This window comes from Equus caballus, chromosome 1, assembly GCF_041296265.1.
Source record: "Equus caballus isolate H_3958 breed thoroughbred chromosome 1, TB-T2T, whole genome shotgun sequence".
NCBI lineage: Eukaryota > Metazoa > Chordata > Mammalia > Perissodactyla > Equidae > Equus > Equus caballus.
Window position 1 is genome coordinate 83245176 of NC_091684.1, and position 72089 is coordinate 83317264.

General features: G+C 38.2%; 1 protein-coding gene and 1 long non-coding RNA gene across 10 annotated transcripts; both read right to left on the reverse strand.

The window, feature by feature from the left end:
• Nucleotides 1-18377: 18377 nt before the first annotated feature.
• LOC111774611 (uncharacterized) lies at nucleotides 18378-20233 on the reverse strand. The gene is made up of 3 exons (XR_002809653.2): nucleotides 19037-20233; nucleotides 18866-18915; nucleotides 18378-18756 (listed from the first exon to the last, which is right to left on the reverse strand). It is a non-coding gene; the product is annotated as an uncharacterized lncRNA (long non-coding RNA).
• A 5619-nt stretch (nucleotides 20234-25852) lies between these two features.
• ZNF25 (zinc finger protein 25) lies at nucleotides 25853-54486 on the reverse strand. 9 transcript variants are annotated; one of them, XM_070228644.1, is made up of 8 exons: nucleotides 54345-54388; nucleotides 52430-52535; nucleotides 52207-52322; nucleotides 50729-50805; nucleotides 32649-32775; nucleotides 32255-32350; nucleotides 29900-29963; nucleotides 25853-29417 (listed from the first exon to the last, which is right to left on the reverse strand). In XM_070228644.1, the coding sequence occupies exons 5-8, from the start codon at nucleotides 32680-32682 to the stop codon at nucleotides 28364-28366; spliced, it is 1248 nt and encodes a 415-aa protein (XP_070084745.1). In that variant the 5' UTR covers nucleotides 32683-32775; nucleotides 50729-50805; nucleotides 52207-52322; nucleotides 52430-52535; nucleotides 54345-54388; the 3' UTR covers nucleotides 25853-28363. The 9 variants fall into 9 exon arrangements, with proteins under 9 accessions (XP_070084745.1, XP_070084739.1, XP_070084720.1 ...); XM_070228638.1 differs by lacking the exon at nucleotides 54345-54388 and adding an exon at nucleotides 53898-54126; XM_070228619.1 differs by lacking the exon at nucleotides 50729-50805 and having other exon boundaries at nucleotides 54345-54486.
• Nucleotides 54487-72089: the final 17603 nt, after the last annotated feature.

Consider the following 72089-nt stretch of genomic DNA (forward strand, 5'->3'; position numbering starts at 1 on the left):
CGTTAATTGCATTCAGTGATTCTTTCTAATCTCCAAAAGTTCCATTTGGTTCCCTTTTTGTATATTTGTATCTTACCTGTCATTTTTTTTCTCTTTAGTCCTTGAATATATGTAGCATATTTATAATAGTGATTTAAGTATTTTTTCAACTGACCCCAGCATTTGTCAGTTTTTGTAATTTTTCTTTTCACTGAATTTTGTACTAGTTATGAGTCAATCACCTTTTTATTCTTTATACCATCTGTTTATTAATGCTAAATTTTTAAAAATTTTCTTTAACTTTTTATTTTAGATTTATAAATAATTGTGAAGATCAGAGAGTTCCCATATGCTCCATATCCACTTCCCATATTATTAATATCTTATATTAATACACTATGTTTGTTACAATTACTGAACCACTATTGACACATTACTGTTACCTAATGTCCATACTTTAATATTTAGACTTCCTTAAGTTTTTACCTAATGTCCTTTTTCTGCTCCAGGATCTCATGCCTATTTAGCAGTTAGTCCCAATTGTCCCTTCACCCTCATCCCTGACAATCACTAAGTCTACTTTGTAGCTCTATGGATTTGCCTATTCTGGACTTTTTATATAAATGGGTGGTATCATCTAGTAAGTGGCCTTTTGTGTCTGGTTTCTTTCACTTAGCGTGATGTTTTCAGGGATCATCCTTCTTTTAGCATTTAAGAATACTTCATCCTTTTTTATGGCTGAACAATATTCCGTTGTACGGGGACCACATTTTGTTTATCTGTTTTCCAGTTTATGGACATATGGGTTGTTTATAGTTTTTTACTATTGTGAATAATGCTGCTATGAATATACATCTCAAAAGTTTTTGATTGAACATTTGTTTGTAACTAGGAGTTGAATTGGTAGGTCTTAAGGTAATTCTATGTTTCAAGTTTTTGAGAAACTGCTAAACCCTTTTACATAGCAGCGGTACCATTTTACATTCCCACCAGCAATGTGTAAGCATTCCAATTGCTCCAGTCCTTGCTAACAGTTGATATTCTGCATTTTTAAAATTTTAGCTGTTCTGATGAGTGTGAGTAGTATCTTATTGTGTTTTTGATTTGCGTTTCCCAGTGACTAATGATGCTGAACATCTTTCATGAGCTTTTTGGCTACTAGTATACCTTCTTTGGAGAAATGTCTATTCAGATTATTTTCCTATTTTTTAATTTGTTTTTTTTTTGTTAAGTTCTAAGAGTTCTGTAGATATTGTGGATTATATATCTTTATCGGATACATGATTTACAGATATTTTTCTCATTCTGTGGGTTGTCTTTTTACTCCTGATAATGCTTTTGTGCACAAATGTTTTTAACTTCAGTGAGCTTTAATTTATCCTTTGATTGACTGTGTGTTTGGTTTCATATGTAAGAAATCATTCCCTGATGCAAGATCATGGTTTTCACCTTGGTTTCCTCTTAATAGTTTTATATTTTTAGCTTTCCTCACACCTAGGCCTTTTGTCTATTTTGAGTTAGTTTTTGTATATAATCTGAAGTAAAGGTCCAACTTCATTCCTTTGTGTGTGAATAACCAGTTGTCCCAGCACCGTTTGCTAAAGAAACTGTACTTTTTAAACTTTTTGAACGATTTGGCCCCTCTGTTGAGAATTAATTGATCATAGATTTCTGGACTCTCAGTTCTATTCTATTGGTTTATAGATCTGTCCTTCTGCCAGTGCCACACCATTTTGATTCCTGTAACTGTGTAATGAGTTTTGGGATCAGCATGTGTGAATCCTGCAATTTGTTCTTCTTTGTCATTATAGTTTTGGCTTTCGGGCCCCTTGAAGTTCCATATAAATTTGAGGATCACCTTTTCCATTTCTGAAAAAAGCTATTGGGATTTTGCTAGGGATTACATTCAACCTGTAGATTGCCTTGGGGAATATTGTCATCGGAATAATACTAAATCTTCCAATCCAGGAACATGAGATATCATTTCATTTATTTAGGTCTTCTTTAATTCTTCCTGTAATATTTTGTAGTTTTCAGTTGTATAAGTCTTGCACCTCCTTGGGCAAATTAATTCCTAGGTATTTCTTCTTTTTGATGCTATTGTAAATGGGGTTATTTTCTTAATTTCCTTTTTAGATTTTCATTGCTGGTGTTTCTATTTTTTGTGTTTGTGTTAATCTTGTATACATACACTTGCTGAATTATTTTTTAGATTTAATCTTTTTTGTGTATTCTTTGGGATTCTCTACATGTAACTTCACCCCAACTGCCATCCATCACCTTAGGCAGCATCAGTCTGTAAATAGTTTTCACAGATGCCCCCAAGGAAGCAGCTTTGGCACTGGGTTGGTTTCAGATTAGCTAAAATACAAAGATAAGCCTTTTGAGCTGTGCCATCAGACAAGTCAGACAAATAAATTATAACTCTCTGTGAATGAGATCTGTTGTGATTCTTCTAGTATTAGAAATGTGGGCTTTTATTTTGACATTTTTTTCCTGAGCTGGAAAGCAGGGACTGTGATGAGGGCAAGTTAAAATGCTCCCAAAGTTTCATTATTCTTACCAAAAATCAGCTGTTTTCCTTGAATTAGCACTCCCTGACTTGCCGCAAGGCTTTGGTTAAATTCCAGATTTCATAAAGTTGATTCTGATGGGTTTTGCCTATATTTTTGTTGCTTTTATGGAATTGCATAATACTGAGTTCCATACTCCACCATTTTTGCTGATATCACTATAATCTATTTTGACTTAATTTTTGTGAAATATGTAGGTCTGTGTCTGGGTTCATTTTTCTTGGATATGGATGTCCAGTTGTTCACACATCATTTGTTGAAAAGACTATCCTTTCTCTGCTGAATTCTGATAAGAATTGCCTCTCAAAAGGCACAGAGAAAGAATGTAACTCCCACTAAGAAGGACTTTTGTTCCCTAAGTCAAGACCTTTTACTGTATCTTTGAAATTAAAGAAGAAGTTTGAGGATTGGTAAAAAAAAGATAGATGGGCTTTGAAATGCTTCTAGAGCTGTATTTCTGTTCTTGTAAAGATTCAATTTGTAAGATAAGGACAGTTATTTTTAATTCCTCAAGGAATTGAGTTGCAACCTGAGTGACATCAAGGGGCTGACTCAGCTATCCAACTACATTATCTTCAGTTTGCTTCTTTATATCAGGGAGAAGATCCTCAACCAAGATGGAAATCAAAATATTTGTATGTTCTAGATTTAGAGCTGTTTGTCTTTGGAATGCTTTCCTTTCCCTCTAGGTACATAGTTTCATTTAACTTAGGAGTCAAGGCCTAAAAAAAAGTTCCTATAGGGCTCTGAATATCATCTTGCAATTTGGCCAACTTCTGACCATAGAGCTACTTAAAAAAAAAAAAAAATCATTTCAAATATCTTATCAGGTTTCAGCTGGGACAAGCAGTAAATATTCTTGACAGTATTGAACAACCCCTTAGACATAAGAGGCCTCCCCAAAGAGGGTACAAAAGATACTCTCTTCCTAAGATCCGGAGACACTCCCAAAGATAGCCAAAAGAAACAAAGAATTAGACAATTCCTCTGAGAGCTGACAACCGTCGGTAGGACCCTAGCCATAAATGGAGTGCAACCCACTTTTCTTTTTGGCTATATCTAGCTGCAAATGGAATGCAACCCACATTTCCGTCCAGCCATATTTTTGGGCCCCCAGCCTGATGACTGAACTGCCTGCATATGCAAGAACCAACAACCTGTGTGCCTCGTTCAAAAAGCCAAACCACATTCTCAGGACACAAGACAAGACAAACAAGAAGGCAGTAGCTATCCCTGGGAGAGGAAGGATCGACAGCCAGTGGGTACCCCAAACCCAAATTCACAAGGTTCCGAATTTGGAAAGGAAAGGACAACGTGAAATCTTACTTTCCTCTCTTGACTGAACACTACAGAGATCCAGGATAGCTGACTCTGGTAAGAATTCTCACCCTTTGCTGGCTGCTTCTAATTTTACCAGGATCCTATCTGCAGGCTCTGGGGCAAATGAGGTTTAAGGTAGAGAATGTAGCCCTGATATCTACCAGAATATGTCAAAGTTTCCATTAATTTTAATTTTAGTTTCTCTTTGGCTGTTTAAGGGAATAACTGGTAGCAGTTTACTGGACAATCCCTCAGAGTCCTGTCGACTTTGGGAGGGGCCCATATGGAGGCCCTCCTTCCAGGGTAGATGTAGGGGCACTCAATTTTGTGGGAAAGGATTTGACAAAACCTTTGTGGACAGTCTTTTTTTCAGTATCACAGTTGATTGCAAATGAGACACTTATTTCTAGGCCAATGTTCTTGTGACAGACCCTTAGGAGGGTGCAATGGGAGAGGCCCAGGTGTTGTTTTAGGTTTCTGGCCTTGGAGCTTTTGCAGCTGGAAGATCACTAACTTAGTGGACTTTTGTTTATAGTCTTGCAGTCTTTTTAGAGTGGAAAGGCAATTCAGATAGAGGATTAGAAGACTGAGTACTCATGTAAAGGAGGATAGAGAGTAGTATTAGGAGTCAGGTCAGTCTTGCAGTCTTTTGTCTTTAACTTTTCATTAGCCTTTTGCAATGAATCTTTCAAGGAAGCTATTTTAGAATATTGAAGCCTTTTGAAGGCTTCTGCATACCAATTAAAATAGGTATCACATCCTGTTTGATTTGGGAGCCCTTGCTTTCAGGTGCACTTCTTACATAAACGATGTTGTCTAACTAGAATGTTCCTTGTAATGCCCATTGTAATTCTAGGTTGTCTTAGTAAGACTTTGCCATTTTTCTGGATACGTACAGCTTCTGGGACCACAGTTCTTAGACATAAAGTAAGGAGGTATGCTGGAGGATGGAGTGCTCAGTTCTTTGAAATTTGAGGATCCCATTTCTTTAGCCAAGCCTTTGGTCTCTCAGAGCCACATGAATACCTAAAAGGGATGTGTCACTGGGTTGGGGATTTTGTGGTGTTTCCCAGTATACCTTGCACAGAATTGAATTTGACAGGTAATCTAGTGTTGATCTAACCTGTCCCATGACCAACTTATCATGGCATGAGTCTTAGAGTTAGGTGGCAAGTTCTCTAACAGCTTTTAAGTGCTCCACCCATGCCCGCAAATTTTGTGGCTTGGCTCCCAAGATTGCCGTTAACAACAGATTTATTATTCCTTTACCCCATGTGCACATTAGCAGAAACCAACAGCAACCGAGGAGACAGAACTGTGGACACCAGCAGTAACCAAAGAAAAGTTTCCACAGACTGGCCAGTAGAAGGCATTAAATGGGCGCCAACAAAAACCAGCAGTTCCCAATGTGCAACTACAGAATGAACCAGCAGAACCCAACAAATCCACACCAGACTGACCAATGCTGGGACTTGGTTTCCACGTGGAACCATCTGCCAGCTCAAGGTGACCCACCAAGCTCTGGACTGGGACTGCACACTAACCAAGGGCTAAAGACTGGTGTTCTGTCAGAGCCTCCTGTCAGTCTAGACTGCCTGTTAACCCTGGCCTGGAAAGCCGATTAGATCAGTAGGTTAACACAAAGAGAACAGAGCTCAAATCTGAAAGGAACTTAACCCAAGGCCCTTGGAAATGGTGAGAAATGTTGAGAGAACTCAAGGGGTTCAGGTTGGTGCTAAAGCCTATGTTTCTCGTTGTCCCTGAAGCCATCAGAAGTCTTCTTCAGATCCCATCATTGCCATCAAAACAGTTAAAAAACAAAATTCAACTAAGTAAATTTTAAAGATCTTATGGCTTTATTCAATGAGTCATGAATTGGGCAGCATGCAATCTAGCAGATAGAAAGGAGCTATACAAAATGAAAGACTTTTATAGGCAGAAGGGAGCAGGAAAAGGGAAGTTACACTAGGCAAAAAGGGGATAGGTTACTACAAAGTCATTTTCTTTCAGGGGGTGTCAGTGGTTTATCAGGCAGATGACCTAACTTGTGCTGATCAGGTAATTTCGTGATTGACTGGTTGAAAATTTTATTTCTGGGAGAACCTTAACTGTAGTTAAGTCTCAGTTTGGTGACATGGGCTTAGCATGAGCAACTTCATTTTTGGCCTGTTGTCTTGTTTCTAACACTACATAGACACTCCGTCATCTGCAAACAAAGACAGTTTTATTTCTTCCCATTCTTTTTGCACTTGCTAGCACTTCCAGTATGATGTTGAATGAGTGATGAGAGAGGACATTCTTTCCTTGTTCTCAGTTTCAGGGGGAGCCCCTCCAGTTTCTCACCATTAGGATGTTAGCTGCAAGATTTTATACATATTCTTTATCAAATTGAGGAAGTTCCCTTCCTCGTGAATAGGTGCTGGATTTTGTCAAATGCTTTTTCTGCATCAATTGATATGAATATGTATTTCCTTTTTTTAGCCTATTGATGTGGGGAATTACTTTGATTGATTTCCCTTGTATGTGCAGAACAAATTCCACTTGATCACAGGATATAATTATTTTTATACATGGTCGGATTGGATTTATAAAGGGATTGGATATTTGAGGATTTTTGCATCCATGTTCATGAGAGATTGATTTGTGTGTTGTTTTTCTTTCTTGTGATATCTTTATCAGGTTTTGTTATTAGGGTATTTCTGGCCTCATAGAATGTGTTAGGAAATGTTTCTTCTGCTTCTGTTTTCTGAAAGAGATTCTGTAGAATTGATATTTCTTCATACATGTTTGATAGAATTCACCAGAGAAACCGTGCCCCATGTGCTTTCTTTTTTAAAGGTTATTAATTGTTAATTTAATTTCCTTTATAGGAGCTATTCAGATTGTCTCTTTCTCCTAATAGAAGGTAAGGATTGTTTAGCCCTACTACTAAGCAGTGTAGTAGTGAGTCTTTTTTGAACACCCTGGGTGTGCAACAAGGGCTGTGGTTGGGCAGAGCTTAAATGTCTCTATGCCCTGTGTGACCAGTGAGAATTGTTCTGCTTCAGTCCCCATGTTCTTCTTTGCCTGGCCTTGTGAAGTTACAGTCTACTTGTGTGTGGTTTACACTAGCAGAAGCTCAGGGGAAACCATATGCAGATTTGGGGACCTGTATTCTTTATAGCTCCCACTTCTCTGGAGCTCTGCCCCACAACCCTGTTGGCTCACTCTTTGTGTACGTGATCCTTGGTCCTTTCTGCTGAACAAGATCTCTGTTCTCGTGTTCTGCTTGAGGTCCTCTTACCAAATTGTGCTCTAGAATATGGCTCTAGGCAGAAAGCCAGAGTGCTTGGTGCTTATCTTGCTTCTTTTTCCTTTTCTCTGTCCAATGTCTGAAATCAGTTTCATGTATTTTATCTAGTTGTATAGTTGCTTGCCACAGTATGGTAAGTTTAGAATCTGTAACTTCATCATAACCAGAAGTGGAAATCCCTTTTTTAGACATTTTTATATGTGTCTTATGTAGATGTGAGTAATTCTGTAGAGCAAGCCCAGTTTTTCAGACTTGTTTATCCCTAATACACTGTAGGGAATACTTTTTACTTCGTGATGTATAAATACACACTTGAAGCTTTTATTCATTCAGTACATTTTATTGAATACCTACTTTCTGCCTGGTAATATTCTCGGGCCAAAGAATGTAGCTGAGAACAAAACAAACATAAGATTCTTCCTTCGTTTACTTTGATTCCTGTGAGAGTGGAGGCAGTAGACAGTAAGTAGATAATTAAACTATATGGTGGGTTAGATGGTGATAATGTTGCCAAGAACAAAAAGCACATATAGGGAATTGCTTGGGTAGAGATTTAGTTTTAAATAGGGGGCTCAGGGAAGACCTCACTGAGAAAACAACACTTGAAAAATGCTTTGAAAGGAGAGAATGAACCATCTGGTAACTATGGGAAAGGCTTCCAGGCAGAATTCACATATAATTCAAAGATAAACTGTTATGAAATGTATCCATCATGCACTCCAGGATTTTACTCTGCAGAATGCTATTCTATTCTATTTCATACTAATGAGAATACTTATATTAGCTTGGGAGGATTGTAAGAATATCTCTAGAACATTGTTTTCTAAACCTGTTTTAACATCAGCCCAAGACAAAAAGTACATTTAACTTCAGTTCCAGTACAAATATACACAAACATTCATGCTAAATATTTATTTCAGGTACTTGATTTATATCAGCATACAAGATACGCAATTCCTTGTTCTCTTGGAGCTTTTATTCCACTGGGGAAATATATACTTTTATATTCATTCTCTCTCTCTCTCTCTCTCCCTCTCTCTCTCTCTCTCTTACACACAGACATGTAGTGTACAAGAAGGTGATGTGTGCTAGGGAGAAAAATAAATTAGCCAAGAAGGATAGGAATTTGCCAGAGGAAGGATACAGTTTTTATATGAAAGCCTCACTAAGATGGCTTTTGTGTAAGAAGAGAGAGTGAGTGACTCATGTTAATATCTATTGTAGAACATTACAGGCAGTAAAGAAAAAGAAAAAAATTCAAATATTACATCTATAGGTGAATATATTTATGTATGGGTGATTTTTATATATATTGAATGTGTATATGTGTTTCCTAAATTAAAGAATTGTGAAATATTACCTTGACAACCTGTTATAAACTCTGGGTTTTTTCCATTTTGTTCTAGCCTATTTCAATAAATAAAATTTTAGACTATATTAGGGTTCTTTAGAGAGATGGAACCAATAGGAGATAGAGAGAGAGCAAGTGAGAGGGAGGGAGAGAGACCGATCATAAGGAATTGGCTCACACGGTTATGGAGACCGACAAGTCCCAAGATCTCCAGGGTGGGTCAGCAAGCTTGAGACCCAGGAAGAGCCAATGTTTCAGTTCGAAGGCAGTCAGGCAGGAGGAATTTTCTCTTACTGAGGATGGTTAGCCTCTTGCTCCTATTCTGGGCTTCAGCTGATTGGATGGGAGCCACCCACATTAGGGAGGGCAATCTGCTTTACCCAGGCTTTCAATGTATATGTTAATCTCATTCAAAGACACCCTTACAGAAACACTCAGAATATTGTTTGATTAAGTGTCTGGGAACCCTGTGGCCCAGTCAAGTTGACACACAAAACTAACCATCACAGAGCCAGCCCTGATAGCCTACTGGTTAACGTTTGGCGTGCTCTGCTTCGGTGGCCTGGGTTCGGTTCCTGGGCGCAGAACCACACCACTTGTCTGTCAGTAGCCATGCTGTGTTGGCACCTCACATAGAAGAACTAGACAGACTTACAACTAGAATATACAACCGTCTACTGGGGCTTTAGGGAGGAAAAAAGAGAGGAAGATTGGCAACTGATATTAGTTTAGGGTGAATCTTTCCCAGCAAAAAACAAAAGTAAATCCTTTGTATTTGCTTAAAAAAAAAAATCACAAAGCCCTAACTCACTAGGTTGATTTCACAACTCACTAATAGATCATATCATGTACTTTTCAAATCCGTTTTATAGTTTATAAACCTATTAATGAGATGATAACATTGCGGCATTGAAATATAGTTTGCCATTTATACTCTCAGTTCATGGTAAGGATTGGTTTAAGAGACGCTCTCAAGAGTCCTTTTGCCCATGCTCCAGCTAAGTACCTTTTCTGTCCTAAACTTAGCCTTCCCTTCCCGAGTGTTTCTCTCTGTCTTTATTTACATCCTGATTACTTTCTCTTGGGCTTGTTAGGGAAAAGAAGTGCTGTCACCTTTGAAGGACACTATCTCTTGGGTATCATAGTGATCACTACCCCCTGCTAAAAGCCTTCTTCCCTGTCACAGAAAGATGGCACATTACTACTGACTTCAAAGAAATTTTTTAATATTGTAAAGGAATACTTTCAACAATTGTATGCCAAAAAAATTACATAAATTAGATGACATGGAGAAATTACTAGAGAAACACACCAACTACTCAAACAGATTCAAGAAGAAATAGACAACCTGAATAGAATTATAACTAGGAAAGATATTGAATTTCAGGTCGTCAAAAACACTATCCACAAAGAAATGCCCAGGACGGGATGGCTTTACCACTGAATTCTACCAGAAATTTAAAGAGGAATAAATACCACTGCATCACAAACACTTCTGAAAATTTCTTTTAAAAATGAGAAAGAGAGAGGAGGGAACACTTCTCAACTTATTTTGTGAGGCCAGTGTTACCCTGATGTCAAAACAAAAGATACCTCAAAAAAACTACAGACCAATATCTCTTATTAACATAGATGCAAAAATCCTCAGAAATGCTAGCAAACCAAATCAAGCCACATACTAAAAAAAAAAAAATTACACACCCTGATGAACTGGGATTTATCCCTGGAGTATAAGTTTGTTTTAACATCTGAAAATCAACTACTGTAATATATCATACCAGTAGAGTAAAACACAAATCACACAATCATCTCAATAGATGAGGGAACAAAATTTGATGAAATAAAACACCCTTTCATGTTAAAAACAGTCAATAAACTAGAAATAGAAAGGAACTTCCCCAATCTGATAAAGGCATCTGTGAAAAACCCAGTTAAATCATACTTAATGGTGAAAGACACAGTGCTTTTCTCTAAGATCAGGAACAAGATAAGAATGTCCAGTGTCTCCATTTGTATTCTACATTGTTCTGGAGGTTCTGGCCAGGGCAAATAGGCAAGAGAAAGAGATAAAAAGCATCTAGGTATAAAAGGAAGAGGGAAAACAATCTCTACTCACAGATGACATGACCTTATATATAGAAAATCCTAAATAATCTACTAAGAAACAATTAGAACTAATAAACCCGTTCAGCAAGTTTGCAGGATACATCAGTATATGAAAACTCAATTGTATTTTTTATGCATTTGCAATGAACAACCCCAAAATGAAATTTAAAAAGCTATTCCATTTACAATAGCATCAAAAGGGTAAAATGCTTAGGAGTAAACTTGAGAGAACTGCAAAATTTATACTCTGAAAAGTACAAAACATTGTTGAAAGAAAGTTAAAAATGACCTTTAAGTACCTGGAAAAACATCTCATGTTCATGGGTCAGAAGGACATTAATGAAGGTTATAGCTGAGAGAAAGAAAATAGAAAAAGAAGACAAAATTAATGCAACAAAAGTTGGTTCTTTGAAAAGATCAACAAAATTGGCAGACCATTTGCTAGAATGACTAAGAAAAGAGAGAACTCAAATTACTAATATCAGCAATGAAAAGGGGGATAGTACTACTGGTTTTACAGAAATAAAAGTATTATAAGAGAATGTTATGAGCACTTATATGCCAACAATCTAGATAACCTATGTAAAATGGACATCTTGATAGGAAGATTGACACAATGTACTATAACTGGCTCAGTAAGAAATAGAAAATCTGAATAGATCTGTAACTATTAAGGAGGTTGAATCAGTAATCAAAAACCTCCCAACAAAGAAAGACTCCAAGATCAGATGGCTTCACTGGCAAATTCTACCAAACATTTAAAGAATTAACGACAATTATTCTTGAAAAATAGAAGAGGAAGGAGTATTTCCTAAGTCATTATATGAGGCCAGCATTGCTCTATTCCAAAACCAGACCATGACACGATGAGAAAAGAAAACGACAGAGCAATATTGCTTGTCAATATTGATGCAAAAATACCAGCAAAACAAATTGAGCAGCATAGTAAGAAGATCATATACAATGAGCAAGTGGATATGCAAGGATAGTTCAACATACAAAAATCAACCAGCACACTAATAAATAAAGGAAAAACCACATGATTATCTCAATTGATGCAGAACAAGCATTTGATGTAATTCAAAACCCTTTCTTGATAAAAACAGTAAACTAGGAAACTTCCTCAACATGATGAGGGCCATATATGAAATGCCCACTCATAACATGATACTCAGTGGGGAAATTGAATGTTTTTCCTCTAACATCAGGAAAAAGACAAGCATGCCCACTATCTTCTCTCCTAGTCAACATAGTATTTGAAGTTCCAGCCAGAACAGTTAGGCAAGGAAAAGAAATAAAAGGCATACAAATTGGGAAGGAAGAAATAAAATCATCTGAGTTCACAGATTATATGATCTTATATTTAGAAAACCTGGAAGATTCTATAACAAAATTATTAGAACTAATAGATGATTTCAGGAAAGTAGCAGAATACAAAATCAACATGCAAAAATCATTTGCATTTCTATACACTAATGAATCACAACCCAGAAAGGAAATTAGGAAAACAATTCCATTTATGAAAGCATCAAAAAGAATAAAATATTTAGGAATTAACTTAACCAAGGAAGCAAAAGACTTGTACATTGAAAACTACAAAAGGTTGCTGAAAGAAATTAAGACACAAACAAATGGAAACACATCCTATGTTCATGGATTGGAAGACTTAACATTTTTAAGATGTCAATACTACTAACATGTTATAGAGATTCAATGTAATCCCTATCAAAATCCCAACAGCATTTTTTGCAGAAACAGAAAAATACATCTAGAGTTCATATGGAATCTCAAGGTACCCTGAATAGCCAAAATAATCTTTAAAGAAAAATAATTTGGAGAACTCACACTTCCTGATTTTAGAATGTGCTACAAAGATACAGAATCAAAACTGTATGTATTGTCAATAATGCTGTGCATATCTTTTTGAAATAGTGTTTTCCTGTTCTTTGGATAAATACCTGGAAGTGGAATAGTGCCCATCAGTGGATGAGTGGATAAAGAAAGTGTGGTGTGTGTGTACATATACATATACATACATACAATGGAATACTGCTCAGCCATAGAAAAGATGAAATCTTGCCATTTGTAACAATGTGGATGAACCTTGTGGGTATTATACTAAGCAAAATAAGTCAGACAGAGAAAGCCAAATACCATATGATTTCACTCATAGGTGGAAGATAAAACAACAAACACATAGATACAGAGAATAGATTGGTGGTTACCAGAGAGGAAGGGAGTAGAGAAAGAATGAAAGTGGCAAAGAGGCACGTTTGTAAGGTGACAGGTGGCAATTAGACTTTTGGTGGTGAACATGATGTGGTCCCTACAGAAATCGAAATATAATGATGTACACCTGAAATTTATTTAATGTTATAAGCCAATGTTACCTCAATAAAAATTAAATAAAAACAGTGTAGAACTGGCATAAGGGCAGACATATAGACCAATAGAATAGAATAGAAACCCCAGAAATAAACCCTTGCATATATGGGCAGTTGATTTTCGATGAGTGCCGAGACAATTCAGTGAGGAATGGACAACCTTTTCAATGAATATGCTGAGAAAACTGAGTATTTACATGCAAAAGAATGAAGTTGGATCCTTACATTACACTGTCTAAAAAAAGTCACTTAAAGGTGAGTAAAGACCTAAAAGTAAGAGAGAAACTATAAAACTTAGAAGAAAATAAAGAAAAAATCTTAACAACATTGGATTGGTGATGATTTCTTGTTTATGATGCCAAAAGCACAGGCAACAAATGAAAAAATACATAAATTGGACTTTTATCAAAATTAGAAACTTTTGTACTTCAAAGGATAGTATCAGAAGAGGGGAAAGAGAACCCATAGAATGGGAGAAAATTTTGCAAATCATATATCTAATAAGGTTTTAATATCTGGAATATATAAAGAATACCTACAACTGAGTAACAAAATCCAAAAATGGGCAAAGGACTTGAATCATTATTTCTCCAAAGAAGATATACACAATGAGCACATGAAAGGATGCCCAACACCACTCATTATTAGAGAAGTACAAATCAAAACCAAATTAAGATCCCTCTTCACACCCATTAAAATGGCTGTTTTAGGAGTGGAGGCAGAGCTTCTCTGGGTGGGCGTGGGTTGGAATTGTAACCTCTTCCCCAGCCTAACTGTAACCAGCATCATGTGGTTACTAACCACTCTTCATTCACCTATTGATGCCTCCCATACATGAAGGAGACGACCACACCTTTATACTTAATCGGAAGAAGAGGGAGCTAAGAAAAAGCCAGTTCCTGAAAAACTGACTGGATTTCTCAGATGTCAGTAGTCTCAAGAAATTGATTGCTGGTTTTCATAGAGTTGCTAGAGTCACTTTTCTGGCTCACAAGAGAGCACATCAATAGAACAAAATGGAAATAGTACCGGTAACATCAATAGAAAAAAGACATTTCACCCAGAATCTTGGAGTCATAAGGGAATTCAGGTCCCAAATTTGCTTTTTAAAATATCTTGTCATAAACTACTTTTAGTGTCATAAGCAGTTCACTTCATATTTTTCGTGTATTAACTGTTTAAAATTTTTAAATTTCTTTTAGTAACTGCTTAAAATGTATGTAAATAAATGGTTGCAGAAAATTTGGAGGGGAATCCCGCTTTTGACTCCAGAATGCAGCCGTATGCCCCAGCCACAAAATGTCTTTCTTAATTGTTTCCTTTAACTACTAATTAACTTTAATCACCTCATTCAAACTAATTCATTCTGCATTTCTGAGTACCGACTGTTTGTCAGGCTCAGTGTCGGCTTCCTCTGTGACCTGATGGGTGGAAAACTCAAAGCAAAGTCTGACTTTTATAGTGGAGCTAACAGCTCTGCAACCCTGGCTCACCTGCTGAGAGGGCAAGATGAAGAAAGAGCAGCATGCCTTGTTTTAGTGAATAGAGTAGGATGGGGGAGAGAAGGGGACTCAGATAAGTTACTTAGGTGTCCTGTGTTTTGATTTTTTGTTTCCAATCAAAGAAATCTGTAAATATTAAATAGGTGGCAGAATGATTTCTTGTAGTTACTGTTTAAAATATGTGCAAATAAATATTGAAAGTTTTCAGAGAAAAAAATGGCTATTTGAAAAAAACCTGAAAATAAAAAGTGCTGGGGGCGATATGGAGAAATTGGAAAGCTGGTGCATTACTGGTAGAAATAATATGATATTTTATTAAAAATTTAAATGATTAGCGTTGTGTTATCCATCTAGTTCACTTCTAGGCACATACCCAAAAGAGTTGAAATCGGGGACTCAGACACTTGTACATCACTATTCATAGCAGCATTAATCACAAGAGCCAAAAGGTGGATACACCATAAATGTCCATTAACGGATGAACAGGTAAACAAAATGGGGTATATACATTCAGTGAAACAGTATTCAGACTTAAAAAGGAATGAAATTCTGACATCTGCTACAACATGGATAAATCTTGAAAACATTACGTGAAATAAGCCAGACAAAAAAAGGACAAATATTGTATGATTCTATTTATGAGAAGTACCTAGTATAGGCAAATTCATCAAATAAATGTTCCCAGGAGATGGGATAATGGGTTAATTGGGAGTTATTGTTTAATGGGTACAGATGATGAAAAAGTTCTGGAAATCAATATTTGTGATGGGTGCACAACATTGTGATTATACTAAAGCCACTGAATTGCACAATTAAAATAGTTAAAATGGTAAATTTTATGTTACGTATATTTTACCACAATAAAGAAAATAACTCAGTCTGAACTATAGAAAGAAACTAGACTGAATAAAATGATGCAGGGGTCTGTGGGACAAAAACAAAAAGATCTACCATTTGTCTAAGTGGAATCTCTTATGAGGAGGAATATAGGCCTGAAAAAATATTTGAAGAAATTATATTTGAAAATTTCTCAACTTTGGCACAAGACCTAAATCTACAGATTCAAAAGGGAAGTAAACCACAGGAGGATAAATAGAAATAAAATAGAAATCCATGCAAAGACACATCTTAATCAACCTTCTGAAAACTAATAATAAAGAAAAAACTCTTGGGGCCAGCCCAGTGGCATAGTGGTTAAGTTTGTGCACGCCACTTCTGCGACACAGGGTTCGTGGGTTTGGGTCCTGGGTGCGGACCTACCTACCACTAATCAAGCCGTACTATGGCAGCATCCCACATGCAAAACAGAGGAAAATTGGCACGGATGTTAGATCGGGAACAATCTTCCTCAAGCAAAAAGAGGAAGATTGGCAACAGATGTTAGCTCAGGACCAATCTTCCTCACCAAAAAGAAAAAGAAAAATTCTTGAAAGAGGTTAGAGAAGAACTGTGTATTATCTACAATGAAACACCAATACAAATGGCAAGAGATTTCTCACTCGAAAACTTGGAGGTTAGAAGTATATGGCAGAAAATTGTTCCAGTGATTAAAGTAAATAATTATCAACTGCAAATTCTTTATCTACTGAAAATATCCTTTGGGAATGAAGGAGAAATATTTTCTCAGATGAAAGGAAATAGAATTTGTTGCTAGGTGACCTACCTTCAAACAATGGCTAAGGGAAGTTCTTCAAGGAAATGATAACAGAAGGAGACTTGGAAATTCAGAAAAGAAAGGGAACGGGTAAAAGAATGAGTTTGTATAAAAGACTATTCCCATGAGGTTGTTAAATCATATTCCATATTGGAAGCAAAAAACACACACTATCTGATATGGTGCTCAACATATAGAGAGAAAATACTAAGGACAATCATATTTCAAAAATGGCACGTGGGGGCTGGCCTGGTGGCATAGTGATTAAGTTTGCATGCTCTGCTTCAGCAGCTGAGGCTTCAAGGGTTTGGATCCTGGGCATGGACCTACACACTACTCATCAGGCCATGCTGTGGAGGTGTCCCACATACAAAATGGAGGAAGATTGGCACCGATGTTAGCTCAGGGACAAGCTTCCTCACCAAAAAAGAAAAAAAAATGGGGCCTGTAAAGAAGTAATATTCTATACCTCGCTGGAACTGATAAAACATCACTACCAGTCAACTGTGAGCAAACACTAAAAATGGTACAAAAAATATACTCAATGTTAATGTTGCCAAGGTCAACCCTCAACTAACAGGATCTATTCTGAGGTGCATCCTTTAGAGTTATTCAGACTCCTTAGTGGTTTTAGTCTCTTTGTCCCCAGCATCACTTTATTGGCTTTCCCTCCTTTTCTCTCAAATTCTCTCCATTCCCTGTATTTTCCCCATAACCTCTAAAATAAACTATCTGCACCCCAATTCTTTGTCTCAGCCTCTGCTTTTGTGGGGACCAAAGTAGTACTGTTGGTGCCAAAAGTGGTCCTAGAAATGAGGACTTCAGTTTTGGAATCTAGAACTAGATCACTTATGAGTCAGATGGCAGTGAAGGCCACGGTGCTAATGGTAAGTGGCGTGAGGATAATCCTTGTTGTGTTGTACTACCACACTTAGAACGATCCTCGTGTGGTGGGTGAGGACGGGGAAGGGAACATTTGTCTTCTGCAATAGCTTTGGCACTTGAACAGGATGGGACAACAGTAAGTTGATGAGTTGTGGAGTTTCTGACTTTTCTGCCTTAGAAGCCTTAAAGATCGGTTCAAATTAGCTAACTATCATCACAGGGCACACAGTGAAGGGTAGCGGACTTCCATTAAAGCGTTCAAAAGATCCTTACCTCCTGAGAGATGAGGCCATGTCCTATAAGTCATATCCAAGATTTAACTGCAGGACAGCAGTATTGCAAAGAAAATTATATGTGCAGATTTTATAGATTATTTCTTGTGCTAAATTCGGGCCTCTCATAAAGGAGGAGTGGAACATTGAGACCTAGGATGGGAAATTTGCAGCTATGCACCTGAGACCCTTAAACTAGGAGTTTCCCCTAAACTCTTCAGGCTGGCAGAAGCAGCCCAGTGTCTTAGATAGAGAGGAATAACCCTACCATTTCCTAGAGACGCTGCAAATGCCCACGTGGGGTGGACATCTTTCAAGATGATGCTTGGCCTTCTCAAAATCTACCCTACCTCTCCTCATTGGCTCCATTCATGTTTAATGTAATTAATGATATGATGGATTTAATTCTACCATTTATTATTTGTTTCTGTTTTGCCCCTCTGTTTTTTTGTTTTCTGATTTCTTGCCCTTTATTTTTTTCCTGTGGTTGAATATTTTTTTAGAATTCCACTTTATCTGTGGGCTTTTTAGCTGTATCTCTTTGCATTATGTGTATAGTAGTTGCTGTAGCAATTACAATATACATCTTCAACTTTTCACCATCTATTTAGAGATAATAATGTACCACTTCACATAAAATGTAGAAACCTTGTGACCATAAGGTGCTGGCACTGTTCTTTTTGCTATGGATGTCATATGTACATTATAAACCCAAGACAACAGATAACTTTTGGTTTCTGGTCGTTATGGACTGAATGTTTGTATTCTCCCAAAATTCATTTGTTGAAACCCTTCCCCTGCCATGTGATAGTATTAGGAGGTGGGGCCTTTGGGAATTAGTTAGGATTAGATGAGGTCATGAGGGTGAAGCCCCCATAAATGGGATCATGCCTTTGTAAGAATCACCGGAGAGCTTGCTTTCTCTGCTGTGCTGCATGAGGCTACAACAAGAAGTCACACTTTGCAACCCAGAAGAGGGCTCTTACCACACCTTCACTGTGACCTCTGATCTCAAACTTCCAGCCCCCAATGCTGTGAGAAATAAATCTCTGTTGCTTATAAGCTACCCAGTATGTGATATATTTTTTTTGTACCAGCCTGAAATGACTGAGACAATGGTCCAAAATATAAACAGCTTGGAAGATGAGCTTGAAGTCTCACCCTCACAACAAGAAAAAAGCGGACCAAGCTGAAAAATCAACACCTCTTCTTAGAGCAATCAGAGAATTGAGGTCCCGGGGCAGAAATTCAGGAGGAGAGGCCCACAGCTGGAGCCGGTACTGAGAAGGACACTCCTGTAACTGAGGAATTGCTGGAGGCTCACTGTAGGCCAACTGGAGAGTGAAAAATTCCAAGGAGGGCCCAACCTTTGACAAGTTTTTCCTCCAGGAGCCTGACCAGATTCTCACTGTGAAGACCGTAGACAAATCTTGTGTTTCTGGCAGATAGAAGGGAAAAGTAACGATTTTAAAATATGCCCAGAGCTCTCTATTCTCCTTAACAAGGCTTGCCGTTAAGGGACACTATTTTACCAGAGCCTGACTAACCTGGGGGAAGGAAAATGCTCACTCCAGCCCCTGTAGCCTTCCTCTCTCACCTAAGGGGGGAAAAAAGACACAATTGAGAAACTCTTGCTAAGGTGACAGCCCAGAGACACAAGCTGACTAAAAGACTGACACCCATCATAGAACTGTAGGTTGTTCCGCCTCCCCTCGTACCTTATCACAGTATCAGTTGCCCTTCTGTGTAGTAACAGGAGGTTACAGCTAAAAGAACTGCAAGGCTCAGACTTTGTTTACGAAGGAGTCTATAAGGAAACACAAGGACAACAGGGGAGACAAATGATGCCACAGCTACAGCAAACAGTAGATAGAGCCTAACTCCTAGTGACATAAAATTAAATGTCACACTAAAAGCTTACATACATCAGTTCCTTTTACCAAATACATCAGGTATGGCTTTCAACAAAAAATAAATTACAAAGCATGCTAAAAAGGAAAAAAAAAAAGACTCAAAAGACAAAGCATACATCAGAACCCAACTCAGATATGGAAGAGATTTTGGAATTGTCAGACTAGGAACTTAAAATAGCTATGATTAATCCACTAAGAACTCTGCTGGAAAAAAATGGACAACATACAGGAACACGTCATTAATGTAAGTAGAGAGATGGAAAGTCTAATAAAGAATAACAAGGAAATGCTAGACATCAGAAACACTCTAACAAAAATGAAAGTAGCTGAACACAGCTGAGGAAACAAGCAAGTGAGCTTGAGGATGTCAACAGGAATTGTCCAAACTGAAAATTAGGAAAAAAGGAATAAAATATCCAAGAACTGTAGAATGATTACAAAATGTCTAACATGTTTTTATTTATTTATTTATTTTTAGTGAGGAAGATGGTCCCTGAGCTAATGCCTGTGCCGATCTCCTCTACTTTGTATAATGGGATGCCACCACAGTATGACTTGATGAGCTGTGTGTAGGTCTGCGCCCGGGTCTGAAGCCACAAACCGCAGGCTGCCAGAGCAGAACATGCAAACTTAACCACTGTGCCTTCAGGCCAGCCCCTAACATGCTTTTAATGGGACTGTTAGAAGGAAATGAATGAGAGAAAGGAGCAGAAGAAATATTCGAAGTAATAATGGCTGAGCATTTTCCAAAATTAATGACAAACACAAAACCAAAGATTTTGTTCTAAAATTTCCAATTACTACTTTCTCATAATTTCTATTTATATGCTGAGACTTCCTATTTTTCCTCTCATTATGAGTATTTTTCTTTATCTCATTGAGTGTATTTATAATGGATGTTTTAAAGTTTGTGTCAGACAGTTCCAGCACTGAGTAATCTTGGTGTTAGCCTTTGTTGGTCACCTTTTCCCTTGAGAATGAGTTACATTTTCTTGGTTTTTCATATGTTGGGTAGTTTTTACATTGTATCCTGCACATTTAAAAATGTTATTTTCTGAAGACTCTGGATTCTGTTATATTCCTCTGAATGATATTGTTTCAGCAGGCAATTCACTTGGTTAGATTCAAACTGAAACCTAGTCTCACATCAGTAGGTAGTAGTTCAAACCTAGGTTCAGGCGTTTGTAGTCTGTCTCGTGCATATGTGCACGGGGTCATTCAGAGTCTTGGGAAGAGTTTATACACAGCATTTGTCGTTCCTCTTCCCTGGGTTTCCTGTTTTTAGGATTCTCCTCTCACTCTCCAGCAGTCCTTCTTGCTCTGGGCTCCTCCACTTGGTTTGTACAGCCAGAAAGATGGTGAATTTTCTTTTGAGATTTCATCTGCCCGTGCCATGCTGTGAATGTGGCTGCCCTGTGGACCAAGCCGCAGAAATGGGAAACTAGCCCCGTGCTAGTTTTTTGGGGGGAGGAGTGGGGGTTATTATTTTTCCCTGAGTTTATAGTTATCTGTGGGAGGGTCAAATTGTTAGAAGCTTACTCCATCAAATAAGAAGCAGACTTCTCCTGTTCCCTTCAGAGCAATAACTCAGGTTACTTCTCAGCATAGCCTCAAGTGGGGAAATACAATCTGCTACACAGATAACACTCACTAGGAGATATTTTGGACATGGCTAATAAGTACTAATTAGCACCAGGAAAATCTGACTAGGAGGGGATCTTGAGTGTATTGGACAAGACTGTAAGTGTGTAAGATATAATACTAAATATGAGGGATTATATTTATATAGGGTCACTCTCCTTTGACTTAGAATTTATTATTTTTTCACTTGGACATCTGAAACTGGTCATTGACACCACTGGGTTGGCTTCTTGGAACTTGGATTTAATAGGAGACTACAGTGAGGTAGAAATTGTGGAGCTGCCTTACATGAAAGAGGTCATGAGGCTTAAGAATTGGGGCATGGTAGAATAGGTTTATTATGAAAGACTGGAGAGCAACTATTTGACCATGTTACCCAGGAGGACTGTATTCACTACGGCAACCAAGAATATATTAGTGATGGGAACACAAGCATTGCCGAAAAGCTCAGTGGTGCCTGTTTTCTGTAGTCAGACGTTAGCAACAGAATACATAGCCAAAGATCTGGCTTCGTAGGATCAATGGGAGGATAAAATTCTGGGATGTGAGAGGTCAGATTGTGTCGTCTAGGCAAGATGGATGCAATTACTGTAATGGGCAGGAAGGCAGGAGTGATGGCCAGGTGCTTCAGCCTTCAAGTATGTATAGCAATGGCTATCAGGGCATGGTGTTCGTGTTCCTGGGGTGAGATAGACTGGCAGCCAACTAGAATATTACTGGGCTTGTATAGCCGGAAAAAAGTCGAGAGCTGAAAAGGCTGATGTCAGACCCTGATGGAGAATTATTATCCTCATCCAGTTTCTATATATGAGCTAGTTCTCAGTCCCCAATCCCATTGATTGACCTTGATCATCTTTACATTGTACAGAACAGCAAGCTAGCCTATCACCTTTATGTCATCATGCTAATCAGGCCTGGTGAGCAGGAAGTAGGAATTACTTTGGATGCCTTAGTTAGACACATGCATGTCAAAGGATGAGAGTTAAAAACATCTTAAAAAATTTGAGAGCCCTGCCATGTTGTTACATTTTTTTGGAAGTCAAATGGTCTGGGCAAGGCCAGACATAACTTTAAATGAGAATTTTGCGCTTTGTACCCTCTACTGATACAAGGGACAGCACTTAGTGGACTTCCTTGGAATTCAGAAGCAAAATGTATTGCACTTTGGAAAATAGTTCTGACCCATTTATTGCTGATACTTATGAGTAGGGCCCACAAGACAGATGGACTCTATGGCAGGTATAGCGTGCAGTGCAAGCTTTCCTGACACTCAGGCCATATCACCTTCCAGATTCAATATTAATGGAGTTTTCTGTGGTGGATAAGCACACTTTGGCGATTTCTTTGTTAATTGGGGAATTGAAACTTATATCCCTAGGACTTGGGAGAAAGGGCGTACTTTCTGTATCAGAAAACTTCTTGATGTTTGAAAAGTAGTTCTTGGAGTGCTACTGATAGACGCTGAGCATCTTACTATGAGACAACAAGTAATTATTTGACTGGAGCTGCCCATTTAGAGGCTGGGTATTGTCACATTCACTGTCGTCCACTATATGAAATAATTGTACATTCAAAGTCAGGCCTGAGCGTGGTACTTTTCGTAAACAGGTGGCTCATACCTTCATGTCACCTACCACTGTATTTTTCTTCAGTTTGTAACTATAGTCTCATGGAGGATCCTCTACCCTAGGCCTCATAATAAATGAGTTGAGTCAACTTCCTGATATATAGCCCCACTTAAGGGTGGCCTTAAGGAGCAGTACTAGTGAAAAATTATTCCAGTGGCAGAGTGTCTATATTTCTACTTGGTTGTCAACTTTGTATGGAAGAAGTAATCTGAAGTATTCATGGACTCCTATTCCTGTATATTCCTTTCCTGTATCCTATATTCATGGACTCCTAGGTAGTAGCAAATGGCTTGCCTTGTTTGTCAGACGCCTGAAAGAGCAAGACTGGAAGATCAGAGAGAAGGGTGTTTGGCATATTAAAGGACTTCTGGGTATGGCCATAGTATATGGACATTTATGCCTCTCATTTATGCATACAAGAGTAGAGCTCTTACAAGAAGAGACACAAGAGAACTTGGAGATGGAGAAAGGTTATTTGAACTGGCCAAAATGAGAAGGTGGGAGGATAGGTTCTCTCAAATCCACCTTAACAAAAGAAGAAAGCAGGGGGTTTTGTAGAACTAACTGGCTTAGGAAGAGGAGTCTTCGAGAAACAGAAAAGGGGAAAATCTGTGTTCCCCTCACTCCAGATATGCCCCTGGGCAATCCGACCTCTGGGCATCAACAGCAGCTAGGGGCGGCTATCTGGTGATCATAACTTCCCTGGAGGCATTCTGTCTTCTGCCAAACAAGCTCACAAATCCCTGGGACCCCTGGGCCACCCCTCAGGTTAAACAAGAAAACAGCAAATCAAGATTAACTTCCTCTCATCTGTGTGTGCGCTGGGAACAAGGTTGAAGGGTAATCAAGTTCTTATTGAATATTTACAGTAACCCTCATGTACGCAGCTTCAACTTCACTTTTGGAAATGCAGTTTTCACCTGTCGGGCATGTGGCTGTGTACATGACCTTAGATATTTAATCATCTCAACTTGGAATTTGTGAGGGCAAAATTCAAGCCAAGTCTTGGATCATTCGGTAACAATTTCATGAGAATTTATAGTGATTTTAAGGTATAGATCACATTGTCATTATCATTAGGAATAGTTGTAGAACTTGAGGCTAAGGAACATTAAGCTTTTTTCAGAGCGTAGTGTATTGATCATGTTTTTTATTTTCTGTATTTTATGATGTTTTGACATCTTAAAAAATTTGCTGACCAGGGAGACTGCCCCTCCTAGGGCTAGCCAGTTCTTAGAGATAGCAAAGGGCTGGAAACCTGCCTGGTGCATGTTGTTCATATGCAAACCAACCAACCTTAGCCCCAGACACCTCCTTATCTCTCTCACACCAACCCAATATTTCCCCTGCCCTAAATCAACCTGGGGCAGACAACTAGAGATACCCCTATAGCCCAGAGCTCTATGAGGGATGGGCCCAAGCCACATTGGAACTTTACAAATAAGATTGAATCTCTTGGATAAAATCTTTATTGTAAAAGAAAGTCTAGACAATTTTTCTTTGTCATTTGGGCTTATTCTTTGCTATGTAAGTCAAGGTCTGGATATAGTTGGGGTGACACCAGGTAGAATGAGACTGTCTAATTCAGCCAAGATTGCAGGCAGACTGTTGTATTTGGATAAGTCCTTTTTAGAAATCAGATTAAACAATTGTCATTATAGTATTAATCGGGGCAGAAATTCTAGGGGCTACTTACGCTGCATAACTACTACTGTGAAAGAAAAGACTATTCAGTATCTGAAGCAAAAAGCTGGATTTATTGCTCACTTTCTGTTTCAGTTATCTATTATCGTACAACAAAATCACCCAAAACTTAATGGCTTAAAACAATTTATTACTTCTCTGTAGGTAGAGTGGGTGATTTTTTTTGCTCAACTTGGCATTAGCTGAAGTCTTATTTGGCGGGCTACCTTAGCCAATGATGGGGCTAGGCTGGAAGGTCTAAAAAAATTTCTCTCACACATCTGGCATCATGGGGTTACACACTGGTAGCCTGAGTGTCTCCACAGCTTGGGAGTCTCAGGCTCGAACTTTCTGCAAGATGATTCACTTCAAGAAGGAAAGTGGAAGCTGCCACACTTCTTACAGTGTAGGCCTGGAACTTCTGCCACATTGTAATAAGCCAAAGCAAGTCACAAGGCCAAGCCAGATTCAAGAGGATGGGAAAAGAGTCTCTCTCTCATGAATAGAATGGCATGAGGGAAGGAATTGATATTGTCCATCTTTGACCATCACGCTAACCAAAGGAGGACTACACTTGTACATCAGTCAAAGTACAAAATGATGCAAGGTTTTGAGAAATGGGGGATTTAGGGATTGACAGGCTTTCAAAGGCAGAAGTGTTTAGGGACTGACTGGCTTACCTTCAGTCATAAAAGTGTAGTTACTGGAGTGAGGCTGTAGCTGACTTGCTGACTTCCCAGAGTATGGTCAGCGTGAAAGCTGCTGTTAACTGGCTTTCAGAAAAGTGGAGCTGTCACAAATCGGCCAACCTCCATAAGCATGTGCACTGAGACATTGTCTCTGATTAATTGCTATCAGTGTCTGATAATCTGTCTCTGACCCATCAATTCTGGTGGTTACTAATTCATAGCTTGAGGCTGTGGCCAAGAAACCGTCAGTCTCAGGCTTTCCTGAATTTGTAGCGTACAAAATTTTATTCATACCAGAGTATTATTTTTTAAAAGTTATTTTCATGAGTACAGGCTTTATTCTTAATAAGAGATTTACCACAGCTATTGGCCTGTCCCCAGGAAGTACTAATTTTGATTTTGATTGAGAAGCCTGAGGAAGTTAGAAAATGTATTTGCTTTCACAGCAGACTGACATAAAGAACTCTAAAGGCATTTACGTTCCTTTTAAACATCTATCAAGATGGCATCTAGCAAGATATTCTACGGTAACAGTATTTTACCATGCAGTATTCAAAAGTTTACTTTATTCTTTAAGATACTACATTCTTAAGATAGAAGAAATCACTAAGAATCATACTATGTGCTCATTAGTGTTAAACATCAGACACATCAGAATGAGGCATGCTTAAGAAGTTGAACATTATGAAAGTCACCTTCAATAGGAAGGGGAAGTAAGCTGGCACGATTTAGACTGGAGCGGCATTTGACATTTGTAGGAAGTGCAGGTAATAAAATAATTTTACTGGTAATATACTAATACTACTGGTGGAGTTGGGTATTTTAATTTTTTTTATTGGGATACAGTTAGTTAAGTATGACATAAAGATGGTGTTTTATCATGGGATAGTGAGAAAATTATAAAATGATATACAGAAATCTGGCCATTGACTTGGAAAAAATAAAGTAATACTGTGGGTACAGATCAATTAACAATTCAATTCAGTTCAAACAATGTTTATTTCATACATTTACTGCTACATTCCATCAGGAAATTTCTTGTTTTGATGTTATGACAGTTCAGCAAGTAAAGCACATTTCTTTGGGGAAAAAAAATCTAATGCCTATTAGGCTTTTAACATATAAATATAATGCACAAAATAAATATACTTCACAAAAACCACCCACAAATTGCTGTCTGCATCATTTCTGAACCACATACCATATGTAAAAGTATACCTCTACACTGGTTGTGAAATTTTCGCCTCTAAGAACAGGAAAACTTACTTTTGTAAAGCACCAGATAGCCACATGGTCTATCAGAACTACTCAACTCTTGTAGTGTGAAGGCAGCCAAAGCAAAACAAATGAATGGTTTTTGTTTGTATTAGTGTTCTAATAAAACTTTATTTGTGGACACTGAAATTTGAATATAATTTTCACATCACAAAATATTCTTTAATTTTTTCAATCATTTAGAAATGTAAAGCCATTCTTAGCTTGCAGGCTACAAAAAAAGGCAGTGGACCAGATCTGAGTCACTTGTGGGAAAACGCACAACCAAACCAAACCAAGGCACTACAGCAAGAAAGTGGGGGCTGACTGTTGGTAGCCAACCTTTTTTTTTTTTTTTGTAGCATAAGTCAAGAAATACAAATTATAATGATGATAATACCTAACATATAGCTCTTCTTGTGTCTCAGACACTATTCTAAGTGCTTTAAAAATAACTCATTTATACCTCAAAGCAATCCTAACATATTGTTTTTATCACTTCTCTTTTATAGAAAAGGACACTGAGGCACAGAAAAGTTAAGTGGCATGCCCCATGCTGGAGTCTGAGCCTAGGCAGTGGAAGTCGAGAGTCCATACTCTCTAACCACTATGCCATGTTGCTTCTACCAGGAAGAAAAAGGTAGTGAAGAACATTTAGCACTCGCATACAAAATAAAAATGCAGATAGCTCTACACTCTGCTAAAACATCAACAGTAAGATAGATAGTATTTCTTTACATAGCATTATTTGTTTTTTATTGTGTAGTGTTTTCAAAAATAAACTCAGGCTTTTGCTATAAATGTGGTCCTAATGTAAAATTTGGCTGACCATGAGACACTTGAAAATTTTACAAAAACATTTTTAGCTTCTGAAGGATTAGTTCAGTAACAATGTCTATATCCATTTAAAAATGCCAGGAATAGGAGAAAATATGCATTATAATTTTAAAAGAATATTACACTTAAATACACATTATATTAACAAAGGAGTCACTACTGAGACTTAATGTGAAATATCTTCATATACATAAAAGTTATTGAACTAAGGTTACATATTTCCCTACGTACAATTATGGATGGGTTCCATATGAACATCAAACATCCACAATCTGTGTTTTGTAACACATGCACTTAGACACATACTAAAGGACTCTTCACATTTTTTTTAATGTCACCTGGTTATTCAATTGATTTGTGCTTTTAAAAAAGCGTCATATATCTAGACATTTGCAGGTTTCTTTAAAAAAGAAAAAACCTTGGAATCATCTCTGCAACATGACTTGGAGTACAGCCGTACCTTGTTTTATGGCACTTTGCTTTATTGCACTTTGCGATACTGCATTTTTTACAAGACCCTCCACCAGCAAAAAGATTATGACTCCCTAAAGGCTCAGATGATGGTTAGCATTTTTTTAGCAAAAAGTATTTTTAAATTAAAGTATGTACATTTTTTAAAGACATACTATTGCACACTTAATAGATTAGAGTACACCATAAACTAACTTTTATATGCACTGCAAACTAAAAAATTTGTGTGACTCACTTTATTGAGATATTTGCTTTACTGTGGTGGTCTGGAACCAAACCCACAATATCTCCAAGGTATGCCTGTATAACTTTCCCTCAGTAAAGATTCTCTTTGAATTTTTGTTTAAAAACTTTCAGATATTTAAAATATCTATAAAGGTTCTATCCCAGTATCAATGATCCAGCATTCACTGAAATATCACTCCACGATAAAGGCTTCTGTATCTGTCGCAATCTTTGATTAATCCCCTTTGAGCACTCTAATATGAGTCAAGCTGGTGTAGAAAGATTTCTGAATGCTCAGGATACTGATAGGAGTTTCTCACTGGTGTGAGCTTTTGGATGTCTAGTGATGGCTGCCCTGACAGAAAACTTCCTGACATTCATTTTACTTACAGGATTATTTCTCTCCTGTGTGATTTCTATATTATACAGTAAAGTATGACTTCTGAAAGGTTTCCCTCATGTTTTACAATTTGTGGTGTTTCTCCCATCTCTGTTGTCTGATATTTAGTAAAGTCTGACATATGGTAAAAATTTCTCCCTTATAGATTTACAGAATTTTTCTCTGTGTGTTTCCTCTCTGTGAAGAAAGATTGTAACTAAAATTTCCCCATATTGATGATAGTCATAAGGTTTTTGTCTTGTGTGAATTATCTGGTTATTCTGAAGGATAAATTCAGAGAGAAGAATTTCCCAATTCACACTATTTATAAGGTTTTCCCCTTTGTGTGTGTCTTCTGATGTGCAGTGAGCTTTGATCTCTGGATAAAAGTTTCCCCACACTCCTGACATTCATAGGGTTTCTCCCCTGTGTGTTTTCGCTGATGTATGATAAAATGTGACTTCTGAGAGAAAGATTTCCCACATTCCTTACATTCATAGGGTTTCTCTCCTGTATGAGTCCTTTGATGTAATCTGAGGACTGAATTCACAGAGAAGGATTTCCCACATTCATTACATTCATAGGGCTTCTCCCCTGTGTGTTTTCTCTCATGTTTAGTGAGGTCTGATTTATAGTAAAAGTTTTTTCCACATTTCTTACATTCAAAGGGTTTCTCCCCTGTGTGAGTTCGCTGATGTACTGTGAGGGCTGACTTCTGGTAGAAGCATTTCCCACATTCCTTACACTCATAGGGTTTCTCTCCTGTGTGAGTTCTCTGATGAGTTTTGAGGTGGGAATTTCTAGAGAAGAATTTCCCACATTCCTTACATTTATAGGGTTTCTCCCCTGTATGTGTTCTCTGATGTACTGTGAGGTGTGATTTCTGGGAAAAGGATTTCCCACATTCCTTACATTCAAAGGGTTTCTCCCCTGTGTGTGTTTTCTGATGTACCATGAGGTATGCCTTAACATAGAAGAACTTCCCACATTCAGTACATTCATAGGGTTTCTCTCCTGTGTGTGTTTTCTGATGTTCCATGAGGTGTGGCTTCTGGTAGAAGGATTTCTCACACTGATTACATTCATAGGGTTTCTCCCCTGCATGAGTTCTCAGATGTCTACTAAGAGATGACAGGTGGTAGAAAGTTTTCTTACATTCTTTACATTCGTAGGCTTTCTCTCTGGTATGAGTTTTCTGATGTTTTGTGAGGTCTCCATTCCTAGAGACGGATTTCCCACATTCACTGGGTTTCTCCTTTGAATGAGTATGCTGATGTACCATGAGGGCAGACTCCTGGCAGAAGGACTTTCCACATTCATTACATTTGTAGGTTTTCTCTCTGTTAGGAGTTTTCTGATGTTCTGTGAGTTCTCCATTCCTAGAGAGAAATTTCCAAATTCATTAATGTATAGGGCTTTTTTCGGTCTGCTCTGGGTATTTTCCAAATAACTCTGAGAACCAGTTTCTAGAGATTTTCCCATATTCATTAGATTCATAGGGTTCCTCCACTTTGAATGTTCTCTGACATACATTGTGGTTTAACATTTGGTAGAAAGAACTTTCACTTGCATTATATTCACAGGGTCTCTCAACTGCCTGAACTCTACTTTGTGTAATAGAGCCTCCCTTACTGTGTAATTCAGAAGAATCAAAAGACTACTTTGAAGTTTGAAGCTCCTGATCCTGAATTAGGCCTCTATCATGAAAATGCGCTTTCCCATCTGGATTATATTCTTTGGAATTTGCTCCAGTGTTAGTTTTCTCACATTTATTACTAACTAGTGCTCTCCCAGTTCCAGTACCCTATCAAGACCCTTTTCTACAATGCTTCCAGTCTTAAAATTGAATTCTTGAACTTGCCTTGAATTTACAGCTTGACTTTCCTGGTGTCTTGCTCCTAGGTCATGAGTATTCCATAGGTCTTCTAGAAAGGAATCCAAAATTTAATACCATATAAATCTTAACAGATTATTACATCATAGGGTTGATTCTTAGGCTTCAGGCCAATCTCCCCAAACGAAGGAACTTTCAAATGCAAATTTCCTTTATCCCATTGGTTTAGGAAAAAACATAACAAACACTAAAAACTGCAATAGCAGACAGAAGGAGGAACCTGATTATAAACCCAAGTACCTCTGACACTTTACAAATATGACCTTAAAAACTTGGAGAAGAAAGTTAAAACAAAAACAAACAAAGAAGAGACAGCAGAGAACAAAAGATCTTCAAAGTGTTGCTGAACAGGAATATGGGACTCACAGACAATGCTGTGAGCCCAGTAAGGACAATAAACAGTAAGTAGGGTGATGATAAAAATTAGTGGACAACTATATTCACTGGAGACATCAGAGGAAATATTAAATTGGATGAAGGAGCTAAAGTGTAGGTCTTTATCTGCTCAAACCGAGTTTACTGTGTTAGGATTCCTAGTAGTTAGCAGACTATAAACTGCCATTTTATTCCCTCTTTACCCATACACAACAATCTAGATGTCAACACTAAAGTGACTCTGTCAGAACATCAATTTTTTCATGTTTAGATGAACAGTCCTATAGCTTGGGCTTTCACTCTCCATCTAGTTGGCTTAATTTTCACTGGGACAGAAGACCCAAGAACACGTACATCCAAAAGGAAAGTTAATAAAAAAGCAGAGTGCCAGCCAGCCATACAACATGATGAATTCCCAGTTGTAGCACCAGAGATTGTCAATCCTGACCACCAAATACTGCATCTGCAAAGCAGTGTTACCCATGACTCAACACTAGTCTTATTCTGCTTTCGTATCTTAGGTCCCACATCTCTGCTTCAATTTACTACATGATCTTTAAAGATTAATTATTCAACATCATTCTAGAACCTTTACTGACTTTCATATTTAATTCATCTTTAAATGTTTGAAAAAAAGTGAAAAATTATGAGCAGAGGATTAGGGTTGGAATTTCATGGCATTTTGGGGGAAATATAAGTTATGTGATAGGGACTTGTGCAAGGTTAACTTGGATACACATGAAGTAAGATCCTATGTATGGAAGACACTTAAGAGAGCAGATGAAATGAATATTAGCATGTGTTTGGGGGTCACAAGGAGAAATAAGATGCAGTAGGCAAGAAAGGACCAGACCAGTTCTTGACAGAAAATTAATTCTTAAGTATATTTTGTAATAGTGAGTGGGTATAAGTTTACTATGACAGGCTAGTAGCAATATAAGTTTGCAGCACTACACAACTACTATGAGGATTTAAATTAACAATTAGTTTTTGACCCTAAGAAGGAAGGGAGTTAGATCAGTGGAACTATCCTATAAGATGGTAAAATATGGGACCAGAATACAAAAAAGACAAAGATACTAGAGATGTCAATTTTAGGATATCTCAGCCTAAAAACCAATGCTTTGGTCTTAAGAAAGGATGTGCCCTTGAAGAAGTTACTATAAAGGGCACAGAGCAGAAGATAGTGAGTGTCTGTTTCTTGTTATCTGAAACTCAATCTTTCAACAAATATCTAGTAAACAACTAATATATACCAGGTATTGTTCCTGGTCCTAGCAACACGTAAGTGTACAAGTTAGAAAATACATGAAAAGCATTTAAGGAAGCAGAGTGAAATCATCTTATCTTACTGTTTGTTTGTTTTTTTATCTTAGTATTATAACACTCCAAATAAGGTGCAATAGATTTTAGGAAAGATAATCAGTATTTTGTGTGAAAGACAAACACCATGTAGAAGGAAGTATCAACTCTAAAATAATATAATTGATGAAAGGCATAATGATTTGTAATCTGATTTTAGAGTTTAAAGAGAGAATAGTTAAAACTGGTGCTGAAAATAACTAAGGCATTTCATTGTTAATAAAAGGAGGAAAATGGCATTTAAAAAAATTTATAAGTCAGATTTATAAATACTTGAAGATTATACTTGCATACTTCAATGGCAGGGTGTAAGAGGGCATTCTAGAAAAAAGACAAAAGTTTAAGTCAAGGTTAGTATATAGGAAAGAGAAGTAAATCTATAAAAAAATGTTGAGCAAAGGAGGAATTTAGGTGGAGAGAATGAAGATTGGAGGTGTGATTTATGTTGCTTACATATGCAAATCAAGTGTGCTTAGTCATTTCCAAAAGGATGGGGTATTTAAAAAAGTGATTCCTGAAAAATATTTCAAAAGGCAAAAGGCACCAACCACCTCCCTAATAACATGCCCCATAATTTTCACTCACCAGGGGAGTTCCGACGTGGAAATTCTATTTCTAATATCCATGGCTCTTTTCCTTGCTTCAACTTGAAGATTGTTTTTGACTTATTCACACAATAACCTATTAACAGAAAAGATAAAGAAAACAATATAAATACTTGTCATTTAGGGGTTCTAAAGGAAAAAGAAGCACAGTTTTAGAAGCAGAGCAATGAAGGTCCCATTTAGGCTTGACAAATTTAGATTCTTTCAATGGAGAGGGTGGGGACACAAATATTTTTTCTGGTACCCAAAATGAATTCATGAACTTTGACCCCTGAAACAAAGCTAATTCAGCCCTGCAGAGGCCTTACATGTTCCAGCAACTGGGAAAGGAAACGCAGACTACTAAGAGTTACATATGGGGAAGTTTTTCTCACCCACTGAGAGTAGGTGACCATAGTTCTCCTGCATCACTTCCCTGTACAGGGTCCTCTGAGCAGCGTCCAGTAATTGCCACTCCTCCTTGGTGAATTCCACAGTAACATCCTTGAATGTTACTGGTCCCTGTAACAACATATTTCAGTTCAGACTGAAGTGATCAGAACAGAGTACCACTGAAAAGACGTGTAAGTTAGATCTTAATGTGCTAACTACAGAATTTACTCTGGAAAGTTAAGATATACTCTACCCTGTACCCTGCTTTATACATAGATAAAATATTTGTTCAATATATATTTACTGAGATATCACTCCATGCCTGGAACTCTGCTGGAGATACAAAGATGAATGAAAGCAACTATTCCTGTTATTAAGGAGCTTACTTCCTGACAGGGAGGCAAAGATGTCAATGCTCAGATGCAACATGCACAGCAGGTGCTATCACAGAAGTATGTACAAGATATAAGATGGTCACAAATGGGGATGGTTATTTGCATTTTGTATTATCAACTTAGATTTTATTAGGTGGTCAAATTGACTAATGTAAACTTCAGGAATAAAGAAAACAGATTTGGCAAAGGCATGGATGCGTGAAAAAATGGCACATTTAGGAAACTACAAATAAGACAGTATGTTATGAGGAGAGGGTGTAGGACCAAGATTAGTTAGAAGATGATAGTCATGTCAGGCTACAGAACATGGAGTAAGTCTAAAGCTGTCTTTTGGACCATGAAAATATATTTAGCATACCACCTTAACTGATGTCTGTTTATTAATATATGCTTACATCTATTACTGTGTTTATTAAAAATTGACAAGTTTTATTTCTTTTTTTGTATTTATATAAAAAAATATGAATAGATATTCTGTTACTTCACACTATGTGCACTGTCTTACACATCTTTGGGATGTCCACCCCTTGACTTTCTAGATGCAAATTCAGATAATGGAAAGCCACGAAAGAGACAGATGTAACCGCTAGAGTTACATGAGTAGGGTAGTAATTTAGAAGAAAACTCTAAAGTAGAAGAGGCAAATGGCAGATCAGAAAGATGGAGTGTTACAAAATTAAGAGACATCTGTGGGCAATAGACATTTACATTAAAGAAGAAGCAATGGGGGAAAGAAGCATAACATAACTTTGTAATCAATTGGAAATTAATAACTACTGGGAGAAAGGGGGAGAATAACTCCCACAATGTCTTTATGGTTTGGTAATGGCTAGAGTCATAATGCTAATTATTTTCATTCTTTCATTTTTATTGATAGAACTATTTAAGGCTATGAAATTTCCTTCAATCACTGCTGTATTTATGTTCCAACTGAACTGTAGTATTTTTACCTGAAGAACATCTTGGCTGGATATAAATTCTTGCTTCACACTTTTTTCTTGAAAACACTGTTCTACAATTCCTGTTTTATATATTTACGTATTGTTAACAAGAATTACATCAATTTTATTTTCTTTCCTTGCCAAGTAACTTAGAATTTTTTTCCTTGAGACTCAGAGGACTTCTTTTTCTTTACTTTTAAATGAGTCCAGTAGGTTTATTAGACTCTCTCTTGGTGTTTACCATTCTGGATCAATTCTCTCTGGCACCCAGACGGCCTTTTCAATATGTAGACTCAGTTGTTCTTTTCTTTATGGAAAGTTTCCTTGGATTATAGTTTTAAATATTAGTTCTCTTCCCCTCTAGTTTTTGTTATTTAGGGATTCTCCTTTGTCTTTCTGCTATTTCTATTACTCTCTTCCTCATCCTTGACAATTCTTGTTTTTCCCCCCATTATGGTCTCTTTCCATTCCTCTCCTGTATGTCATATATTATACTTTCATGCATATCTCATCTCCCTTAGGTGCACTGTAATTTAATCTTTTTATGTGAGATGATTTTATGTTCTGTTATTTCTTTCCTCAGTTAACTTGCCTATATTTTATATTTACTTGCTTTTCCATTTCTATTGTGAGTCTTCAATCTCTCATTTTTAAAGTTCTTTCCTATCTGAAATTACTTGATATTGGAGAGTTGTGTTTTCCTCTACTTTTTGTTTGTTTGGGGGAGGAGTATTTATATCAATTGAAAAAGTGTTAATTCACACTCTCTGCTTTCTTAAATTAGTATTGTATGGATGTTGAGGAAATTTTTTGTTCATGCTCAGATGAAGATAAAAGTTGATTTTATGGTGGGGACAAGTGAAAGGGCACTCTAGTTCTCAGTTCGAAATCCCTCTCTGGGGCCGGCCCTGTGGCCGAGAGGTTAACTTCATGCGCTCCGCTTTGGTGGCCCAGGGTTTCACTGGTTCGGATCCTGGGTGCGGACGTGGTGCCATTGGTTGGGCCACGTTGAGGCAGCGTCCCACATGCCACAACAGGAGCGACCCACAACTAAAATATACAACTATGTACTGGGGGGGATTTGGGGAAGAAAAAGCAGAAAAAAAAAGCCCTCTCTTCTGTTGGCATAGTATGTTCACATTCTTGAAGAAAACAGCACCACTGGGGATGGTGTCTTTAAATCCTGTGATACTGTATTCTTTTTTTAGGACACCTGATTTCAGCTGCTTGTTTTCTTATTTGCTTCACTACTAAGCACACAAGGGATTCCTTCTTTTCCTGAGTCATTGCCTGCCCCAAGCTGCCACCTGTATTCCTGCACACATCCTAAGTCCCTTCTTTTCTATTTTCAGTGCCAGCGCTTGGATCCCACAGGTCTCAGACCTCTTCTCCATCCTTCTCCAATCAGGGTGACAGCCTCTGCTTCTGGCAGTGTGCCTACTTAATCTTATGTTCCTTTACAGCTATGACATCACCATCTCTTCTCTCCTGACTTCCTTCTCTGGACTGAGCTCCAAGCTACTTCTGCTCTTTTGATAATGATCTCCCAACTTATATGTTAACTGACATTTCCTGTCTCCTGGCTATACAGTAGGAGTAGGTTATGGTGTATGAAAATATCTATAATTTACCAACTAACATTATTCTATGGCAACTAGGAAATCCATAAAAGAAAATGGGAAAACAAGAAAAAGAGTAAGTTGAGCAGAAGGAGACAATGAGTTGAATTTTGTTCATGTTGTGCTTGAAGTGACTGTAGACTGTATAGCTGGAACTGTCCATTCGGCAGATATACATGTAAGTAAATTTCCACAAATAATACTTTCATATATATGAAAAAATAGCGTTCTCAAAGAATACAAAAATAAAAGAATCTGTGGGAGCAGAAATATATGAGATGATGGTAGGAAAAACTAGGCAAAGACCATGAAGCCTGACAAAACTTCTTTAAATGTAAGTGTAGGCCAGGAAGAGAGTGTTTAGGAAACCAAAGAAAGAAAGATTCACAATAATGGACAGTTATAGTTCAAGATTCAAATGTAAAAAGTCCACATAAGAATAACTCAATAAAAGCACAGTAGAAGAGTGCAAGCTGTAATCAGTAAGCAAGATAATTTGAGAAATTTTTAGATGATCTAGACCATAAGATCAGATAAGAGAAACCAGCTTTTGGAAACACATCCTAACAGAGAGCTCAGGACAACTTCTATGCTGATAGTCAAAGGGCTGTAATTTGACATGGACAGTAGATTAACTGATTTGGCACAGAAATTAATCAAAGCTTATAGGATTCCTTGCTTTTTTCTTTTTAACAAAGAGCATCCAGCAGCAAAAGAATCCTCAGCAAAAGCTAATATAAAACTAATATAGGGGTGGGGCCAGCTCAGTGCCACAGCAGTTAAGTTTGCATGTTCCGCTTTGGCGGCCCAGGGTTTGCTGGTTCGGATCCTGGGTGCGGACATGGCACCGCTTGGCAAGCCATGCTGTGGCAGGCTTCCCACATATAAAGTAGAGGAAGATGGGCATGCAGGTTAGCTCAGGGCCAGTGTTCCTCAGCAAAAAGAGGAGGATTGGCAGCAGCTGTTAGCTGAGGGCTAATCTTCCTCAAAAAAAAAAAATATATATAGGGGCTCTGAATATGGGCACAGTACAGCCAAAAAGAGAAACACAAAATTGTTACACACTCACATTTTATTCTTTTGTAATACATATGGATTTTCTATGTGTGTGTGAGGAAGATTGGCCCTGAACTAATATCTGTTGCCAATATTCCTCTTTCTGCTTGAGGAAGACTGTTGCTAAACTAACATCTGTGCCAGTCTCCCTCTATTTTTTATGTGGGATGCCGCTACAGCATGGCTTAATGAGCGATGTGTAGGTCCACGCCCAGGATCTGAACCTGCAAATCCCAGGCTGCTGAAGTGGAGTGTGCAAACTTAACCACTACACCACCAGGCTGGCTCCCCTATGGATTCTTTTAAAAACAACACTTCTGATGAAATACAGCCAGGTGCCACATAATGACATTCTGACCAATGATGGACCACATATAGGACAGCGGTCCCATAAGATCAGCACCATATACCCTAGGTGTGTGGTAGGCTACACCACTGAGGTTTGTGTAAGTACACTCTATGATGTTCACACAATGATAAAATCACCTAATGACACATTTCTCAGAACATATCCCTGTCATTAAGGGACACACGGCTATAGTTACAAGTACTGCTTCCTCATGGTATATCGTCTCACTTCAGCAATTAAAAGAATACCTAAGAGAATAAGAATAAAAGTGACATGTGACTTTTCATATGCAGAACCAAATGCTAAAAGACAAAGAAAGAATGCCCACAAAGTTCTAATGGAAGAAGTTTTGAACCTAAAATTCCATGCCCTGCCAAATTTTCATTCAAGGATAAGAAAAGAAAAATAAACATGTTTTCATAAACATAAAGATTTTAAAAACATACAAACTATGCACCTATTCTTCAAAGCAGTAGAATATACTTCACAGAAATCAAGAAAGAAAAGCACAAGGTAAACCAGAAATAACAGCTAACAGACTTAAGAGACTAATTAGAACTTATTTCTGGTATGGCCACAACAGGAAGCTGTGGAAGTTAAAATGGATTGCTTACAGAGACAGTGAAAAGGGAGACTATCCTGTATAGTAAATCATCACATTGCCCTTCCAAAATACTTATAAGTATGTTAACAAAGTGCTCACATCTTTTCATGGAATACTCACTGAGAGACCATTTTCTGGCCAGAAAATAAATCTTAAACTTAAAATAACTGAAGTCATACAAACCAAATTATCTGCCCATAGGCAATTTGAACTATACATCAATCATGGAAAGTTATCTGGAAAATTGCCAAATATTTGGATATAATAGTTAAGCACTTTGTTTAGTGATTAACAATCAAAGTTGGTTCTCTGAAAGATCAAGAAAATTGATAAAGCTATATGCAGAATGACCAGGAAAACAGGAAACAAAAGTTAACAATATTAGGAATGAAAATGGGGACAATTACCACAAATCTTACAAACATTAAAAAGATAATAAGGGAATACTATGAACAATTTTATGCCTATCAATTTGACAACTCAGATGAAATGGACCAATTCCTTGAAAGAAACAAACTATCAAAACTCACTTGGGAAGAAATATCTAAGCTGAATAGTCCTACGTCTATTAAATAAACTGAATTTGCAGTTAAAAACCTTTCAAGATAGTGATGTCATGAGAAATGGTGTAGTAGAGAGCTTCAGGAATTGGTCCCTCCACTGAGGCAACCATTAAGCTGGCAAAAACTGACAGAATCAACTTTTTCAGAACTCTAGAATCTAATCAAAAACTTGGTGCAACCAGTGAGGTACTTAAGAAAGAAGCTGCTAAATTTGAAGAAAGCATTGTGGGGATTTTGCTTACCCACCCAGCCTCCCCTTCTCAGTTCAGTGGTAATAAAGACAAAACCCACATTCCTAGTGCAGCTTGCTGTGCCAGGGCAGGACAACACAGGCCTTGTTCTCAAAAAACTGCTGTGTGTTTTGATCCGTCTGGTGGTTTCCTGAAGGACAAGTGCAGAGCGTTGCCTTTGTTTTGCCCCTCTAGGGCTGGAATGGCTTCCTGAGCAGGGCTCCATTAAAAGCATTTAAAGATGTATACTATCCATGGCATGTGAGGCAAGAGATCTCAGGCAAGCAACAGACAACTCCAAATGCCCAGGAAGGAGGAAGCTGAGTAGCAAGATACTAGGGAGAACAAGGACTTTGAAGCACTACAGAACATAAACCAGGGAATCCAGAGAGCAATGTGCATGCCCAGGGCTGTACACATGTACAGAAAACACATAAGAGGACACCTCTGGCTGAATTTAGGACTCTTTACAAGCAAGAGGTGAAGGCTAAGGCAGAAAGTGTAGGCAACCTGGCTAAGTATAGAAGAGGTGCCCCAGCTGAGAGTTAATCCACAAATACTGAATGAGTATTTTCCTTTTTGGTTAGAAGTCAAAGGAAATCTCTGTCAGATCACTGGCTGACCACTGAGATAAGAGAACAGAAATGGCAGTGACCACACATGACAAGGAACACAGTCCTTGAAAAATAGTTTGGAAAGTAAACAAACGAACAACAGCCTTCAGCAAGCAACAGCAGCAAACCCTGGGGAGGTGGATAATCTGATTTCCAGTGTAACCACATTATAATATTCAAAATATCCAGATTTTATCAAAAAATTAAAGGGCATCCAAATAAACAAATAAGTATGGCCCATTCACAGGAAAAAAGAAATTGACAGGAATCGTCCCTGAGATAGTCCAGACATTGGATTTACTAGACAAACAATTTAAATCAACTCTCAAGTATGCTCAAAGAGCTACAGGAAACCAGGACAAAGAACTAAAGGAAACCAGGAGAACAATGTTTGAACAAATGAAGACTATCAACAGAGACAAAGTCATAAAAAGGAACTAAAAAGAAATTATGGAGCTCAAAGGTACAGTAACTGGAATTCACCACAAAGGATCAACAGCAGATTTGAGTAGGCAGAAGAATCTACAAAACTGAAGACAAGACAATTGAAATGATCTAGTCTGAGAAGCAGAAAGAAAAAAGAATGAAGAAAAGATGAAGAGAGCCTAATGGACCTGTAGGACACCATTAAGCATACTACCAGAAGCAAATTTGGAGTCTCAGAAGCAGAAGAGACAGGGAAAGAGAAAGCAATAATGTTTGAAGAAATAATGGCCAAAACTTTCCAAATTGGATGCTAGAATAAATCCATACATACAAAAAGCACAATGAACTCCAGGAAGGATAAACTCAGAGAGTTCTAAACCCAACATATTATAATCAAACTGTCAAAAGCCAGAGACAAAGAATCTTAAAACCAGCAAGATCCTCAGTAAGATTAAAGCAGATCTCTCAATAAAAACCATGGAGGCCAGAAGGCAATATGATGACATATTAAAGTGCTGAAAGAAAAAAACTGTCAACCAAGAATTCTATATCCAGTAAGACTATCCTTCAACAACACAGGAGAAATTAAAAGACACTCCAAGATACACAAAAGGTGAGGGAGTTTGTCACTAGTAGAACTACCCTACGAGAAATGCTTTTAAAGGGAGTCCTTCAGCCTGAAATGAAAGGACAACAGACAGTAATTAGAGGCCATATGAAGAATACAGGTAAAGATAACTACATAGGTAAATATAAAAGTCTATATTATTGTATTTGGGGGCTATAACCACTTTTATTTCCTATATGACTTAAAAGACAAATGCATAAAACAGTAACTATAAATCTATTTAATGGGCACACGACATAAGAAGATACAATTTGTACAAAACAACAACATAAGGAGGGGAGAAATGGATCTATATATCAGCAGTGTATGTATGCTACTGAAGCTAAGTTGGTAGCAATTCAAACTTAATTGTTATAAATTAGGGATAACTGTAATCTCCAGGGTAACCACTAAAAAATAATTTTAAAAAATACAGAAAAGGAAATGAGTAAATCAAAATGGTGCGCTAGAAAAAAAACACAAAAAGAAGTCAATCTTGGAGGAATTAAGGGAAATAAAATAAGGCATATAGAAAATAAATGCTAAGCTGCAGAAGTAAGTCCTTCATTATCAGAAATCACTTTAAATATAAATGGATAAAGGCAGAGATTGGCAGGATGGATAATAAAAATATGACCTGAATATAAGACTTACTTTAGATCCAAAGACGCACAAAGCTTGAAAGTGAAGGATGGAAAACAATATTTCATTGAAATAGTAATGAAAAGAGAGCTAGGCTGACTATATTAATATCAAACAAAAGAGGCCTTAAGTAAAAAAATTGAAACAAGAGAAAAAGAAGGACATTATATATTGATAAAAGGAACAATTCATCAAGGAGATATAATATTTATAGACAAACTCAGCAAACAGAGCCCCAAAATATACAAAATAAAAAATGACAGAATTGAAAGGAGACATAGTTCTACAGTAATAGTTGAAGACTACAACAGCTCACTTTCAATAATGGATAGAACATCTAGATAGAAGATCAATAGGGAAATACAGGTCTTAACACCATAAACCAACTAGATCTAACCGACACACAGAACACGCCACCCAGCAATAGCAGAATACACTTTCTTCTCAAGTACACCTGGAACATTTCTCCAAGAACATATGTTATGCCACAAATCAAATCTTAATAAATTTAAAGACTGAAAACATCCAGTGTATCTTCTCCAACCAGAAAGGAATGAAGGTAGAACAGAATGAAAACTGGAAAATTCACAAAAAATGTGGAAATGATACACCCTCTTAACCAAGGGGTCAAAGAAAAACCACAAGAGAACTTATAAAACACTTAAACAATGAAAATGAAAAATAAAGTATACCAAAACTAATGGGATGCAATGAAGGCAGTGCTTAGAGGGAAATTTATACTAGTAAATAGCTACATTAAAAAGGAAGATAGATCTCAAATCTATAACCTAACCTTATACCTTAAGAAACTAGAAAAAGAAGAATAAACCAAACTTACAGCTAGCAAAGAGGAAATAATAAAAGTTTAGAGTGGAGATAAAACAGATAATAGAAAGACAATAGAGATCAACAAAAGCAAAAGCTAGTTCTTTGAAAAGATCCAAAAAATTGACAAACTTTTAGCTAGAATGACTAAGGAAAAAAGAGAGAAGACATAAATAATTAAAATCAGCAATGGAAGAGGGGAAATTGCTACTGACCTTCCAGAAATAAAAAGTTTATAGGAGAATTCTATGAATAATTGTACACTAGCAAATTAGATAATCTAGACAAAATGGAAAAATTCTTAGACACACACAAACTACCAAAAGTGACTAAAGAAGAAATAGAAAATCTGAACAGATCTATAATAAGAGATTGAATCATTAATAAAACACCTTCCAACAAAAAAAAAAGCAGAGGTGGGAACACTTTCTAACTCATTTTATGAGGCCAACATTACCATGATACAAAAGCCTGACCAAAATATCAAAGGATAAGAAAACTGCAGCCCACTATCTCTTATGAATATAAAAGTAAAAATCCTTAACAAATTACTAGCAAATCAAATCCAAAAAAATAAAAAATAGATTATACAACATGACCTGGTGTGATTTATCCCAGGAATGCAAGGGTGGTTTGACATACAAAAGTCAGTCAATTACATTATTAGAGCAAAGGAAAAAAAGTAGATGGCCATTTTAATTGATGCAGGAAAAGCATTGACAAAATTCAACACTCCTTCATGATAAAAACACTCAGTCAACTAGGAATAGAAGGAAACTTTCTCAACATGAGAAATGGCATTTTTAATCCCCTGCCTCCCCCAGCTAATAACATACTCAATAGTGAAAGACTGAAAACTTTCTCCCTATGACTAAGAACAAGACAAGTATGTCTGCTTTTGCCACTTCTATTTCACACTGTACTGGAAGTTCTAGCCAGAGAAATTACACAAGAAGAACATATAAAGGCATACGAATTGGAAGGGTAAAAATAAAACTATCTCTATGTGCAAGTGACGTGAATCTACATATAGAATATCCAAAAAAAATCCACAACAACATAAAACTAATAGAGCTAATAAAAAAAAGTCAGCAAGTTGCAGAATATAAGATCAACCCACAAAAATCAGTTGTGTTACTACATACCAACAATGAAAATTCGAAAAAGAAATTAAGACAATTCCATTTAGGGTAGCATCAAATAGAATAAAATACTTGGGAATAAAATTACTCAAGGAAGTGTGATATTTGTACACTGAAAACTGAAAAACACTGCTCAAAGAAATAAAGACCTAAATAAAAGAAATGACATTCTGTGTTCATAGACTGTAAGACTTACTATATAGCACAGGTGACAATACTACCAACGGAATCTACAGATTCATTGCAATCCCTATCAAAATCCCAATGGCTTTTGCACAGAAATAGAAAAGCCAATTCTCAAATTCATATGGAATTGCAAGGAGTCCCTAATAGCCAAAACGAAACTGGAAAAGAACAAAGCAGGAGAACTCACACTTCCTGATTTCAAATTTTACTACAAAGCTACAGTAATCAAAACAGTGGTATTGGCATAAAGAGAGACATATTGTCCAATGGGATAGAATTGAGAATCTATAAATAAACCCATATATCTACGACCACCTGATTTTCAAAAAGGAAGCCAAGACCATTCAATGGGGAAAGAATAACTTCTTCATCAAATGACACTGAGACAACTGGATATCCAGATGCATAAGAATTACACTGGACCTCTACCTCACCCCATATACAAAAATTAATTCCAAAAACTCAGTGACCTAAAATAAGAGCTTAAACTATAAAACTAGGAAGAAAACATATGGGTAAGTCTCTCTACCTTAAATTTGACAATGAATTCTAGATATGACAGCAAAAGCACAAGCAACACAAGAAAAATAAATTGGACTTTATCAAAATGTAAAGCTTTTATGTGTCACAGGACACTACCAAAATAGGGACAAGACAACACACAGAATGGAATATAATATTTGCAAGTCATCTATCTGATAAAGGTGTACAATCCAGAATACATAAAATACACTTAAAATTCAATAACAAGAAAACAAACAAGCCAGTTAGCAAATGGGCAAAGAACTTGGATAGACATTTTTCCAAATAATATATACAAATGTAGAAAACCACATGAAAAGATGTTCAACATCATTAGTCTTTAGGGAAATGCAAATCAAAACCAGTGACACCACTTCATATTCACTATGAAGGTGTTTAAAAAAATGGAAAATAACAGGTGATAGGGAGGACGTGGAGAAATTGGAACCCTTGTACATTGCTGGTGGGAATGTAAAATGGTACGGCTGCTGTGGAAAATTTGGCATTTCCTCAAAAAGTTAAACATAGAATTACCATACAACCTAGCAATTCCACTTCTAGATATATACCCAAAAGAATAGAAAATAGGTACTCAAATATTTGTACGTGCAAGTTCACAGCAGCACTATTCACAATAGCTAAAAAGTGAAAACCACTCTGATATCCATCAATGGATGAATGGATAAACAAATTGTGGTATGTACATACAATGGAATATTATTTAGCCATAAAAATGAAGGAAGTATTGATACATGCTACAAGGTAGATAAACTTGGAAAATATTATGCTAAGTGAAAGAAGCTAGACAGAAAAAGTCACATACTATATGATTCCATTTATCTGAAATATCCAGAATAGGTAAATGAACAATGACAGAGAGCAGATTGGTAATAGCCAGGGGCTGGAGGAGAGGGAATTGGAGTGACTGCTTAATGAGTGTGGGGTGTTTTTCTGGGATGGTGAAAATGTTTTGGAACTAGATGTTGTGGTGGTTCCACAACACTGTGAAGGTACTAAAGGCCACCCAATTGTGCCCTTTGAAATGGTCAATATTATATGATGCGAATTTCACTTCAATTAAAACAACCGACCAAACAAAACCTTCTAACAAAGGGAACCAGACCCAGATGTTTTCACTGGTAAATTCTACCAAATATTGAAGGCAGAAACAATACCAATTATATGCAATCTCTTCCATAAAACAAAGAGGAGAGAACTATTCTCACTTCATTTCATGAGGTAAACATCATCCTAATACCAAACCTAACCAAAAACATTACCAGAAAAGAAAACTACAGTAGTGGCTGGCACCAGTATGTACCAGATCAGAAGTGCTAATTGCTAAAATTTTAGGAATTGGTTGACATCATGTTGTAGCTTGAAATTAGCCATGGTGGATGGACCTTGAAGGCATTCTGCTAAGTGAAATAAAACAGACAGAGAAAGACAAATACCATATGATCTCACTTACATGTGGAATCTAAAAAAAAAAGAAAAACCAAGCTCACAGATACAGAGAATAGATTGGTGGCTGCCAGAGGCAGAGGGTAGGAGGTGGGCAAAATGGATGAAGGGAGTCAAAAGGCACAAACTTCCAGTTATAAAATAAATAAGCTATGGGGATGTAATGTACAGCATGGTGATTATAGTTAATAATACTGTATTGCACATTTGAAAGTTGCTAAGAGAGAAGATCCTTTTTTTTTCCTTTGAGGAAGATTAGCCCTGAGCTAACATCTACCTTCAATCCTCCTCTTTTTTTGCTGAGGAAGACTGGCCCTGAGCTAACCTGTATGTCCATCTTCCTCTACTTTATATGTGGGACACCTACCACAGCATGGCTTGACAAGCAGTGCGTAGGTCCTAACCTGGGATGCGAACCAGCGAACCCTGGGCATCCAAAGCGGAACACGCGAACTCAATCACTGTACCACCAGGCCAGCCCCAAGACAAGATCTTAAAAGTTTTCATCACACAAAAAAATAATTTTGTAACTATGTATGGTAACATAGAATTACCATATGATCCAGCAATTCCACTCCTAGTTATTTAGCCAAAATAATTCAAAGCAAGGACTCAAACAGGTATTTGTACGCCAATGTTCATAGCAGCATTATTCACAATAACCACAAGGTGCAAGCAACCCAAGTGTCTATTTGTGGATGAATGTATTAAAAAAAATGTGGTATATAGAAATAATGGAATATTATTCAGCCTTTAAAGGGAAAGAAGTCCTCTCACATGCTACAACATTGGATAAACCTTGAAGACATTATGCCGAGTGAAATAAGCCAGTTAAAAAGGACAAAAGGACAAGTACTGTATGATTCCACTTATATAAGGTACCTAGAGTAGTCAAATTCATAGAGACAGAAAGTAGAATGGTGGTTCTCAGTGAATGGGGGAAGGCAGAGTAGGGAGTTATTGTTTAATGGGTCGAGTTTCAGTTTTGTAAGATAAAAAAGTTCTGGAGATGGATAGCGGTGATGGTTGCACCACAATGTAAATGTACTTAATACCACTAAACTATACAATTAAAAATGGCTAAAATGGTAAATTTTTGTTACATATATTTTGCCACAATTAAAAAATAAATAAGAGCCAGCCCTGATGGCCTAGTGGTTGAAGTTCAGCGTACTCCACTTCGGCGACCTGGGTTCAGTTCCTGGGTGTGAAACCACACCACTCGTGTGTCAGTAGCCATGCTGTGGCAGTGGCTCACATAGAAGAATTAGAAGGACTTACAACTAGAATATATAACTATATACAGGGGATTTGAAGAGGAGGAAAAAAAAAAGAGAGAGGAAGATTGGCAACAGACGTTAGCTTGAGGTGAATCTTGCCCAGCCAGCAATCAATCAATCAATCAATCAGTCAGTCAATAAAAGCAAAAAACTCCCACAACACACTAAAAATAGCTGTACAAAAGTATCAAATATTAACATAGACACCAGAATTTGAAAGATCAAGATCCTAGAAAAAAAGTAAAATTCATTGGGATGAGACCTAACCTCTTCTTAGAATTTTCAGGGCATTTTAAAATTTAATAGCCATGGCAAACATGCAGAGCAGAAAGCAGCTTAGAGCTAGCAGCTCTAGAATAAGGATTAAAAACTAGTTCTGAATAGAATGCAGCCATGCAAAAGAAGCTGACCTCACCCTAACAATGAGAACAAGTCCCTAACCTAGAAAACTATAAATTTTCTAAAATCTTTCAGAAATCTGAGAATTCGAAGATGAACAAAGGAAAAACTTCAGAAGAGAAAAGAAAACCACAACTACTTTCATTCTGGGGGCAAGTGGGAAGAGAGGGAACCTCTCCAACTTTTAACACACTTTTAATGTTTGCTTGTGGGCTTGTGTGGTGATTAGAATCCCTAGGAACCCCAGTCACAAAGCAAGTCAACCCCAAATTGCCTTTTGATACCACCTGGTGACTGAGTGGGGGTTTCATATTCAAGAGGTCCCCAAACAGAAATCGGGTATCTGCCGGATTTTTTTTTCCTTCCAATCAAATGTCTCAAAGTGGTCAATTTATTATAAGTTGGGGGAGCAGCTGCCGGAACTAAATAGGAAGCTCCATAACAGCTATGGGTGCTCTGAAACACTAATACCCACCATTTTCTCCCCATAGGCCTTTACTGAGTGCGTGGCAACAACCCTCCAAAGGCTGGGAGCAGAGACGAGGACAGGAACAGAGAGACGTTTCAGGTGGTGAAAGCTCTGCAGGCAGGAACTCCTCAGTCACCAAAAAGAAAAGGTCGTGGCTAGGCTGTAAAGCCCATTAATGGAGCGCTGGTGGTACTCAGCTCCCAAGTCCTGCTGAAGGGAAAGCTTTGCTCTTGCCCTCAAATCATTTGAAGCCAGTGGTGAACTGAATGTAACTACAGCCCACGGTCAGCTCAACTACATATCAGACTGACGTAGCAACCAGACAGAGGAAGGGATGTGGCTTTTTCTGGAGGTATAATTTACTTCAACCTTGACTGTACTTTTACACATAGTGTCCAGCACATAGTAAAGTATTATGAGTCATCCAAAGAAGTAGAAAATTTTTATTTATGTTGAAGAAAGAAGCCTATTGAAGCAGACCCACAGATTACCTAGACGAGACTAGCAGATAAGGACTTTACAGTCATAATAAAAATATTAAATGACCTAGTGAAAAAATAAACAATATAAATGAAATGGTGGGGAATCTTAGCAGAGAAAGAAAAACAAGAAGAAAAAAACCCAGGAATTTTTAGAATTAAAAGATACAATATCAGAAGTGAATTTTGTGGGCTTATGAATGAATAGAATTGACAGAGGAAGGAAACCATGAACTTGCAAAACGTCAGTTCAACAGAAATATCCAAACAAAAGGACAAAAATAAAACCCCAAATCTAAATAAAGCATATGAGACATTTGGGACAATATGTACATAAGTCCAACATTTGTGTAATTGGAATTTTAGAAAGAAAAAAGAAAATGGGGCATAGAAAATATTTGAAGAGTTCGTGTACAAGAATTTTCCAAAATAATAAAAGGCAACAACCCACAAATCTTTATCATCTTGCAATTAGGCAAGAAAAAAAATTAGAAGGAATCCAATTTGAAAAGGAAGAAGTGAAACTTTCGATATTTGCAAATGACATGATTCTATATATAGAAGACCCTAAAGAATCCACCATAAAACTATTAGAAATAATCAACAACTATAGCAAAGTTTCAGTGTACAAAATCAATTTAAAAAAATCAGTTGCATTCCTATACACTAACAATGAACTAGCAGAAAGAGAAATCAAGAATACAATCCCATTTACAATCACAACAAAAAGAATAAAATACCTAGGAATAAACTTAACCAAAGAGGTGAAAGACCTGTACATTGAAAACTATAAGACATTATTGAAAGAAATTAACATAAAGAAATGGAAAGATATTCCAAGTTCATGGGTCGGAAGAATAAACATAGTTAAAATGTCCATACTAACCAAAGCAATCTACCGATTCAATGCAATCCCAATCAGAATACCAGTAACATTCTTCACAGAAATAGAACAAAGAATCCAAAAATTTATACAGAACAATAAAAGACCCCAAACAGCCAAAGGAGTCCTAAGGAAAAAGAACAAAGCTGGAGGCATCACAATCCCTGACTTCAAAACATACTACAAAGCTATAGTAATCCAAACAGCATGGTACGGGCACCAAAACAGACAAACAGATCAAAGGATCAGAATTGAAAGCCCAGAAATAAAACCACACATCTACGGATAGTTAACCTTTGACAAAGGAGCCAAGAACATACAATGGAGAAAGGAGAGTCTTTTCCATAAATAGCGTTGGGAAAACAGGACAGCCACATGTAAAGAATGAAAGTAGACCATTATCTTGCACCATACACAAAAATTAACTCAAAATGGATTAAAGATTTGAATGTAAGACCTGAACCCATAAAACTCCTGGAAGAAAATAAAGGCAGTACACTCTTTGACATTGTTCTTAGCAGCATCTTTTCAAAAACCATGTCTACTCAGGCAAGGGAAACAAAAGAAAAAGTTAACAAATGGGACTACATCAGACTAAAAAGCTTCTGCAAAGCAAAGGAAACCATGAACAAAATGGAAAGACAACCCAACAACTGGGAGAAAATATTTGCAAATCATTTATCAGACAAGGAGCTTGATCTCCAAAATATATCAAGAACTCATAGAACTCAACAAAAACAAACAAACAACCCGATCAGAAAATGGGCAGAGGAAATGAACAGACATTTTTCCAAGGAAGATATACAGATGGCCAACAGACACATGAAAAGATGCTCAACATGACTAATTATTAGGGAAATGCAAATCAAAACTACGATGAGATATATCACCTTACACGGGTCAGAGTGGCTATAATTACCAAGACAGAAAACAACAAATGTTGGAGAGGATGTGAAGGAAAGGGAACACTCATACACTTCTGGTGGGAATGCAAACTGGTGCAGCCACTATGGAGAACAGTATGGAGATTTCTCGAAAAATTAAAAATAGAAATACCATACAATCCACCTATCCCACTACTGGGTATTTATCCAAAGAACTTGAAATCAATGATGCAAAGAGATTTATGCACCCTATGTTCATTGCAGGACAATTCACAATAGCCAGGATATGGACACAACCCAAGAGACCTTCTACAGATGAATGGATAAAGATGATATGGTATATATACAATGGAATACTACTCAGGCATAAAAAAAAAATTGTCCCATTTACAACAACATGGATGGACCTGGAGGGTGTGATGTTAAGCAAAATAAGCCAGACAGAGAAAGACAAATACTGCATGATTTCACTCATATGTGGAAGATAACAAATACATGGATACAGAGAACAGATTAGTGGTTACCAGAGGGGAAGGGGTTAGGGGGTGGGCAAAAGGGACTAAGGGGCACATAAGTATGGTGATGGGTAAAAATTAGACTACTGGGGGTGAGCAAAAGGAAGTGTATTCAGGAATTGATAATAATGTACACCCTAAATTACACAATGTTATAAACCATTATAATCCCAATAAAATTACTTTTAAAAAAAGATAAATATGAGAAAATGTCTCATAAAAGAAAACAAAAAGACATAGAAAGTCAGAGAAAGAAGAGAAGAAAGTTAGACGATTAGCTTGGAACATTCAATATCTGACTAACAAGAATTTCAAAATAAAAATAGGTAAAAGGAGGTGAAGAAATTATAAAAAGGGTTATAATAGAACATTTCCCAGAAATTAAGGAAATGAGTTTCCAGAGTGCAAGAACTCACCAAATGCCAAGTACAATATAGAAAACAAGAACTGAACATCAATAAGGCACACCATTTTAAATGCTAGAATAACAGGGATTAACAGAAAAACACTAACAACGCCCAGAGGCAAGAAAAAAAAAAGTTTGCTCACAAAGAATCAGGAATCAATTTACAATCAGACTTCCCAGCAGCAACAGTGAAAGCTGGAGCAATGCCCACAACATTTTGATTACAGATTATTTCTATTTAGGAATTCTGCATTCAGCCAAACTAATATTCAAGAATAGAGAAGAAGAAGATTTTCAGGCATGAAAGAATTCTAAGATGTATTTCCAGAAAGCTACTCCAGGATGTGCTTCACTAACACAAGCAAATAAACCTACAAAATGGAAGACTTAGGATCCAGGAAAGAGGGAATTCAACACAGAGGAGAGAAAGGAGAATTCCTTTATGAACAGAAGAAACTGTGACAGGACAGCCATGCAGCTGGTCTAAAGAACAATGAGTACAGACTCAATCAGGGTAACAGGAGACGCTAGGACAGATGTCTCATGAGGGAGGGAGGGGAGATGGAACTGATAGATTACCACCTGTGTTTGACATATTGAGAAGCATCTCTAGCTCCGCGGGAGCGTTGGGGAAGAATGAGCAATTGGTTCACAGAAAACTAAGCAAACATAAAGAAAAGACAATTATTAACCAGAGAAAAAGAAGTACAATAAAGTAAATGGAATTATTGTGTACTATATGCCTCAACTGTGAACAATTTTAGTAGTCATAATAATGTTTAACACAGGATATTCATTTAACCAAAAGTTATGATACAACTATATTGGAAAGATGAGGAGAGGAACAGCACGGGTGTATGTAAGAGTCTTAAATCCTGATCTTCCACTGTAGGAAGTCAATAGAGAATGTATAAAATAGATAAATAAGAAATCACACTATAAACATTTTGTATCTAATTATGTAGGTAAATAGAAAAATAGCTAAAAGAGTTGAAAGTAGTTTTCTCTGAGGAGTGGTCCTTGGGGGAAGGGAGGAGTGGAACGGTAGCTATATTTTTTTACAAGCTTTTTAGTACTAATTGTGCTTTTTAAAATTAAGTATGTCTATTCATTTGGTAAAAATAAAGGCAAGTCAACAAAAACAAAAAAATTACTCAAATGTTGAAATTATTTTATTATATAATATTTAAAAATGTAAATAAATATAATATTAAAAAATGTATCACCTTTGTTAGTATCCTCACCAATCTCATCAGAAAACTCTTTAAGTATTAGAAGTTGTCAACTTCACAGTGGAGAATACAAGTTTTCCAAAATTCTAATTTTTACTTGAAAGCTCAACTTTTAACATTGGTAACAAACACTGACAGTTTTTTTCCCTGAAGTGACAGGCTCATGTCACTCATTTTTGAAAAACTGTTTGTTAAATTCCCATCTGAATAATCATAATTCATCTGCCAGTTGCTCCTTCAAGTGAAAATGAAAAAAGTGGCTGGGTGAGCTCACGAATCAAACAATCGCACAAGTGCTTTTCCTCAAGACAGCCAACCATCAAACTTCAGTATGCAGCAAAGGTACTGTGAACTTCCCATTTCGCCATACTGAATATTAAAAAGATGTGTATTCAAAGGTCAAGATTTAATAACATTAATAATTTTTACTGCTTCATCAAGGATATCCTTAAGTAAAGGCAGCAGTTTTTCACTGAGTACATTGCAGAGGAATAACGTCATTGGTGTCACTGTCTTGATTCATGCCAAACAGGCAGCAATCTATTCACCATTGCTTTTACACCATCAGTGCAAATGTCAACAGTGTCAAAAGCAACAGGCATCTTAGTATTACGTTCCGACCTCAAAGACCCCTTGTAAAGGTCCTGGGGCTCCCAGCGGTCTGCAGACCACACTTTGCAACTGCTGTGCTATTCAAACAGTGTTTTCCCTGAAGGTGATTTTTAACTATTTCCACTTTTCTAATTTCATATATAGGCTCACTTTCCTAAACCTCCCTGAAAATACGCACACACAGTGAAACAAAGTAAGGCTAAATAAATGACTTACCCGGAATTTGTTCATTTTCTGCTGCTCTTGAGAAATGACAGACACTATGAAGCCAGAAGAGGGAAAGATGGAAGACAGAAGGCCTAAGAGAACTTAGCTTGCAGCTCAGGAATCACCTGTGAGAAATTTCCATACCACATGTTAGGAAAAGATAAACCTCTGGGGAAATGTCCCTTTGAGCCATGAGAAGGAATAGGAAGGACCATGATAAAGGAGTACCCACCTGTCCATTGGTGACTCGGATATAATCTTGATGAACCTGGGACATTTTTGAGTGAATATAAACATTTCCTTCCTATTGGCTGTTTTGAAAATTATGTGTCCGCTTACTAAATAACACAAAAGAATTGAAAACTTAAACATCCAATAATAGCAGATTAGTTAAGCAAGGTATGTAATACATATCCAAAATATGGAACCCTATGCTGACATTACAAATGATGTTGATGAGAAATATTTATTGATATGGAAAGTGTTTGTTACATGTCACAACAATTTTTCCTGTTAATATTATAAACCCCACAAGGGTAGGAAGTCTTCAAAGCTTTCAAAAATAAGATATTTCTTCTCACTAAATTGCAGTTTCTCAAAAATCACTTCTGCAAGAACCTTGTTTTGACTTACATATGGTCTCGTGGACCTGGAGACTTTGGTTCTATGCTAGCCTCTGCTATTAACAAACCCAGAGACTGCCTTCCTTTCAAAGCTATTATCTTCAACATGAGGAGGAATTAGATAATTTTGAAGAACCCTTCATGTACCATTCTGATTCTATAAGTCTTCACCCAGCACCACAAATCCAGACAGTACCCTGGAATTCACTGTCCCCTTCACCCTTGGGCTGGGCTAGGGTAAAATTTAATTAGGCTTTAATGAATTCTGACACGGCCAACTAATCTGTTGGCAGTGACACAAATCTGACTTCTGAAATAACAATTTGGCACCACAGTCCCAAGAAGGGATTTCGTGTAGGTAGCAAAAGGTAACCAGGTGCCATATGCTGAGGTCCTTTCCATATGCAGCAGAAACCGCTTCCGGCTGGCCTGGTGCTTACAAAATGCCTAATTAATGAGCCCAGATACAGCAGCCAACCAGAGGAGTTATGATAGCACTTTCATAACATGGAGCATGGATAAAATTGCAGTTTTCATCTTTTAAAAAAGTCTGTCCCATTTCCCCTCTCTAAAAACTAGCCTCTGGTGGGAATAAGATTCCTAGCTTCTCCAGTAAAACTTAAAATTCAGGGCTCAACTTAAGGTTTCAATTTACATGTATAACAGTCCTCTGAGAATAGAGGTCCGAGACAGGAGGAAGGGCCTCAATTAACTTTTTGACATAAGAGTTCCGAGGAAGCCTCAAGAATTTTTGGAAACAGACCACTACCTGGTAAGATTAGGTCGACCACACTCCACAGTTACGTCCCAGTGGTGCTCGGGGACAGTTATTGTACTAAATACCACCCAAGACTGTGGATTTTAGTGTGGGAAACAGCATGAACTACGGAGTAAAACAAGTGAGAATTTAAATTCCTCCTGCTAATGCTGAGTTTCTCTCCCTGCACCCTTCGCACTCGCATTTATTAAAATGGAGGTGATTAAAACCGGTTCAAAGGATGGTTATGATGCTTCAGATGATTAAATGAGCCAATAATGAAAAGAACAGCATGCCTCCGCATAATAAAAGCAGCTCACCTCTATTGAGTCCTTGCCACACTGCCCTATTTAATACAGAAAACGACCCCAAAGGTTACTACTTCACAGACGAGCATCTTGAACCGCACCGAGAACCCTGCCCATTTACCAGCCGGCGCTGGACTTGCGCGCCGGCCCCTCGCCGTGACCGCGCCAGCGCGGCGGGTTCCACGTCCACGTCACAAAAGCCGTTGCCTCCGCGCCCGTCCCGGCTACCCCCGGAGTCCTGGGCAGGTCGAGGCCACGGCTTCTGGGGAGGCCCGGGAATGGGGACCACCGGCCTCCCGCCAGGCCCCCTGCCTGGCCCCCTCCTCAGTCCTCCTTGGAGGCCAGTCTGGCGCTCAGAGGGGGGCGGCGGCCTCCAAGGTTCTGGGACTCGGCGCAGCCTCCGAGCCCAGGCTTCCCCCCGCCCCCGGCCTCGCGCCCGCAGAGCGGCGTTTGACACACCTGCAGGGGCTCCGCCGCCGCCCCGGCCAGCGCAGATTCCAGGCCCCGCCCTCTGCAGCCCCGCGCCGACCTGGCGGCTCCAGAGTTCTCTCCCCCCTGGGGCGAGACAGACAATGGCGCCCGCTGAAAAGAAAGGGAATGGCTCATGCGCAGAAGGCGCCCCGCGCCCCGCTCTGGAACTACGCTTCCCAGGAGCCTCGGCTGCGACTCCATTTTGGATGACGTCATGAGGTTCGGCCTCCTCTCGCGGTCTGAGCGTTTGCTTCTGGGATTCGCTGGAGGCCTGGACCGTTTTTTTCTTCCCAGGGGTCGCTGATTGGAACTGGCAACCCGCAATCTGGGGGCTTGAAAACAGGAAACTACGTGGAGGTGGCGGGATGAATATTGATAGTAATTTAAAGAAAGTACTTGCAGTAAGTACAGTAGTACATTTCAAAGAATAATACCCTGTTAACAGCTGACTTTGTCTTAGGAATGCTAGCTTTCAAAATTTTGCAAATAATACATGAAACATGTAATAAAGAGAAAATATGTGTAAGCTAAAACAGAAGACGAGTGACACACATACCACTTCCCAAAAGAAAAAAAGACGCTTAATTTAGCTGCACACTCTTCTGAGGTGTTTACTCAAATTTTATGCTAATGATATAAAATATTTTGACTGTCATTTAGCTTAGGAATATATACTGAGTATATGCTGATTTCCTGGCCAGTAACTTTATAACATCAATTTACTCTTGTGCCAACAATAGAAATAAGTTTCCATTCAAATTAATTACAAAAATATTAAATTTTCATGATAAAATTAATTTTAAAACATGTAGAATGCATACAGAGAAAATATATACATATTTGAATGTGTGTGTATATGTATATACATATATGTATGTGCACACACATATATAGCCAAATACCAGTTTTCTGGATGGGAGGTGTTGGGGAAATAATTAAAAGTAAAGTCTCCTGACAACCCAGAAAATCCTCTGCACAAATGGAGAAAAGAAGAAATGATTTTGTTCTTGAATAAGCATTAAACCAGACTACAATGCACATCCCAGGCAATCTGATAATTGTCGATGTCCCAATCCAATGTACACATCAAGATAGATGTGGAGAGGGCTGATGGCCACTCTGAGTTTATTATAACCAGCGTTTCAATACGTACATAGCTTACATCTGTTAAACATACACAGGTGTTCTGGATGAAGTAATTAGCGAATGCCAGGAATTCTTAGTGATTTCTCAAGGAGCCCTCCCTCGGCCTCTGTTTTGATATTATCCTGTTATTGCTGTGCTCGTATATTTTTATCTCGGAGGAGGCTAGGTCTCCTAGGCAACAGCCCCTCCTGCTCCTGATATCGATATCGTGTCTCCATCTGTGCCCCCCGGGCGACCGCGCCTGTCTTAGGTTGCCTCCCCCTGGAGGTCTTACCCATCATTGGCTGACCGGCCTTCTCACCTTTGGGTCAAAGTTTGTTGGCAAGCCTTTTCCAGTGATTATTAACTCTTCCTGTGTCAGGGGCGGCTACGATAATAAATTTGCAAAGACAGAAATATCACATACTTTTATTTAGCCAGGCAGGTACAACCCATTCTATGTTTTCAAGATAAAAAGATAACTTGTCCTCAAGTAAGGGGACTTGACAAACCATTTGCTACACATAGTTCATCCTAAAATCACCTAGTAATTGGGGTGGCCATCTGTGTTAATTGCTCTTATCCAGATGAAAAGAAGCTTTTTCTTGTATCTCTTTGACAAGCAAGTAAGTTACAGCTTCTAGCTAATAGCCATGGAGTTTACCACACACAGAGAGATGGGGCCCTATCTTCCTTGACGTTAACATTTCAAAAACATGGCTCCAAAGTCTTTAAGAAAGATGCTCCTGGGGTGTAAAACTAACAAGAGGCTTTTTTACTTTTCTGAAAGATTTACATACATCTCAAAGGGACAGAGAAAAGATAAGTTTTCTTAAGAAAATACTCTAAGAAAAGAGGGGAGGAAAAGTCTTCTCCTATTTGTACCAGGGAAAATTCCATTTTTTTATGTTTGTATTTACTCTTACAGAAGACTCTATGAAACTTAACACAGTTTCAGCCAAAACCACAATAAAAGTTTTTGATGGTGAGTTTGGTTTTGTTTTACTTGACAAATAATTTTTAGCTTCATCAAGAAATATACATATAGGGGCCAGCCCCATGGCCAAGTGGTTAAGTTTGCCTGCTCTGCTTCCGCAGCCCAGGGTTTCACTGGTTCGGATCCTGGGCACTGACATGGCACCACTCGTCAGGCCACGCTGAGGTGGCATCCCACATGCCACAACTAGGAGGGCCCACAACTAAAATATACAACCATGTACTGGGAGGACTTGGAGAGAAAAAGCAGGAAAAAAAAAAAAAAAAAAGGAAGACTGGCAACAGCTGTTAGCTCAGATGCCAATCTTAAAAAAAAAGAAAAAGAAGTATATATATAACCATAACCTTGGAGAATAGCAAGGAATGTTTTTGGAAATGCATATTATTATCAACATAATTTAAAAGTTTGATGCTGACTCTTGATAAATAAATGACAAGCAATAGGATATTGGAGTATATGAGGAAGCCATTTGACATAAAACTAATTTGGCCTGAAATTCTTTCTCCAAAAGGGCCTAGTGGTCATTGAGCATGCATTATATATCTGCTTTAAGTATTTAACTATGCCCCAAAGCCAAGAACAATGCCCTTAAAGATAAGGATGTAACATTCCCCCCCTTCCCTCCTCTCCCTGTCCCCATGGGCATTTCGTTAAGGATAAGCATCTCTCCCTAGGCTAGGGATTTATTGCTGACCTGTTACACTCACCTTGTGACCACCCACCTTGAGACTACCGACATGCAGTGTTCAGTGAATTGCTGTGCCAGCAAAGCAATCTTGCGACTATTGTAAAAGGGGCCTTCCAATTATATGTGGTACATGCTCTTTGACGGTATATAACTGCTCTGTACACCCCCACTTTTTTGGAGTGCTCCATTCCTTTGTGGAAGTACTTTCCTGGGCTATATGGTCCTCAGAGTCAGCTCAGAATAAACTCACCCCAATTTTGATTTATAGATTGATTATGAATTATTTGCACTGACACTTCAAAAAAGAACAGAAACAGATCCAAATATACATAAGAATTTAGTATATGTTAAAATTGTAATTTCAAACAATGGAGATAGTTTGGAGTATTTAGGAAATTATGTTAAGCAAATTAAGTTAGATTAGATAATTATCTCACACATTATAATGATTAAATGGTACATGAATTCAGTATGTAAATTTAAGAAGTAAACCATCAATTACAACATAAATAAAAGATTTTAAAGAACTTGAATTGACAGCATGAAACAAACAGCAAAAAACATCAAGGATATAAACCAAAAAAATTTTAATATGAAATATGTAAAAGTTCAATTTCAAAAGAATACAAAGTTAAAAGACAAACGGAGAAAATGTGTTTAACAATTATGAGACAGATTTCACACTCTTGATAAACTGTTCAACAAATCAATTGAAAGATGAACATCCAACATGCAGCAAAAATAGAACATGAATATCCTATTGCAGCTTTTCATCCAATCTAGCATGCTGTGGATTGCCAGATGTCTCAATATTTTATTCACTTCTGCACAGAAAATATATGGTCGGTTAAACTATGACATGCCATTTACTTTAAGATGCATTACAAGATGCGATTTCAGAGGTGTTAAAATACGAAAAAAATGCATGTCTTAGAAATATTGAAATTCAGTTATAAAAATGAAAGTGCACTTAATCACTAAGTATATGAAAAATAGGTAACAGCCTAGCAATCAAAGAAATGCGAAAACAAACATGAAATGCTATTTTGTCTCTTTCAAATGTACTGCCTAAGCTAAAACAGATAGAATTTTGCCCAATTTTATTTTCTTCACACCACTTTTCCCATGATTTCAATTTGAGTGGTCCTAGGAAATGATGGTAGGATAAGATTGTAGAATGATGCTATTCATGTGACCATTTTATTGTCAGGAATTTTTGGTGTCTCTTCAGAGCGTTTGAGTCAGACTGCATTTCTCCAGCTTCTAGATCCTCTTTGACTATATTTTCTGCCTGTCTGGTGAGCTTGGCTCAAGTTTACTGAAAGTCCAGCATCAGTTTCTAGAAATCAGTAAGTTCCTAGAGAAATGGCAGTTTGGGGCATTGGTGAAGGCTTCAGATAAAGTGAATATTTACTTTGGGCTCAGGTACCAGTTGCACACCACAGGAATAAAACTGCTCTTTTGAAATAGGAGGACCGCCTAGGAGAACATTACCCCAATCTGAGAACTTTCACCAGAGATTCAAGAAAGAAGACACAGAAAGAAAGAGATCCCAGAGTTGTTATGTCTGAAAGGGTTCTTTTTTTTCACTTAAAAAATTTTTATTGAAGAATAAAAAATTATAGAAAAATGTTCATAGCATAACTGTACAGATAAATGAACTTTTAAAAAAGTGAACACAATCATATAAACACCAGAAGTTGAAATAAAACATTAACAATCCTTGAAGTCTCCTTTAATGACCCATTCTCTGTTATCACTCCCCTCTTCAAAAGTATCCCCATGCTCACTCTAACACCAAAGATAAGTTTGCCATTTATTACTGTATCCATTTATTTAGAAATAATTTATCCATTTATTTAGAAATAATATTTAACTTATACAAAGAAAGGTGCAAAAATAGGACAAAGAACTCTCATGTATCCTACACTCAGATCCCTTGATCATTAATGTTTTGCCACATTTGCCTCATCATTTTCTCTTTATTTATGTATGCTATGCATTTATATTTCTTAATCATTTGAGAGTAAGTTATAGGCATCACTCCCTTTTACTCCTAAATTCTTAACTGTATATTTCCTGTGAGCAAAGACACATTTCTTACATAATCACTGTCCAATACTCAAAATCAGAAAATTTAATGTAGATATAATAATATATAAACTATATTCCATGCTTAAATTTCACCAATTGTCTCAATTAAGACTTTTATATCTAATTTGTTTTTCTGATTCAAAATCCAAGCCAGGACCTTCTGTTTCTGGCCAAGGTGAAGTAATAGGGACTGGATTTACCTTCCTGCCTGAAAGAACCAAAGAGATCAGACAAAATATTTGGAACAATGGTTTCAAGACGCTGGATATCAGGCAATAAAGCACAATGATCCTTGAGAGACATGAAATAAATAAGGTAAGCTCTATATTTGCCACAGTTTACAGCCTTAAAAAGGTTTCTAGGCTGTGGCATAGGGAGGGGCAACCTAGGATGAGCCCAGTGGACTCCTTGAATTGAGATGCAGCTGAGAGTCCAGAGAGACTAACGCAGATAGAATTTGCAGGACAAACTATCAAAGAGAAGAGAGCTGCATGTTAAGAGAACTCTGAAGATCCTCAAAGGGTCCCTTTGAGAATTCAGCAGAGTAACGTTTGGAACATGTGTGTGAGGAAACTATCTTAAGCTGGGGAAAGAACCATCCTAAAGGATTAAAGGCAATAGAGCTCAGTGATCATACTAAGCCGGAAACAGTACCTGTTCTCATTGAGCAGAGTGGAGAAACTCATGACTCACAGGCGTTGGCTAGAGTATTCAGAAGGATCTTGCCACAGTAATGGGTAATGATTAACCCTACAAAAAACAATACAAATCTTAAAAACAAGACTCAACATTATCAAACTCTTACCAAGTAATTTAACTGTATTCTAGAACAAACTTTAAGAATATTTATAGGAATACAAAAACATTCCACACCCAACAGGGTAAAATACACAATATCTGGCATTCATTAAAAAATTATCAGACTTGCAAAGAAGCGGAAAGATATAACACTTTATGAGGAGAAAAATCAATCAAGCAAAACTGCCCCAAAAGTGTCATGCATGTCAGACTTAGCCAATAAGGACAATAAAACAGTTACCATACCTGTATTTCAGATGTTCAAAGAGATGAGCAGAGATATGGAAGATATTAAAAGATCCAAATCAAACATGTAGAGATGAAACCTACAATGTCTGAGATGAGAAATTCACTGAATGGGCTTAACAGTAGATTAGAAATCGCAGAAGGAAAGATTGGTAAGCTTGAAGACATAGCAGTAGAAATTATCCAAAATGAAACACTGGGAAAAAAATAAAAAAACAATTAAAAAGCATCAGTAAGCTGTGGGACAACTTCAAGCTATCCAACATATATGTAATCGAAGTCCACAAGGAGAAGAGAGAGATGGGCAGACAGAAAAATTATTTGAAGAATTAGTAGCAGAAATTTTCTAAATTATGGTTATGAAAACCACAAGTTCAGAGAACCAAGAAGCTCAATAAACCACAAACACAACAAATATGAAAAAAACCTTACACCAAAGCATCACAATCAAATTGCTCAAAACCAGTGATAAAGAGAAAAGCTTAAGAGAAGCCAGAGAAAAAGATACATTAGATAAAGAGGAAGAAATAAAAAGATGACAGCTTATTTCTCTTCAGAGACAATGCAAGCAAGAAAGCAGTGCAGCAGCACATTTAAATACTGAAAGAATAAACTATCAACCTAGAATATGATACATAGCAAAAATCCCTTTCAAAAACAAAGGTGAAATAAAGACCTTTTTTCAATTTTCAGAAGTGGAAATAATTCATCACCAGGAAATTCACACTCTATAAATATTAAAGGAAATCTTTTAGACAGAAGGAAAAAAGCACCAGATGAAAACATGGATTTACACAAAGAAGTGAAGAACACTAGAAATGCTCAGTGCATGAGTAAATATAAAGGTCTTTTTCATATAAATTGTCTTCTTAAAAGATAATTGACCGCTTAAACAAAAATAATAACAATGTGGGGTTTATAACATATGTATAAAGTAAAATATGAGACATTAGCTTAAAGGCCAGCAGGGGAGAAATGAAAGTAGATCACTTGCAGGCTCTTATACTATATGGAAATCATATAATATAACCTGAAGGTAGCCTGCTATAAGTTAAAGAGGCCTATTACAAATGCTCAAGCAACCAAAGTTAGAGATGTATATTATAAATGCTTAAGAAACCAAAATAATAAAACAGTTATGACCAATAAGCCAACAAAAAAGATAAACAAAAATCATAAAAAATACTCAATACAAGTGATGGCAGAAAAAGATGATAAAAGGAGGGGGAGTGACCGAGAACAAATGAGACAAAGAGAACCGAAATAACAAGACAAAAGACAATCTTAATCATATCAATTATCACAGTAGATGTAAATGGACTAAACACCCTGATTTAAAGATGTAGATTATAGGATTGAATAATAAAAAAAGAGAACCAGCTATATTGTTACTAAGAAGAAATGAGTTTTAAATATAAAGACAAAAATAGATTAAAAGTAAAAGGATGAAAAAATATACCATGCTTAAACAAATCTAAAGAAAGCTGGAATAGATATGTTAATATCAAAGTAGATTTCAGAAGACAGAACATTACAAGCTAAAATAGATGACTTCGTAATAGATAAAGGGGTCATTTCATTTCATCAAAGGGACATACAATCCTACATATTAATGCACCTAATAAGAGAGCTGCAAAATACATCAGAGAAATATAGAAATCTACAATTATAGTTTGAGATCTCATACCCCCTCTCAATAGTTGATAGAACAAAATCAGCAAGGAAATAAGACTTAAATAACACTTATCAACCACCTTGACCTAAAACACTGTACCATCCAACAGCAAAAACACTTTCTTTTCAAGTGCACATGGAACATTTACCAAAATAAACCATACTTTGGGCCATAAAAGAAGTCTTTGAATTAAAAAGATTCAAGTCATTCAAAATATGCTCTCTGACCTTACTGGAGTTAAATTATAAATTAATAAAAATATATTTGGAATATATCAAAATGTGTGGAAACTAATACACTTCTAAATAATCCATGGGTCAAGTAGAAATCAAAAGAGGAAATTAGAAGGTAATTTGAACTGAATGAAAATGAAAGCACAGCACATCAAAATTTATGGGATGCCACTACAACTGCAGTTAGACAGAAATTTATAGTACTATAACACGTTTTTAGAAAAGAAGTTCCCTAATGATGATCTCAGCTTACACCTTAAGAAACTGGAAACATAAGAGCAAACATAACCAAAAGTAAGCAGAAGAAAGGAAATAATAAGGATCAGAGTGGAAATCAATGAACTAGCAAACAGAAAAAAAGTATAGAGAAAATCAGTGGACTCAAAACTGGTTCTTTGAGAAGATATATAAAATTTATATCCTGTAGCCAGAGTGAATAGGGAAAATGAGAGAACACATTACCAATATTAGAAATGAGAGAAGTTACATCACTATGGGGTCTATAGACATTAAAAGGAGAGTAAAAGTATATTATGAACAAAAATTTGCCAACAGATTCAACTTAGATAAAATGGACAGAGTGCTTAAAGACACACTTTACCAAAACTCATTCAAAAAGAAATAAATAATCTAAATAACCCTATACATTTTTTAAATTAAGATTATGATAGATTACAACCTTGTGAGATTTCAGTTGTACATTATTGTTAGTCATGTTGTGGGTACACCACTTCACCCTTTGTGCCCTCCTCCCACCCCCCTTTTCCCTGGTAACCACCGATCAGTTCTCCTTGTCTATATGTTAACTTCCACCTATGAGTGGAGTCATGTAGCATTTGTCTTTCTCTGTCTGGCTTATTTCACTTAACATAATACCCTCAAAGTCCATCCATGTTGATGCGAATGGAACAATTTTGTCCTTTTTTATGGCTGAGTAGTATTCCATTGTATATATATACCATATCTTCTTTATCCAATCATCAGTTTCTGGGCATTTAGGTTGGTTCCACATCTTGCCTATTGTAAATAATGCTGCGATGAACATAGGGGTGCATGGGACTCTTGGGATTGCTGATTTCAGGTTCTTAGGATAGATACTCAGTAGTCGGATGGCTGGGTCATAAGGTATTTCTATTTTTAACTTTTTGAGAAATCTCCATACTGTTTTCCATAGTGGCTGCACTAGCTTGCATTCCCACCAACAGTGTATGAGGGTTCCTTTTTCTCCACAACCTCTCCAACATTTGTCACTCTTGGTTTTGGATATTTTTGCCATTCTAAGAGGCGTAAGGTGATATCTTAGTGTAGTTTTGATTTGCATTTCCCTGATGATTAGTGATGATGAGCATCTTTTCATGTGTCTGTTGGCCATCCGTATATCTTCTTTGGAGAAATGTCTGTTCATGTCCTCTGCCCATTTTTTGATCGGATTGTTTGTTTTTTTGTTGTTAAGCTGTGTGAGTTCTTTGTATATTATGGAGATTAGCCCTTTGTTGGATAAGTAGCTTGTAAATATTTTTTCCCAATTAGTGGGCTGTTTTTTTGTTTCAATCCTGTTTTCCCTTGCCTTGAAGAAGCTCTTTAGTCTGATGAAGTCCCATTTGTTTATTCTTTCTATTGTTTCCCTCATCTGAGGAGTTATAGTGTCCGAAAAGATTCTTTTGAAACTAATGTCAAGGAGAAGAGGACCAAGATGGTGGAGTGAGAGGTCTTCTTTGTCTCTCCCCTGCCGAATCTGCAACTAATTGGACATTCACTGATTAACAAAGGATATCCAGATAGCATCTCAAGACGCCTAAAAGTCTCGTGCTACAACACATCGGAACGCAGACAGACTTTCCCCCGGGAGGAGGTGGAAATATGTGAAAACTCTCCGACCCCCGACCCCCAGACAGCCTAGTTCCTGCAGGAGGCTCTCTTCCAGCGGACTCCACCATAGCATCGCCAAGCACCAAGGGCAGGAGTGTGCATTCACCAGCGGAGCGACAGTGGAAACAGGTGACAACACCGCTACCCAAGCCCCCCGCAATCACACCTAAGCCCAGGGGGAAATCCCCAGGGCCCCGCACCCACCGGCAGGGAAGGCCTCCTCTCGCCATTAGCAGGGAGGTCCTGCCCAGAAGCCAGAGCAAAGAGAAGCTCCTGGCGGGCCTGGCACGGCACCAGACCGCAAGCTGCCTCTGAGCTCACAGTCTCCGGCGCATGGCTCGGTATAGGGGGCATGCTGACTTCCCGTAGACGTGCTTGGGGACATGATTGGAGCTCCAGTGCCTGGCTCTGTGGCGCGGGGGAAGGCTTCAGGGTCCCGCACCTCCCCCACAGGGAAAGCCTCTGCTCGCCTTTAACAGGGAGGCCATGCCCAGAATCCAGGAAAAAGGAAAGCTCCCGGTGGGCGGATTCCCCCGGGGTGGCTCCAGACTGCAAGCTGCCACTGGGTTTATGGTCTCCAGCACTTGGCTCGGTGCAAGGGGCATCTGGACTTCCCGTAGACGGACTTGGGGACATGGTTGGAGCTCCAGCACCTGGCTCTGTGGCACGGGGGAAGGCTCTGGGGTCCCGCATCTCCCCGGCAGGGAAAGCCTCTGCTCACCATTAGCAGGGAGGCCACGCCCAGAATCCAGGAAAAAGAAAAGCTCCCGGTGGGCAGATCCCCTGGGGCGGCTCCAGGCCATAAGGTGCTGCTGGGCTCACGGTCTCCTGCACACGGGTCGGTACAGGGGGTGCCTGGACTTCCCGTGGACGCACCTGGGGACTGGGTGGAGCTCCAACACCCGGCTCTGCGGCCTGGGGGGTTGTTCCAGGGTCCCACACTCCCCCAGCAGGGAGGGCCTCTGCTCACCATTGGCAGGGAGGCCCCGCACAGCATTCAGAACACCAGGAAGCTCCCTAGAGCAGAATTCCCCACAAGGCAGCAGCTTACAAGCCACTGCCAGGCCTACGGACTCCGGCTGTGTCCCAGACGAGGCAAGGGGCTCCCAGAGATCCCGTGAGAGTAAAGTGGGGCAGAGTAGAGCTCCAGTGAAACGACTACGTAGCCCAGGGGGGAACTCCAGGTTCTTACAGCAGCCTCAGTGAAAGCCTCTGCACAGTGCTAGTGGAGAGGTCCCGACTGGCAATCACAAGGCGGGAAGGTCCTGGGGCAAAAGCAGCACAGCTAAGTGAGCTAATGACAGACTGCAGAAGATACCCATAGCTCTGCTGGGACCTATAGTGAACAAGTGTGATCTGGTGGACTCTGTTAGGGACAAATTGGAGATTATAGGTGATCCTGCTCCTGGCTGATGGGAAAGCCCACAACACCACTGCAGACCACAAGGAGGGAGCATGTCTAGGTGGGCTGCAGCAGTAGGCACCAGCAGCCTGAGGCCCCCTTGCGATAGCCCCCACAACCAATGAGGGACCCCACAGGACCACTGTGACTACAAGGAGGGGTCCAGACCCAGTCAGTAACAGCTGACAGGGTTCCTGGTTGGGGCAGTCTAAACAGCTGCCCCCCCACACACACCAGTCACAACAAGTGGAAGCAGCGACTAAACTCTACCTCTATGCGGAGGCGCAAACCCACGCCATCAAGCAGTATGAAAAAATATATTAAATCTCCAGAACAGAAGGAAAATGATAAGCACCCAGAAAACAATCCCAAAGACAATGAAATCTACAACCTAAGTGACGATGATTTCAAAACTGCCATTATGAAAAAACTCAACGATCTAAAAGAGAATTCAGATAGACAACTCAACGAGTTCAGGAGCTATGTCACAAAAGAGCTTGACACCATAAAGAAGAACCAATTAGAAATACTGGAGATGAAGAGCACAATGGAGGAGATTAAGAAAAATCTGGACTCTCTGAACAGTAGGGTCGATAATATGGAGGACAGAATTAGCAATTTGGAGGATAGGAATATAGAAATGCTGCAGGTAGAGGAGGAGAGAGAACTAAGACTAAAAAGAAATGAGGAAACTCTCCGAGAATTATCCAACTCAATTAGGAGATGCAACATAAGGATTATAGGTATATCAGAGGGAGAAGAGAAGGAGAAGGGGGCAGAAGGCCTGTTCAAAGAAATAATAGCTGAGAACTTTACAAACTTGGGAAGAGAGATGGAACTTCATGTCACAGAAGCCAATAGATCTCCAAACTTTATCAATGCAAGAAGACCAACCCCAAGGCATATAGTAGTGAAGCTAACAAATGTCAATGACAAGGAGAAAATACTAAGGGCAGCCAGGCAGAAGAAAATAACTTACAAAGGAAACCCCATAAGGCTATCAGCAGGTTTCTCAGGAGAGACCTTACAGGCTAGAAGAGATTGGAATGAAATATTCAAAACTCTGCAGGATAAAAACTTGCAGCCGAGAATACTCTACCCAGCAAAAATATCCTTCAAATACGATGAAACTGATGTCAAAGACTGTACTGCCTATATTCTCTTCTAGAAGACTTGTTTGAGGCCTAATCTTTAGGTCTTTGATCCATTTTGAGTTTATTTTGGTGAGTGGTGAAAAAGACTGGTCAATTTTCAATGTTTTGCATGTGGCTGTCCAGTTTTCCCAGCACCATTTGTTAAAGAGACTTTCTTTTCTCCAATATAGGCCCTCCGCTCCCTTGTCGAAGATTACCTGTCCATAGATGTGTGGTTTTATCTCTGGGCTTTCAATTCTGTTCCATTGATCTGTGGACCTGTTTTTGTACCAGTACCATGCTGTTTTGATCACTGTAGCTTTGTAGTATGTTTTGAAATCGGGGATTGTGATGCCTCCGGCTTTGTTTTTCTTACTCACGATTGCTTTAGCAATTCTGGGTCTTTTGTTGCCCCATATGAATTTTAGGATTCTTTGTTCAATTTCTGTAAAGAATGTCCTTGGGATTCTGATTGGGATAGCATTGAATCTGTAGATTGCTTTAGGTAGTATGGACATTTTAACTATGTTTATTCTTCCAATCCATGTGCATGGAATGTCTTTCCATCTCTTTATGTGGTCGTCAATTTCTTTCAAGAAAGTCTTGTAGTTTTCATTGTATAAATCTTTCAATTCCTTGGTTAAATTTATCCCAAGGTATTTTATTCTTTTCATTGTGATTGTGAATGGGATTGAGTTCTTGGGTTCTTTTTCTGTTAGTTCATTGTTAGTGTATAGAAATGCTACCAATTTATGTATGTTGATTTTATACCCTGCAACTTTGCTGTAGCTGTTGATCGTTTCTAATAGTTTTCCTATGGATTCTTTGGGGTTTTCCATATATAAGATCATGTCGTCTGCAAACAGTGAGAGTTTTACTTCTTCATTGGCTATTTGGATTCCTTTTATTTCTTTTTCCTGCCAATTTTCTCTGGCCAACACCTCCAGTACTATGTTGAATAGGAGTGGTGAAAGTGGGCACCCTTGTCTTGTTCCTGTCCTCAGAGGGATGGCTTTCAGTTTTTGTCTGTTGAGTATGATGTTGGCTGAGGGTTTGTCATATATGGCCTTTATTATGTTGAGGTACTTTCCTTCTATACCCATTTTATTGAGGGTTTTTTTTTATCATAAATGGATGTTGGATCTCGTCAAATGCTTTCCCTGCATCTATTGAGATGATCCTGTGGTTTTTGTTTCTCATTTTTTTAATGTAGTGTATCACGTTGATTGATTTGTGGATCTTGAACCATCCCTGTGTCCCTGGTATAAATCCCACGTGATCATGGTGTATAATCTTTTTGATGTATTGCTATATTCGGTTTGCCAGAATTTTGTTGAGGATTTCTGCATCTATGTTCATCAGTGATATCGACCTGTAGTTCTCCTTCTTTGTGTTGTCCTTGTCAGGTTTGGGGATCAGAGTGATTTTGGCTTCATAGAATGTGTTAGGGAGTACTCCATCTTCCTCAGTTTTCTGGAATAGTTTGAGAAGGATAGGTATTAAATCTTCTTTGAATGTTTGGTAGAATTCTCCAGAGAAGCTGTTGGTCATGGACTCTTATTTTTGGGGAGGTTTTTGATTACTGTTTCTATTTCTTTACTTGTGATTGGCCTATTCAGATTCTCCATTTATTCCTGATTCAGTTTGGGGAGGTTGTAAGAGTCTAGGAATTTGTCCATTGCTTCTAGGTTGTTCAATTTGTTGGCATATAGTTTTTCATAGTATTCTCTTATGATCCCTTGTATTTCTTTGGTATCTGTTGTGATTTCTCCTCTCTCATTCCTAATTTTATTTATTTGAGATTTCTCTCTTCTTTTCTTGGTGAGTATGGCTAAGGGTTTGTCAATTTTCTTAATTTTTTTGAAGAACCAAGTCTTTGTTTCATTGATCCTTTCTACTGTCTTTTTTGTTTCAATGTCGTTTATTTCTGCTCTTATTTTTATTATTTCCCTCTTTCTACTGACTCTGGGCTTTGTTTGTTCTTCTTTTTCTAATTCTGTTAGGTGTCGTTTGAGGTTGCTTATGTGAGCTTTTTCTTGTTTAGTGAGGTGAGCCTGTATTGCAATGAATTTCCCTCTTAGGACTGCTTTTGCTGCATCCCAAATGATTTGGTATGTCGTGTTCTCATTTTCATTTGTCTCCAGATAATATTTGATTTCTTCTTTAATTTGTTCAATAATCCATTGTTTGTTCAGTAGCGTGTTGTTTAGTCTCCACATTTTTGCATCTTTCTCTGCTTTATTCTTGTAGTTGATTTCTAGTATCATAGCATTATGATCAGAAAAGATGCTTGATATTATTTCAACTCTCTTGTGATTATTGATGCTTGCTTTGTTTCCCAAAATATGGTCTATCCTTCAGAATGTTCCATGTGCACTTGAGAAGAATGTGTAACCTGCTGTTTTTGGATGAAGTGTTCTATATATATCTATTAAGTCCATCTGGTCTAATTTTTCATTTAATTCTATAATTTCCTTGTTGATTTTCTGTCTGTATGTTCTGTCCATTGGTGTTAATGGTGTGTTGAGGTCCCCTACTATTATTGTATTGTTGTTGATGTCTTCTTTTAGTTCTGTTAAGAGTTGCTTTACAAATTTTGGTGCTCTTGTGTTGGGTGCGTATATATTTATAAGTGTTATGTCTTCTTGGTGGAGAGTCCCTTTTATCATTATATACTGTCCATCTTTGTCTTTCTTTATCTGTTTTGCTTTGAAGTCTACTTTGTCTGATATTAGTATAGCGACACCTGCTTTCTTTTGTTCATTATTAGCTTGGAGTATTGTCTTCCATCCCTTCACTCTGAGTCTGTGTTTGTCTTTGGGGCTGAGGTGTGTTTCCTGGAGGCAGCATATTGTTGGGTCTTGTTCTTTGATCCATCCTGCCACTCTGTGTCTTTTGATTGGAGAGTTCAATCCATTTACATTTAGAGTGATTAGTGAAATGTGGGGGCCTACTGTTGCCATTTTATGTCTTGTTTTCTGGTTCTTTTCAATTTCCTTTGTTTCTCATCCCATGGTTTAATCTGTTCTGATGAAGAGCTGCTACTCTCTGTTGTTGTCCTTCTACTTATCTCCTTTGCTCTTGGTTTTGTAGCCCCTTCCCTTTTTTTGATTTTTCAGGAATGAGGGTTTTCCTGAGCATTTCTTGAAGAGGAGGTTTTGTGGCAATGGACTCCCTTAATTTTTGTTTATCTGGGAAAGTTTTTATTTCTCCATCGTATTTGAAGGATATTTTCACTGGGTAGAGAATTCTCGGCTGCAGGTTTTTGTCTTTCAGATATTTGAATATATAATTCCACTCTCTTCTAGCCTGTAAAATTTCTGCTGAGAAATCTGCTGATAGCCTGATGAGGGTTCCTTTGTAGGTTAATTTCTTCTGCCTGGCTGCCCTTAGTATTTTCTCCTTGTCGTTGACATTTGCTAGCTTCACTACTATATGCTTTGGGGTTGGTCTTCTTGCATTGATAAAGTTTGGAGATCTATTGGCTTCTGTGACATGAAGTTCCATCTCTCTCCCCAGGTTTGGGAAGTTCTCAGCCATTATTTCTTTGAATAGGCTTTCTGCCCCCTTCTCTCTCTTCTCCCTCTGGTATACCTATAATCCTTACGTTGCATCTCCTAATTGCGTCAGATAATTCTCAGAGAGTTTCTTCATTTCTTTTTAGTCTTAGTTCTCTCTCCTCCTCTGCCTGCAGCATTTCTATATTCCTATCCTCCAAATTGCTAATTCTGTCCTCCATATTATCGGCCCTACTGTTCAGTGCGTCTAGATTTTTCTTAATCTCCTCTATTGTCTTCTTCATTTCCAGTATTTCTGTTTGGTTCTTCTTTATGGTGTCAAGCTCTTTTGTGACATAGCTCCTGAACTCGTTGAGTTGTCTATCTGAATTCTCTTTTAACTCATTGAGTTTTTTTAATGATGGCTGTTTTGAAGTCATCATCATTTAGGTTATATATTTCATTGTCTTTGGGATTGTTTTCTGGGTGCTTATCATTTTCCTTCTGTTCTGGAGATTTAATATATTTTTTCATATTGCTTGATGGTGTAAATTTGTGCCTCCGCATAGAGATAGAGTTTAGTCGCTGCTTCCACTTGTTTCTACTGGTGTGGTGGGGGAACAGCTATTTATACTGCACCAACCAGGAACCCTATCAGCTGTTGCTAACTGGGCCTAGGCCCCTCCTTGTAGTCACAGTGGTCCTGTGGGTTCCCTCTTCAGCTGTGGGGGCTGTCACAATGGGGCCTCAGGCTGCTGGTGCCTACTGTTGCAGATCACCTAGACGTGCTCCCTCCTTAGGGTCTGCAGCAGTGTTATGGGCTTTCCCAGTGGCCAGGGGCAGGATCACTTATATTTGCAGCTCTGTCACTGTCAGTGCCCACAAAATCTCACTTGTCCACTATGGGTCACAGCAAAGCTATGGGCATCTTCTGCAGTCTGTGGTTAGCTCACCTAACTATGCTACTTTTGTCGCAGGGTCTTCCAGCCTTGTGGTTGCCGGGCAGGTGCTCTCTACTAGTGCTGTGCAGAGGCTTTCGCTGAGGCTGCTGTGAGACTGTAGAGTTTCCCCCTGGGCCATGGAGCCGGGTCGCTGGAACTCCACCCAGCCCCAGTCCTCTCCCCCAGGATCTTGGGGAGCCCCTTGCCCTGTCTGGGGGATAGCCAGAGACCTTGAGTTCGGTGGCAGCTGACTGGCTGCTGCCATGCCTGGGATTCTCCTCTTTGGGACCCTCCCGGTGTTGTGGATGCTGGGCGGGGCCTCTCTGCTAATGGCAGGTAGAGATTTTGCCTGCTGCCCGGATGGAACTCTGGAGTTTCCTCCCCGGGCTTCAGAGCTGGCCACTGGAGCTCCACCCTGCCCCAGTCCTCTAGCAGGAGATCTCCGGTAGCTCCGAGCCCCAACTGGGCAATAGCCACAGTCAGTGGGGCTGGCGGCGGCAGCCAGTGGGCCACTGCCCCATTAGGGATTCTCTCTGGGAGCCTCCTGGTGTTGTGGATGCTAGGCAGGGCCTCTCCACTAATGGCGGGTAGAAGTTTTCCCCGCTGCCTCTGGTGTGTAACTCTGGAGCTTCCCTCTGGGCTTAGGTGTAATTGCAGGGGGCTTAGGTAGGGCTCTGGTCACCTGTTTCCACCGTCGCTCCTCTGGTGTGCGCTCCCTCCTGCCCTTGGTGTGTGGCAATGTTCTGGGGGTGTCTGCTGGAAGAAAGCCACTTGCAGGTACTAGGCTGTTTGCAGGTCAGGGTCGGAGAGTTTTCACCTATCTCCACCTCCTCCTGGTCTGCCTTCCAATGTATAGCAGCGTGGGTCTCTCAGGCATCCTGAGATGCTATATGGATATCCTTTGTTAAGCGATGAATGTCCAATTAGTTGTAGATTTGAAGGGGGAGAGACAAAGAAGTCTACCCACGCCACCATCTTGGATCCAACTCCAACCCTATATGTTTTAATGAAATTGAATTTATTTTAAAAACCTTC

Bases quoted from the DNA above. Each gene is read 5' to 3' on its own strand.
- ZNF25 (XM_023646873.2), bottom strand. From the start codon at position 52,474: ATGTCCCAGGTTCATCAAGATTATATCCGAGTCACCAATGGACAG. The intron at 32,776-52,429 runs GTGGGTACTCCT...ATGTTGTTACAG, and splicing joins TCCGAGTCACCAATGGACAG to GGACCAGTAACATTCAAGGA. The intron at 29,418-29,899 runs GCAAGTTCAAGA...ATTTCTCTCTAG, and splicing joins AGTCAAGCTGTAAATTCAAG to GAATGGAGAACTCACAGAAC.